At 37.0% G+C, this 71,887-nt stretch overlaps 6 protein-coding genes across 6 annotated transcripts; 4 read left to right on the forward strand and 2 right to left on the reverse strand.

Annotated features, from left to right (window-relative positions):
- Nucleotides 1-4,457: 4,457 nt before the first annotated feature.
- tpbg1b (trophoblast glycoprotein 1b) lies at nt 4,458-6,884 on the forward strand. The gene is made up of 2 exons (XM_084424783.1): nt 4,458-4,980; nt 5,854-6,884. The coding sequence occupies exons 1-2, from the start codon at nt 4,715-4,717 to the stop codon at nt 6,701-6,703; spliced, it is 1,116 nt and encodes a 371-aa protein (XP_084280909.1). The 5' UTR covers nt 4,458-4,714; the 3' UTR covers nt 6,704-6,884.
- Nucleotides 6,885-24,261: 17,377 nt separating this feature from the next.
- LOC311299691 (uncharacterized protein) lies at nt 24,262-30,212 on the forward strand. Its single transcript, XM_084423450.1, has 6 exons — nt 24,262-24,352; nt 24,464-24,516; nt 24,597-26,324; nt 26,416-26,572; nt 27,239-27,694; nt 30,100-30,212. Exons 1-4 carry the CDS (start codon nt 24,330-24,332, stop codon nt 26,505-26,507), a joined length of 1,896 nt encoding a protein of 631 aa, XP_084279576.1. The 5' UTR covers nt 24,262-24,329; the 3' UTR covers nt 26,508-26,572; nt 27,239-27,694; nt 30,100-30,212.
- A 295-nt stretch (nt 30,213-30,507) lies between these two features.
- Nucleotides 30,508-37,313, forward strand: kdf1b (keratinocyte differentiation factor 1b). Its single transcript, XM_084423451.1, has 5 exons — nt 30,508-30,638; nt 31,364-32,300; nt 32,679-32,747; nt 35,810-36,502; nt 36,892-37,313. The coding sequence occupies exons 2-4, from the start codon at nt 31,442-31,444 to the stop codon at nt 35,887-35,889; spliced, it is 1,008 nt and encodes a 335-aa protein (XP_084279577.1). The 5' UTR covers nt 30,508-30,638; nt 31,364-31,441; the 3' UTR covers nt 35,890-36,502; nt 36,892-37,313.
- A 5,426-nt stretch (nt 37,314-42,739) lies between these two features.
- On the reverse strand, nt 42,740-48,797 carry nr0b2b (nuclear receptor subfamily 0, group B, member 2b). Its single transcript, XM_084422745.1, has 2 exons — nt 48,255-48,797; nt 42,740-43,316 (listed from the first exon to the last, which is right to left on the reverse strand). Exons 1-2 carry the CDS (start codon nt 48,745-48,747, stop codon nt 43,075-43,077), a joined length of 735 nt encoding a protein of 244 aa, XP_084278871.1. The 5' UTR covers nt 48,748-48,797; the 3' UTR covers nt 42,740-43,074.
- Nucleotides 48,798-52,088: 3,291 nt separating this feature from the next.
- On the forward strand, nt 52,089-57,239 carry nudc (nudC nuclear distribution protein). Its single transcript, XM_084423329.1, has 9 exons — nt 52,089-52,287; nt 52,761-52,838; nt 54,116-54,328; nt 54,867-54,947; nt 55,054-55,167; nt 55,651-55,845; nt 55,927-56,010; nt 56,189-56,307; nt 56,969-57,239. Exons 1-9 carry the CDS (start codon nt 52,213-52,215, stop codon nt 57,018-57,020), a joined length of 1,011 nt encoding a protein of 336 aa, XP_084279455.1. The 5' UTR covers nt 52,089-52,212; the 3' UTR covers nt 57,021-57,239.
- Nucleotides 57,240-67,436: 10,197 nt separating this feature from the next.
- On the reverse strand, nt 67,437-70,976 carry tbxta (T-box transcription factor Ta). Its single transcript, XM_084423573.1, has 8 exons — nt 70,733-70,976; nt 70,152-70,416; nt 69,835-69,969; nt 69,664-69,725; nt 69,487-69,548; nt 69,221-69,394; nt 68,117-68,240; nt 67,437-68,026 (listed from the first exon to the last, which is right to left on the reverse strand). The coding sequence occupies exons 1-8, from the start codon at nt 70,915-70,917 to the stop codon at nt 67,762-67,764; spliced, it is 1,272 nt and encodes a 423-aa protein (XP_084279699.1). The 5' UTR covers nt 70,918-70,976; the 3' UTR covers nt 67,437-67,761.
- Nucleotides 70,977-71,887: the final 911 nt, after the last annotated feature.

Here is a 71,887-nt window from a genome sequence, read left to right on the forward strand (position 1 = left end):
GAATTAAATCTCTTTTTTGGCTTATTTTATCTGTAAAAGAAAACTTGCCTAATAATTCTGCACACCTGAATATAAGGCGTTTTTTATTTCCAGCCTTCATGAACAATTATATATCACTTATAAATGATTAAATACAAAATGAATAGTAGTTATTACGATTAATGTGGTTTGGAATTGGTAAAATGTGCCTAAAAAAAAAAAAAATGTGATCAGAAAATCAACGTGCCTAATAATTCTGCACGTACTGTATAACCAGGAAGAAAAACAAAACTCTCAAATTGGTCCGTCAATAATTTACATTATTTTTATAGTAATAACAGTAAATACTGTGTTTACAGTAATGACATTTTGGGGGATTTTTTTTTTTTTTAATGTCATGAAAAAATAATATAGCAGGCTTTATTTTCTTTATGCAAAATATTTTTTAGTTTCCTTGTGATTTTGGGTGAAAATGTTTCACTCGTACATCTGAATGGATCTGATTGGTGTATCTAGAAAAACAAACCTGAGGTCAAATTGGGCCCTCAGTGTTCTAGATCGAATCTAACCTCCATTACCGTAATCTAGAACACAGAAATCCTGTTAGAGGTCTGTTTGCTCTTCTCCACTGTCGCATTGAACTGTGCATTTAGTTTCAGCCACATGGAATCCTGCTGTAATCTTAGACTATGGTCTGGACACCAAATCCGTTTCCATGGCTCCTGTGCGTAAATGAAATCCCCTCTTTGTTTCGACTCAAAAGGAAAAATCACTGAACTCCCCTCTTATACCTATTTCTCTCTTCTCACATTTTTTCTTTTCACTCCCCCTTTCACACTCTCTCGGCCTTTGGAAGTATTGCCAAGAGCAGCAGGTAGCCAAGTGTCTTGAGCTCTTTGGAGACTCTTCAGATGGGCTGCTGTATGTGTGTGTGTGTGTGTGTGTGAGGAGTGTGTGGCCCCTGCTGGCACCGGCTAGAGCTGATCAGATTAGAAAGCCTGTGTGAAGTGTGACGTTCTTACCGACGGCTTTCCTGTCTTCAAAGACGTGAACTAGTGGATCAGAAGCACATTTGACTGTTTTAATAGTCACCACAGCCCAGTAGTTCCCATTTCCTGTTTGTAATCCCTAAAGATGATGGCATTCCACGGGTTTATACTTTTATAAAACATTCATTCATTCACTGAAATCCTGTCTATAGTTACAATATGTAAAATGTTAAAATTCACATGCCACTTTCCACAAATAGGGGACAAAGGGGCCTGAAACTATTTATATATGAATTTTTTTCATATATTATTTTTTTATATATATTTGTTTACAAGGCTAATTTGTGTGATTTTTTTTTTTTTTTTTTTTTTTTTTTTTTTTTAATTAAAAATTAAAAATGTATTACAGGCTTGCGAATTTGGCTTGTTTGGGACCAATTGTTGACTTGTAATTATTGATAAACTTTTATTTGTCATAAATTATTGAAAATAACTTGATTACTAACAGGTTTGAATGGTTGAGCTTGACTAATGTAGTCATTGTCAACAATTCTTTGTAAAAGTTCACTTTTCCAAATGATTGCGATGTCACAGTTACAATTAATATTCCCCTTCTTGTAATGGGGGAATCATTTGGTAAAATGTGTGACAGCTACAAAGTATGGTTTCTAATAAAAAAATAAATAAAAAAAAAGGTTTTCATGTTTGTTAGATAATAGTTTTCCCTACAAAACCATTGGATTTGTGCCCTGCCTTTAATAATAATTCATTACATTTATATAGCGCTTTTCTCGGCACTCAAAGCGCTTTACATAGAAGGGGCAGTCTCCTCAACTTGCTAAAACAGTCTCCTCAACTAAAAAGCAGTGAGACATTATAGGCTTCCCTATATGGAAAGTGGCACTTAAATATTTGATAGATTTTTGGCATTAGAACAGTTTTGTTAGCAGATTCTATGTTTCTTTTATTGACTAATTTACAACTTATCTATACTATGTGTAAAAAGGAGCTGCAAATGTTTTCTTTTCAGTGCTGCTACCTACATTACCTTTGCACAATTACTAACAAATAGACTTGATACTCACAAAACTGTCACCTCAAACCTTCCGCAGCTGCATTAGTGTGATTTGAACATGCGTGTGTGTGTGTGTGTGTGCGCGCGCACGTGAATGTTTGCTTATTTAGCATGTTCTGCACTGTAAAAAATGGATTGCTGTGATTATCACAACTTAAAATTCAACATTAGAAAAAGAAATAATGTGTTGTTTCAACTTTTAAAAAAGTATGTATTCGTGCTTGACTTAAAATATTAAGTTTAGGTACCTTTAGGTAAGTTGGATATTTAAGTTATCTCAACAAATTTTAAGTTGTTATAACTAAGTACGCATGTGTCTGCTACTGAGAAAGTATGATATTGGCGATTGGTATGTTCTGAGTTTCTTATTTATAGCTAACAATCAAATGCATTTTAATATCAGGTCATTTGCCTAGAGAAGTGGCCGCATGTATTTTGCCTTCTACCTGCAGTATTGTGTGGTATGTTGAGTGTTATAGATAGATTAGAGAAGCAGAATGTTTTTTTTTTTTTTTTTTTTTTTTTTAACCCTGAATAACATTAGCCATTCAGTAAAAGCACATGGAACAACTAGAAACAGGGTAAAATAAAAACACTTCACAGGGCCTTTCTTATTCCAGATGAGTTACCACCTATTTTTATATTCATACAATAACCTTCTACACTATTCTGCATTCAATATAAGAATGTGAAAAAGATGACTGCGTGCTTTATCTGATTTATTTTTATAAATTGTGCATCAGTTTAAAGTGGTCTATTGGTCTTTCATTGTCATTTACTTTTCCTTTTACTCCAAAGCACCCAGTAATGGTGGTTTTAATCGAGTTATTGAGTTTGCACAATGTATTTCCCCATAGCTGAGTCTGTGACCATAACAAGAAAACCAATAGCAAAAGCCAATATCCTGTCATCAAAAACCAATGGAAACATCATCTTCTAAATCATTTAAAGTTCCCAGTTTTGTATTATCATCACATTTCAAACAGATTCTGCCAACAATATAAGTTATGACATTTAATGTCCATGCATCATTGATTTCAATAAAATGTTTACTACTACAATGTTTTTTTTTTTATCTTTCTAAGTGCAAAGCAGCATTTGTCTCTATAAAACTGTTTCAATAGCAGCATGATGAAAGACATAATTAATAAACAATAAGTTTAAACAGTTCTTCTAAGTATTGTAGTTCATTGTTCATGGTTTCTGAACAACAACTGGTTTAACAGGTGTGCATTATGTTTTACAACAAGCACTGCCTTATTCAATAACAATTTAGAGACTATATGAGTTCTATTTAATAAAAATAAAAATAATTCAAAAAAAGTGGACAACACGGTTTTGACTCAGGATATATATAGCATGACTTAAGATACATGCGTGCATTTTCAGAATGTTTCAAATGTTATTTTTTTGTGTGTTCCTTTGCACTGTTCCCCTGGAAACAGTTAATTGCGCTAGAGAACAAATGACTGACTCAGCAGGCAAAAGAACAATGTGTTGAATTCATAGCTTATTGTCCCCCTGCACTTCAACAGACCCCCGCCGAGTTCAAAGGATGAGGAGTCCTGTAGAGTGGGATATCACATCAATGTTCCCAACTTAACCATGCAAAAACATTGAACTAGATTAATCTTCAGAAAAGCTTAAGCCAGTAACACTGAAGAAGCTCGACATTGCTTTTGATACAGTCAGTATTCAGAGGCCCCTGCATAAGCTATAATAATAAAAGGAACAAAGACTGTCATATATTCAAATAATGAATCATATTAATTTCAAGATTTTTTTTAGGGTTAAAGAAATCAAAACACATATACAACAGTTTTTTCTTGGTCTTGCAAAAGATGCTGAATTTGTTGCTTTGGATATACAAATATACATTTTTTTTTTTTTTGAAGGAATCGTGTTAAAAAAAATTACGTGGGGGGGGGTTAATCGATCTTATAGGATCATTAAAAACAAATCCTCATGCCAATCCCCTCCGGACATCACTTTTGGCTGGTATATTATGGGTAAATGCCCCTTTTGAAAGTTTACCCACCCCACTAATTGAGAACCACTGCTCTGGTGTACCATTTATAACTTTGTCAAGAACATGCAGCCACAATAACCTTTGCAGAAACTACAAGGAACTTTTGAACAGTTTTAAGTGTGTATTGGCACTAGCAAATTGGAGACATTGAGCTATAGCCTAGTACTGAAGTGAAAGATCGACTAAACTGAGAGATCTTGGATTGTCGTAATCTTTTGATGAGCTTTAATCACTATTAATTAGGCCTATCAATCACTGTTATGAGTGTGAGATGTGAGTGATCCTAGTATCGGTCTATATGGTGAAGCGGAGGGGGAGAGGTGTGAGTCCAAAGCTCCTCCCTGCTGATTGTTGAGAGCAGTAGTGATTCAGTCTCATTGTGTGAGAGAAGCGGATCAAACGCCCCACACAGAGAACCTCTTTTTCTCATGGAAATAAAGTGTCTGCCTCTCATTGATACATGAGTTTCTCTAATGCAACGAAGTCGACCACGCAGGGAGGCTACACACACACTACTGACTGAAGTTAAGAGCACGCGGGACTTGGAGAGCGACTTTGGAGAAGAGGATCCCTGGACGCGCACACACGCTAAATGAGGGCATTTCTTTAGTGAGATTGATGAGGTTTTGCTGATATTTCACCATGTTTGCCCTTGGACGGTGCGCGCTTGTTTTCGGGCTGCTGTGCGCTGCGCTCTCCGCGGGCGCATCGGTGTGTCCAGCCGGCTGCGAGTGTTCAGAAGCCGCGCTCACGGTCAAATGCGTTTCTAAAGATCTGCGGGACATACCGACCGGCATACCGAGCTACACCAGAAACCTCTTCATCATCGGAAACCACATCAGTCAGATCGGACCCGAATCTTTCCAGGGACTGGACAACGTGACAAATTTATCACTGTCTAACAACAGGTAAAGTCAATGATCTAATTAATCTTGACCTTAAAAATGCCATTATTTTAACCACTGTTACTAAAGTCATGGTGAATTTGTATGGGATCTCCTTCAAACTGTGTAAGAAGCTTTATGCCATTTTAATTTCTTATTTTAAACACAGTAAAGACTAAATCTAAGTTACATGTTTCTGTATTTTGGTTGAAACTGCTTACAATCGTACTTTTTTCAAAAGAGAAAGCTCAAATAAAAGCTCTAAGATGTTTAATGTGTGTGTTTTATTGACCCTCAGATAATTTTAGCTTGTGATTTATTTTTAAATGAACCAAATTCTATACATTGTGCTGAAGAATGTATGAACTAGTAAAACAGTTTAATGAAGAAATGAAGTAGGATCTTGTTAGTCAAGGATGTGACCACAGGACCAGATGTGAACACTCCATCATCATAACATTGTTTTATTCAGAAAGTTCCCTGAAAGAGGGTTTAATAGTGTTAAAAAAAAAAAAACACATTTTATCTCCTGTTGGTGTTATCTCCTTTTAAATATGCTTATCAATTTATATGCATTTTCATTAAAAAGTAGTGTTGCCGTTCTTGCCGTGCAAATGCCTAAACTGACATGGATTAAAACAAATGATTGGCCATGACAATCATGGACCCATGAGGAACCTTTAACATTAAACCGTTGCATTACACAAAAGGAAAAAGTCTAGATTATTAAGTTTAGATTATTAAAATGTTATTCACACAATGAAAAAAAAAAAAATCACTGAAAGGTTCTTTGGGGACCCCAAAATGCTTCTTCAAAGGCATCACTGCATAAAACCCCCTTTTGGAACTTTTATTTTCAAGAGTGTAGAGTAAAATTGTTCATTTTTCTCTGTCCAGGATCTCTGAGGTGAAGTCTCACACATTTACTAGTCTGCGTAGCCTCAGATCGCTGGACCTCAGCAACAACCAGCTGGCCATCATCCATCCTGAGGCGTTCACTGTCCAGAGCCGTATGCTGAGGGAGCTCAACCTCAGTCGGGCTCTCTACAACCACTCGTCCGTCATCGATTTGGCCACCTCTCTTCGCTGGAGTACTTTGAGTGACCTGCTGGGGCTGGACCTGTCCAGTAATGGCCTTGTCTACTTGCCCCCTGGCATCTTTTGCCATCTTGTCGGCCTGCAGCGCCTTCAGCTTTCCAACAACTCTATAGTGTCCATACATAACGGCACATTCACAGGACTGGATCATCTCCAGGAGCTCGATCTCACCCATAATGCCCTCAGGACTTTGCGTGAAGAGGCTTTAAAGGAGATGGATCAGTTGCGTTTGGTTAGGCTCCACTTGGCGGAGAATCCTTACACCTGCACATGTGACATCGAGCCTTTTGCCGTCTGGCTGAATGGCTCACGAGTGCGCGTAGAGGACGTTGAGCGCCTGACTTGTGCGTTCCCCGTCGCATTGCAGAACACATCGCTATTGACTGTGGGTGAACTGGAATTGGGTTGCCATAAGGTTGGAGAAGGCGACAACCTAGCACTGCAGACCTCCTACGTGTTCCTGGGTCTCGTGCTGGGATTTGTTGGTCTCATGTTTCTCTTTGTGCTCTACCTGAACCGTAAAGGTATTAAGAAGCGCATCAACGACATGCGTGACGCATGCCGGGAAGTCTGGGAAGGGTATCACTACCGATATGAGATCGATTCAGATCCCAGATTGTCACAATTTTCTACAACAGCTGATGTGTGATTGGACATGAACTCTTCCAAAACCAAGCTCCTTTAATGAACTTGATTTCTATTGCATTTATACTTGGAAAATGCTCGTATGTGTCACGAACATGTAGACATATTTAAGTAGGCACATTTTCTTGTGAAAAGCATGTAATGCCTGTCTTGTCGAAGCCTTTATAACAAGCACACCTCCCACTCAAGTCTGCACAGAATTGGCCTTTGCTTCTCAATCGCATTTGCAGAGTTGGCTTTTGCTTCTCAATCATCATGGGATGTTTGAGGATTAGCGCAATAAAGCGGCAGAAGCCATAAAGTAACTCTGACCACCAACAACCAACTAACACCCACCCCCACCCCACACCAATCTCCATTGTCCTGTACTGGAATATTGCCCACCTCCATTGTGCTCAAGTGCCTTGTTTATTGGATTTAAGGGGCTGACCAGCTTCAAAAAGGGACAACTCTTTATTTATATATATATATATATATATATATATATATATATATATATATATACACAGAGAGAGAGAGAGAGAGAGAGATAAATGCAGTTCTGTTTTGGAGTTTTGAGGACTGTTTTATTGCATGCTTGCGTAGCCCTGTTTTTATGGAAGTGTACGCCATTCTAGTGTCGGACCCTGAGCAACAGTATTAGCAACCTTCTATGGTCCTTTCTGTCCCTCTATCCACAGGGAGTCTGCGAAGAATGTGCCAGATTTTCTCTCCAAAAGCATTCCAGTAGGAGGATAACCTCTTCTAAGCTCTAGAAAGAGGATCTTTTGAAGAAAGAGAGCCAGTTTGCAAAAATCTCCGACTGTTTTTTTTTTTTTTTTTTTTCAAAAGAAACGTTTTGCTTTGTTTTTTATTCCACTCATTTTTATTGTCAGAATGATGAGAACCAGCCCTTATGAGGGCCGCTGAGCGAGACCCCTCCTCCATGAAGCCTGTTCACTCTTTGAAGACTCAGTCTGGCTCAGTTCCTCATATGTTCCCCAGCTTTTTCTGTTTAAGGGACTGTTACGGTGATAAGATACAGATGAAGCTGGGGCCGTTGTGCTGAAGGGTCTCCTGCTCTATTTTTTGAGTATTGTTTCCAAATGTATAAGACTGAAAAGAAATATCCTTGATGTGTTGTGCCAGTGTCCTGCCCTTGTGTCTGGATAACATGGTTTTATGCAGCATGTGTTTGTCAAAAGACTATTTAGTCTCTGAGTGAATCTCACAAAGACAAGAAATTTCTTATGCAAAAAATTTTTTTTTTGCATTGTGACATTTCTATGACAATTAAATACAACATAAATAAATGTGTGTGTGTGTGTGTAGTAAGTCATGGTAGTATTTGTTCTGGATGGAATTACTGTAAATTCGTAATCTCACAGTGCAAAATGAAATGAAAATCAGTGCAAATGTGTGTGTGTGTGTATGTATATATATATATATATATATATATATATATATATATATATATATATATATGTGTGTGTGTGTGTGTGTGTGTACATATGTATGTATGTATGTATGTCTATATATGTATGTAATATATATTCCTTTGTGAGATTCACCCAGTTGGCCACAGTGTTTTCGATTGAGAACCGTTATCTATGGTAAAAATATAATATTTTTGCTTGACAAATTAGGATATGAAACGTCACAGAAATCGGGCCTTCTTTCATTGTGCTTTCATAGCTTTGTACTCATGTATTATTCATTATATTCAAATGAACCTTTCTATAAAGAGGTAAGGAAAACCATTTAAATGGGATGCCAAAAGCAAAATGTTTACTCATGAATTTATCAGGTATCAAGTGCAAAAACAACTCTTCTGTGGATGTGGAAAAAGAAATGGTCTTTCTTCAGGGTAGAGTTTATTTTGCATGCTAAAAAAATAAAGGTTTTTACATTTTAAATTTAAATTATTCTCCATCTTGAGTCTTGTTGATCAGAAAGCGGTAACTTTTTTAATTAAAATTCCTTTATTTCCTTGATAACAGGATTTACAATAGGAATTATTCACAAACTCTCCTTCTTTCAATGGACATATTTGCACAGTATCTAACAAATTAGTCCACAAGTTGTTCCCCTCATTTTGAGTTTCTGTTTTGAATTGTATTATCCTTCAAATCAATCCAAATGAAATTGCATATTGCAGAATGAAGTGAAAATGCGTTATATGCGTTATAATGTTGATGCTGTAATATTATTCTCCCTTATAACAAATGGCCTTTACCAAGAGCTTGCAGGGCATCAGAGGTGTTTCATAACTGATAATAACTATGAGCAGACTTAGTCACATTTTTACGGCTGCAAATCTCCACATGCAACACGTTATTGGAAACACATGAGTTCAGCATATGTATGATAATTGGCTACAGTATAAAGTTGCATGTAATGCCTCATTGAAAATCATCTGTGGTTCAGAGAAAGGCTCTGTGTCTAATTTAAAAGATTTAAAAATATTTGAATGAACGTTTTGATTACGTCAGCCTTCTACCAAATGTAAATCAGAATAGTTGGTCAAAACTATTAAAGGTCATTCTCATTGGCAGCGATCTGGAGCAAAACAAAGCGACCAAAAGTCATGTTTAATGTGAGTTGACTTGGTGAGTTAAATGTTATGCAAACTAAACATTGACCAATGAGAGTGTAGAAAATGCTCATGTGATCTACTGCCAGTCAAGGAAAAACTGTACAGCGTTTTAACCTTTCTGTGTGATGTCCCCTACATTGAAGTGTTTTTATTGCCACTGCTTAATGTTATTGTGCCTGGTCATGACATGATGTTAGTATTGCTGATAGTAAATGCAGCATGAGAGCAGAACAGAAGAGTTTACAAAGTACCTCTAACCTCCAACAGCTCCCTGTTCAGAAGACCATGGTGGGCTTGTTAAAAACAAAGAAGAAATTTAGCCAATTAGTTATGAATTTATGGTTGTCCTAAGGCTCCGACCCACGAACATTGCTATTTACCTGGCATCATCTAGCTGGACACCGCTGTGCCAAAGAACAGTAGTGAAGATTAATGTAATCTTCTCTCGGCCTCATGGTAAGCCTGCAGGCAAGACAAAATATCCCACGGCTCTAAATTTCATCTTGTTTGCGTCTGACTTTCAAGCAAACTAGCCTTTTAAGAACAAGAACAAAGACATCCAAGTTCATGTGACCGCTGTGCTGTTCATGAGACACACTTTTTATTTTCATCGTTTTATTCTTTCTCTATGGCCCTACACTGTGGTTTTTGCTATTAAACAGGAAAGTGCCCTCCGGATGTTACAGAGAAATGCAGCTCTTTTGCAATTAGTCATGTATTTGCAGACTCTAATGCTCTTTGGTTTAGAAACATCCTGGCACCATTAAGAGACATTTAGTGGATTGATATATGGGTTCATGAAATAAATCTCACGTCTATGAGGGACTGAATAAAGGCAAACCCACAACAGTCATCAACATGACAACAGCGATTTAGTGACAGCTGACTGTCTACAGAGGCATTTTTCTCCTCAGCTTTCTTTCTTAACCTCAATTCCCGCCTCCAGCTTGTCCTTTCATTTTCAGTTCTTTGGTGAACATCTCTTTGTTACTCTTCTTGTCTCTTTCCATATCTTTTATTTTCATTAAGATACTGTATATGACCCGTTTTATCACCCTTAGATACATGTTTAGTGGTCTTTGCTATGACAAACTTACAGTGAGGGATTGAATATATAACCCTAACTCTAACACCAGTTCATATCTCTTCCTGCAGGATTTATTTTTTTATTTTTTTGCCTGATGGATGGTAAAACGTAAGAAGAAATCCCATAGACTTCTACTGAAGGAAGGTTTCAAGTTACATCTAGAGAGAAGAATATTGATGGGGGAAAATTGGAGTGGGCTAGTAAGCACCCTTGAGAAATGAAGTACACTTTAGCATACTTTTAAAAAGAGTATTTACTACAGACATACAATACTTTATATAAATACTTTATAGAGATATACTTCAAAGTGCAAACTGAATGCAATGTTTTCAGGCACTTAATTGCATGTTAATTGCAATAAAAAGAAAAGTATTACAGTTTAAATTGATATTAAATGCAATCAACTTTAAGAAGTATACCTTATTCCCCCGGTTTCACAGACAAGGCTTAAGCCTAGTCTCAGACTAAAATGCATGATTGAGCTGTTTTAACAGAAAGAAACTTGCACTGACGTATCTTAAAATAAGTTTTGTCTCAAGATAAACACCAGTAATGTTTTTTCTAAGGCACATTTATAAAAGTTAAATGTCTACTAAGGACTAATTCTGGCTTTATCTAAGCCCTGTCTGTGAAACCAGGCCTATATATAATTTCATAATCACATTAATTGTCTTTGAAATATGGTTATACCTTACTGCAGAATGTACTGACAAGCATTTTTGGTAAACTAAAATATGCTTTAATGTCTGTACGTGTGTTAAGAAACAGTCATGAAAGTGAATTCTCTTAAAGTATAAGTGGCCTTTTGTTTCATAAATATTATATTTAAAAAGTAAGAGCACATTCAATACAATTAAGTGCACTTCTTTTCACAAAGGCATGTCACCTAAAAACACTTTAACAACCACATAGCAATGCATTAAGTTAAAGCGAGTTTTGCGCAGGGAAACGCTTAAATGTCAAAGTCTAGTTCATTTTATGTCTTTAGTGAGACTTTGCATGCTAAGATGTTGTAAATCAAGTGATTTCCTTGTGGTTTCAGCAAGATTGCATGATGTACTCTTCTCTTTTGGATGGATGGTTATGTACATGCTAAGTTAGTTGAACAGATCATAGATTTGGCCTTTTGCCTCTCACACATGCATACAAAGACACACATACAGCATCTAATTCTCTCCCACAGCACTAATTGTCAGCTTGTGCTGTTTATTCAGGTTCATCTGTTTGGTTAGTCCTGTTGTCCAACCAACCCAATGACAAGGTCCTACTCCCTTCTCCCAGTGGCGGTGCCCCATTGTCCAACTGTTGGCTGAGTTTGGCAAACGATTGTATTTTGAGAGCTTTAATAACGGGTGGTTGTTATAGCTGGAGGTACAGCCAATGCAGTGTCTGTTCCATTTATCACTTTCAATTAGGGGTAAGAATCAACTCACACTCATACACACACCAGTATGCACCTGCTTATACAAACACACACTCCCAGCCAAGCACATACACAATGATGGATGTGTCGCTATATTCTACATACCAGTTGTGCTTTTCCTCATGTGGCCTTTTCATGTATAATCATATAATCTGAGCAAATAAAGTTGAAGGTATTATTGCAGCGTTCTATATTGAGTATTGTGCTGTGCTGAAAGACAGAGGGTTTAATAAAGGCCAATAAATCATGATTATTGCTCACTAGCATGAAGTAGCCATAGCAGGCTTTTAGAACTCTCTATGACGCAGAGACAATTTCATGGCCCATTGGGTGAATCTCATGAAGAACATGATCAGGTCATGATTCACCCCAACATCAAAAGAAAAAATATTAATATCTGGCATAAATTAAGCCTATATGTGTTCTTTTTTGTTACAATGAAGATTGTCCGTACTGTAATACAGTAATCTTTGATTGTACTGCAGTGAAAGTGTACTTAGGCTACAAAGATTTGTTTTCTTAAAAATAAGCAAAATCAACACAAATTTAAAGCATATCTAAAGCAGATCCATGAAATAACTTGATGAGTGCAATCTTTTTTTTTTTTTTGCATTTAATTCCTATTGAAACAAAAGTTAAAGTTGGACATACTAATGATTTTTTTTTTTTTTTTAAGCCAATAGGCCATAATTATGGCACACGAACAGCTAGTGGGTTGTGTCTCACACTTTTGTGAGTAGGTACTAATTTTGAATAGGTAATTACTTCACCCTAAAAAAGTATGTTCTATATAGTTTAAATGTATGTACTATAAATGTAATCTGGATGTAGGCTACTACATTAACCATGTTGCCCTTATCATGTGTACTTTTTGCCTACTCTTTTGCCACTACTGAGTACTGTGAATTCGGACATATTTCGTTTTTCGTTTTTCTGTTCCCTATATAGTAAGGAAATATGCGATGCAGCCCAGGTTTGCTATTTGCTAACCAGTTCCAGTTGGTGTTTGGGGAGGGTCATTCTCATTCTAGAGAGCACAAATTTAGTGCAGGTCAGGATGAGTCATCAATATTTTTGCCAAGTTTTTCTGGAAGAAGAAATCTGTACATCTTAAAGTGAATTTGGTAAACGTGTATGAGTACAGTAGAATAGATGATCCCAAAGCAAACAGACATTTGCATTTATATTTAAAGGAATTTAAAGGATTTAAAGCAGACCTTGGTAACTTTTTTAACTTAATAAAACTGTCTAGAAATCATTTGGATGGTTAAACAAACTGTTCTGGTGATATTGGTGACTTTCCCCGCTCCCCCCAGTGTTCCCAGGCGGAAAACCAACCTTGCAACTTGGGGACTACCGTCCCGGCAAGATTGAAATTGGAAGTCTCGTGAGAAGCGAGAACGAGAACGAGCGCGAAACACGAATTGCTTTACGGCAATTCGCCATAAACACACACGCATGTATGATGTATTACCCACCGACATTGCTCCACACGATACAGTTGGCTTGCTCCGATCATAACAAATGCACATGAGCAGCAGTAGAGAGGGGGAGGAGGCCGCCGCAAGTGAGTTTCTTACGACAGCGTTGTGAAATATACGCCCCACAGCTGTAGGGGGAGCTCGTGGGGAAAACATGCGACAACAAAAGGGAAAATCAGCGAAGAAGTGACTAGAGTTCGCTAGTTGCCGAGTTCTGCTTTAAAGGATTACATGAAGGACCTGCGCCTGGACACGATGACAACGCAGTCCTGATGTGTCAACCAGTACCTCCCCTGTGAAGGCCTCCTTCCCTTCCCTTCCCTTCCCTTCCCTTCCCTTCCCTTCCCTTCCCTTCCCTTCCCTTCCCTTCCCTTCCCTTCCCTTCCCTTCCCTTCACCTCAGTACAGATAAAATCTTATCGGGATGATTCCGGTTTGCGTGGCTACGCAGACGCGACAAAAAATGTCAAGGCCAGACAAGTAGTTTATTGAGGGTTGATTTGTAAAGAAGGACTACACGCCTGCGCACATATACATTCAAACGCGCATACCTTTGGACTGAATACGCATGTGCGCGACATCTGCGTTTTGCGGGTTTGCGCAGAGATAACGGATAATCATTTGCACCTTCAAACCTATTTCAGGGAGTGCGTTCTCGAGACACCATGCAGGCACTGTTTTGCGGATGGGCGGCCGGAGCGCGTTAAGGGTTTTCCTGTTAGAACGGTATTGTGTTAGCGGCCCCTAAGTAACTAATGATTTTCGCAACGGAAGTGAATAAATTAATCAAAACTAACTTTGGCTGGACAATAACTTTATCCTAGAGCTGTTGTAAAGCCTAAACAATCTGTTACAGTAATTTCCTATTATCACTGTAAAGTTGCTTTGAAACAATCCGTATTGTTAAAAGCGCTATATAAATGAAGGTGACTTGACTTGACTTGACTAACAGTCCCGCTATCAAGTAGTTAGGCCTTTACAGGCCTCCTTGAAGGTGGCTCCCCAACGAGTTGGATGCTTAGCATTGCAAAGGCATTTAGTATCACGTTGCAGTCCCCCATGGAGCCTCCCTGATTCTAGCCCAGAGCCTGGTCAATACTTATTAGGTTGAGCATAGTGTTTCAGAATCTATCTGAGGATCGCTCTGTATGAATACTTAACTCCCTAAGTCTGGTCGGAAGGTCGAAGGACTCTCACGAGGCCTCCATGTTAGATCAGCCCTAGAGCTGGAGGCCGTCCCCTTACTAGGGTCCCTTTTAGTCCCCCACTGTGTAGATTCAGGATCGAGTAGAGTTACTCCCCTCGTTTGCAAGGGTTGGAAAGCACTATGCTGAGTTCTACTCTTGGGCAGTGGCCGTAGGGAATACTGTCACTAACAGCCTGTATGTGACCCGAAGGGGGAGTGTTTGGCATCTCAGTGAAACTGCTATTTCTGACGTTTTTTGTCACAGCCATATTTTGGCATGCACTCCTCTCAGCATGGTGGCGTTGGTATATCGTTCCATAAAGCGCCATCGACGCAGTGTGAGTTCCCTTTCGAAAGGCTGTAACCTTTGTTCCCTGAGAACAGGGAACGAGACACTGCGTCTTTCGCCATGCCTCGGGGATGCCTGCTTGAACAGTCCCTTCAGACGATAAGTGGATGACATGTTCTCTAGGCGCCCCTTATATATTTCCGGGTCGCACTAGTAGTGACGTCATAGGCTGTCACCAGCCAATAGGATTGCCATGATTAGATAAGCATTTCAGGCATCGGTTCACGCGGAGGTGTTCCCCAATGCATCATTGCAATGCATCAGTGTCTCGGTCACTGTTCTCAGGAAACAAAGGTTACAGTTGTAACCTGAAACGTTTTTAACTTTAAAATAATGGTCCAGACCACTAGTAGTTCCTGCATAGTGACTAGGTAACACTTAAGTAATTAGTGATGCATTTTTTGACTATATTCAGAGTAAAAATTATGACTGATTACATCTCAGACACACGATAATGTTCTTTATAATTTGTCAGTTAATTAATAGTGCTTAATGATGCCAATCTCATTTAGTAATTATTGATAACCTATTAAGGAACTATCTCCTAAATTTGATATTACTTACTGATTAGTTAATCTTGTTTCTAAATAATTAAAGTAGTACCACTCATTAGTCCTGCATTACTTCCTGCATAGTTACTTATTAATGACGGACCATAATTCTAAAGTGTTACCTAAAACTCTACAACTGATTTCATGGGGCCTTTATTTTATTTTTAATTTTTATACTAAATATAATTTAGTTTCTATTGTGATTATTGTGTTGATTTAACTGGTAGACAATAAGCCACTAAATCATGAGTATTGCTTGCAAGCATAAATAACCATGACAGGTTTGCAAAACCCTCTACGACACAAGCCTGGCTTCTTCATGGCCCCTCACACAAACAAAGAGGCATAATGAAGGACTGGGTTTTAAATTAAAAGCAAATGCATGTTGAACCCATTGACCTTGCGTTCAACAATAGGATAATATCTCTGACATCCCAAACAGCAAAAGAGCCATCAAACATCAAAAGCTCTTTGATCTCTGAATGCATCCACACTGCATTCCCTTAATGCAGTAAAGTCAGAAATTATATCATCCCTCTGGGTTTTCCCTACCCTCTGCCCAGCTGTGGGTGCTGTTATGTGGGTTTGTTTCTTGTGTTGCCTCCCTGTCTGTTGGTGTGTCCTACCAGAAGGACTTGGAAAACTTCTCGTTGTTTAGTTCTCTGGGAGAAAAATGCCATTGGTGGGGTTATGACATTGCGTGGATATGAATACAGCTTATATGTGAGTAACAGTTGATGATAAATACTAAAAACACCATGTCAGGATATAAAGCAGTGTCCACAGTGTCACAGCACTGAATCTTTCGACTATTGTATATTTTGTATGTGAGTCAAAATCACATTTATTTACAATCATGTTACAACTGATCTTTACAGAACTATCCTAATGTGCATCCATGGGGAAATAATTAAGTATAAATTTCAAGGAGTTCTGATGTACAGGGCTACGTTTGCATGGTCAGTGTTTAGGATTAAAGTTTAGGATTTAACTTACAAGTGTGAGTGTTGAAATGTCCTCGAACACAGTTGCTCGAAAACTGTATCCCAACCAGAGGCAATCCAACAAGATTTCAGCGACAAGAAATTTGTCCCGGCAGGACTATAAGAGGTCACAAAATAAATCAAAATTCACAGCCAATCAAAAGAGAGTGTGGGCGGAGCTCCCTCTGCAAGCGCACTGCACTCGCAACGCATTGATAAATCAAATTCAGAAATATTACACCATTTTCCCCCTTAATTCAACTTAAAGGAATAGTTCACTTAAAAATGACATTTCTGTTATCATTTACTCACCCTCAAGTTGTTTCAAACCTGTATGAATTTCTTTCTTCTGCTGAACACAAAAGAAGATAGCTATTTTGAAGAATGTCGGTAACCAAACAGTTGATGGACCCCATTGACTTCCATAGTATTTTTTATTTTATTTTTCCTACTATAGAAGTCAATGGGATTCAACTCTCTGGTTACCAACATTCTTTAAAATATCTTCCTTTGTGTTCAACAGAAGAAAGAAATTCATAGAGGTTTGAAACTATTTGAGGGTGAGTAAATTATGACAGAATTTAAATTTTTAAGTGAACTATTTCTTCAAAACTTAAGGTCAATTGCTTTATAATCAAATTGGCTGTACAAGCCCATTTCAACTTTTCAAAATCTTGCATAGTTGAATTTTGTATAACCTAAAAAATGGTTGAAATTGGTTATATTATTTTGATGAGTTAAAACAATGGAAAAACATGTCTTATTGTTCATATACCCAGTGACTAAAACAAACTTTGTCATAGAACACTCTTTGAGTTTACAATGGGTGCTTCTCAACACTCAAATTAATGCTTCCTTGTTTCCTCCTCGCTCCTACGTCCTCAAGCCCATGACCCAGAAACCGATCGAACTCAGACATCTTGAAGGACATCTCAATTCTCTAATTGCACCATGAGGAGGCGAGGAATGAGGATTGAGGAAGATTCCTGAGGAGTCATGAGCGAGGATACACATGTAGGGTGTTTGGGCTCAGGATTGTTACAATATATACATTTAGCCGCCATGAACTGATTTGAGCCAGTCTCTTGAGCTATAAAAGTCATGTGACTGATGACTCTATATGATAATGAGCCCTCCCAAAAAAACCTCACTGGTGAAACATCTATAATATAAGTTAAATTTTAGCAATTTATATGATGTTTACATACAATGTTGTTTATCAGAATACATGCACTGTTAGAAAAATCTGTAGAAATTACAGTATTACTGGCAGCTACTTGCCAGTAACTTACTGTAGATTTAAATTGATGTTAGGCTATTTACTGGCAACAATTTGTTCAAAATTATATGAACATTAAACATTAACAAGTCTTTATCTTTACAGAATAAAACTAAAATAACAGCCTCATGCAAAGCATTCTGGGAACCAAAATCTGAAGGAAAAAAAAAAAAAACAGAAAAAGGTTGATGAAGATTTCTGGTTCCCAGAATGCTTTGCATTAGATTGTTATTTTATAATTTTATTCTGTAAAGACAAAGACTTGTTAATGTTTAATGTTCATTTAACTTTGAACAAACTGTTGCCAGTAAATAACATAAATTTAAATCTACAGTAAGTTACTGGCAAACAGCTGCATAACTATAGCACATTTTTTACAGTGTGGCTTTTTTTGAATGTCCATTGATAATAATAAAACCATATTTTCATATTTAAAGGTGTAGATCAGGGGTGCCCAATCCTGCTCCTGCCGATCGACTGTCCTGCACAGTTCGGCCCTGTCCCAAATGGCGCACTTCATGCGGACTTTCGATCTCGTGGACTTGAATTGCGCGTGCTCGCTGAGTCTACGAGTCCGTAGACCGTCCCATTCAGCATTTTACCGCTCTGAGGTGTGCTCAGCAGCGCCCCCTTTGTACCCTTGAAGTGGTCTTCTGCGAAGCCCGCATAGAAGCAGGCTCCACGCACTTTAACTACCCAGGAATCCTTGCGAAAGGCCAATCAGACAACGGATGGGAGGAGATTTCACTCACGGATAATTGTTGACATGGCTGAGAAGAAAATATTACGGTTTTTATGACCTAAATGTACATTTTACCAGTTGTTACCTACAGTTTATACAAACATTATGGTCATCGACCAGTGGTTGATGGCTCAAACATAATAATAGCGCGTTTAATAATACGATCGCATTATGATTCATTAAATAAATAGAACCGAATGGCAGGGCTTTACTGAGTCATATGTAAATATAGTATGAATATTGAAACCTGTAAATTCATCTGAAACGCATGCACATTTTCATTATGTTTTAAAATTGTAATCTTAGTTCAAATGGAACATTATGTATTATTATGTACAACTGTATACATCATTTAAATAAGCATGATATATCTATTGTCTAATGCCCAGGTGATATGCACAATATCAAAATATAGAACTGTAAAATTAGGCTGTGTAGTTGACATGGAGATAAGACATGTGATTTCTCCTTTCCAACAACAACCAGGGGTGCGTTTCCCGTACAACTATATAGCTCGCTGCTTAACTACCATAGTAGGCTACGATGCATCAATGGAGACATCAACTAGCTAGTCACAACTGTTTCCCGAAACCATATGTCGCAAAGTATCGTTCAACCATGTTGGTTTATGACGTCTCGCACGTGGTGGACTAATAACTTATTGTAATTAATCTGTTTGAGATCGAATTAACGCTAGATTTTGTCATATAAGCTACAGACATGGCATCTGAAGACCATTTCTAATTTTTCTCAGTTATTTTGCTTTATTACCAGACTCAATATTTGGCTCGTTCTTACATAGTAGAGCACGTTCGCACATGCGCAGTCTTCAAAAACGGTGCTCGTTATGCTGATAACGACGGAACTTGCGACCATAGTTGGCTAACGATGCTTTCGGGAAACGCACCCCAGGCCGTTATTTCCGGCGTGCCGATCGAGTCTGTCCCAAAAATACCTCTAAATGCGCCCTTGTGGACTTGCGCCAAGGGGCCTATAGGTCTGCACTACATGACGTCACCAAAGTGTGGACTCTGAAGAAGTCCACAAGTCTAACCCTAATCAAACACACCTGCCTTTAATTTTCAAGTGATCCTGAAGAGCTTAATTGGTTGCTTCAGGTGTGTTTGATTAGGGTTGGAGATGACCTGTGCAGGACAGTCGATCGGCAGGAGCAGGATTGGGCACCCCTGGTGTAGATGATGTAGATCTGCTAGCAAAACTGCAAAACTAATTTGCAAAACCGATGAATGCCTCAAGCACAGAGAATCCAATTTACTAACCTTGTTTAATTAGGTCTCACTTGACCATTTAAGAGAACACAGGAGACCATTTCCTAACAATCCGTGTTATTAAAGATTTTCTGGAACAACATTACTTCCGTTGTACAGGGAGTGCTAGTCAAATGGAAAGCAATTGGTAATGATTTTTGACGGAAGAGCATGATGAGAGGTGGGCGTATCTTTCTTTAGTTAATCTGACCTTTTGTTCCCGCTGAGCATTAAGCCCATTATGACTCAAGTTATTGTTATTACGTACATTATTCAAGATGACCAGATGCCTGAGCAGGAGGGGGGTTTTAAGTGCCAAGCCAGGGATGGCTGTGTGTGATTGGCTGGTATGTGGAGAACGTTCTAGAGGTCAGAGGGCAGATACTTCCAAAGGGAAGACACCATCTGGCCCACTGCTTACTCATGGCGGACTCGGATTTTGATCTTAGTGTTTCCTCCTGTTAATGAGAAACATGACAGATTGACTAATATCAATAAATTGTAACAGCATACCAGTGCATCATCACAGACTTAATATAATATAAAAGTATGAGTATCAAGATGCAGAAATAACAGCAAAGTTGCTATTGTGTTCTGTCCAGTAATGAGCATTTTCATAAGCTTTAGATACTTATCTACAAGACATCATTTTTTATATGACGGAAAGCATCACTATTAAAATTGCTAATTTTTACCTATGATTTGAACAAAGTGTAACCATTAAGTGTTAAACTTTAGAATGCTCATCGTCCTGCAGTTTGTAATACTTGACAAGTATTGACTTGAGAAGAGGGGTGACATTACTTTTCTAACCGATCATCAGACTAAAAAAATGTTTTTTAAATCCTTTAGACACACATTGAAGGACGGAACCAAGCCATATCGAGTGCAAATATCAATTGTGGACAAAGTATACAAATCAATAACTTGAGTAAAAGATACCCTAATAAAATATCCATCCATTCGCCAAACCGCTTTTCTTTACAGGGTCGCATGTAATAAAAGTACAAGTAGCCTACTCCTTTTCAATTTTACGTGAGTAAGAGTACAAAGGTTCTTGGTTTTTAACTGTCTCCCTGCCATGTTTTTTTTTTTTTAAGTTGCCAGCCACCACCAGTGTTTTTTATTATTTTGCACAAAAATGTCATGGCCCCCAGAATATTTTGTTGTATGAATATCTTAACATGCAATATGTCAAAAGAAAGAACAGACCCTCTAATAAAAAAAATAATAAAAAATTTTTTTTACTTCATGCATTCTTTTTTTTCTCAACACTTGAATATGGGTAAGTTTTGAGAGAAAAAACTGAAAAATCTAGTTTTTGTCAAAGACTACTTCTGGATGGGATTCAGAAATATGATCTAAATATAGAGTAAATCGAGTCCATCAACATCCCTAATGCTTGCACAGTCCTGTAACTCATGGGGCGACATTTTATTCAGTTAGGCAGTTTTGAGTTACATGCTGTTTAATGATGATGATCACGTTATTTTACATATGCATACGATTACATATGAGATCACTAGTTTCTGCGTCTTCTCCACATGTGTTTTGATCAGGAGATTAAAGGATCAGTTCACTTTAAAATGAAAATTACCCCATGATTTACTCACCCTCAAGCCATCCTGTATATAACATTCTTCTTCCAGACGAATCCAATCGGAGTTATATTAATAAATGCCCTGACGCTTCCGAGCTTTATAATGGCAATAGATTGCAACCATCAGTTTGGGGGGGGTTAATAAAGGCCTTCTGAAGAGAAGTGAACTGCATCCAGCAACTTGCTGCTCATGCTCGTCGCACTTGTGTACACGTAACAAGAGACTGAACATGATTCAAGGCCCCGATATAGCCTCACAGCAAATTTCTTTTTCGCTCTTCGCTTAGAAATAAACAGAAGTTGGAAATACCTTTGCAGCGATTAACGAACATCCTGACGTCGTCCACAGTGCTGAGAGTGATGTTTAGATGAATATGTAAATATGTGCTGCGTGCTTTCCTCTCAGTAACAAATAAACACACAACCAAAATGACAGCGGTGAGAAAACAGAAGTTAAGAAAACATCTGATTGTACTGATGTGGATATGTTTGCACCAGCTCTGCAATTCACTGGCATCATGTCGACAGATGAGGTCATTCAAATTACACTATTGTGATAGTTTGATTAAAGTTTATTTGAAACTATAGACTATATAGATCTGACTATGTGAGGTAGTTTGAATGAATCCCTTTTTTCTTTTCTTTTTTTTGCATGACACATTGACACTACAGTACAGAATGTTATCTATGTTATTATATGTTATCTTTGAACTTCAGTATGTCTAGGTCAGGGGTGTCCAAACTCGGTTCTGGAGGGCCACTGTCCTGCAGAGTTTAGCTCCAACTTGCCTCAACACATCGGCCTTTGTTAAATAAACAGCTTTCAAAATCCTTTTTTTCTTCATAATCCTTATTTCATAATGTTACATATCCCCCCATGGTGTTACAACTAACCCAGACTTTAGGGTGAATTGTAACATTTCACTCCCCATGTTTGAAACTAAACCACTCATTTTCTGTTTGTGACATTTAATAGCTGACACTTGTAACTAATTTGAATGACATTTTGAATGCACAGGCTTAAAGGTATAGCGGAGGATCTTTCCGAATTTTAGATAAGACCCGTCCTCTCCACTTTTTGAATAAGTTTGATTGATTCAACAGAATGATTGACAATTAGGAGGACCAATAGTATAGGTGATCCACCCGGAAGTAAAAAATCCTCCGCTATACCTTTAAAAGAACTCCAAGATGCAGACAGAAATGTCAAACATGTTACAACCATCCCCAGTCCCCTACTATAGGTTACAGTCTATTACAGTATCTCTTACTGTGATAATTTAGTGAAAATCTCAAAAGTGAATGATGAGAAAAATAAATAAAACTGATATATTTGGTAATGAAATGGAGAAAAAAAATGTTTAGTACGATTTATTAGGGTGACATATGACCTAAACATGTTTTAGTAAGATTAGATTAAAGATTAAATTGTTTAAAATTTAGATCTGTATAGTGGTGGTGGTGCAGAATGTAAGATGGGAAATACAATATCTAGTCCAAGTTTTATAATGAGAATCCTTGAGTGTCCGATGATGAATAGATTCACACTACACCACACAATGGGACATTCTCTCCTGTATGTCACTGCTTGCTAAGGAGAATCTGCTGACGATGGAATTTGCCAAGTGTGGCTGGCCATTACTGGAACTTATTCTCAAAAATGTCCTCATAAGTGCCAGATAAAACAAAGGATTCAAAGCAGGATGGATAGAGTGTGTTTTCCTGGATACATGTTTTCTGATTAATGAGGCTCATTGCAGTTGAATAAAAACCTTTTTCATTTCTATTCATTGTTTCCATATGAGTCACTTTATTTGTGCCACTGTAATGATTTCTGATGATGCTAGCAATGATGCACCCTGCGTGTCCTTTTTCATTTGTTTCTAAACAGAGCTTAACAGGAATCAGGCATTTATTTCATCAATTCCTTTCTACAGAAAGCAGAAAGTGCTATATATTAATAGTCACCAAGTTATCTTCATACATTTTATCGTAAACTTGACTCTTAATCACAGCTCCATGTAAAGGTCACACAGTCGCATCGCTATCAATAATGGCAGGTGAAGAGCTCGTGGGATTCTGTTAATATATAGGAAATTACTCAGTTCCAACATTCCCTCTTCACCCCTGGCTGGAGGAATAAATGAGAGACAATGTAAAGGATGAAATGACATGCCAAGGAAAAGTAGGACGGTGTGACAGATCTCCTCACCTCTTAAAGTACCTGGTATCAGGAGACGAATGCTTCTCCTTCCTGCTGACTGCAGGAATGACAGTAATGATCCCTATCTATCAAATGTGCACTGGTGGGAATGGGAAATTGTCAGAGTGGTTCGTGTATGCGTGTGGGCATGAGGGAAGGCTATGTATTAGACTGCATTAATGGCTTTCATACCTCCTTAAGGTATGAAACCTCATACTGCGAACACATGTCAGAACTTCAGCTTGATGCATTAGAAGGTTCTTCTTCGAAAGCACTCGCTTCAAAATATAGTGGATGTGGAGCCTGGCCATTACTGTACATTATACACAATGAATATTGTGCAGTCTGAACTTTAACACAAAATGCTAGTAGTCCATATAAATATGATAAATGATATCAACTTTGCTTTCTTTACCAAGTTCAGCACATGGAAAAGGCAAGGCATTGTATTTTATTGATGTGAGCTCATAGTGATGAAAAACTAATTATGGTCAGATGAGTATGTGCAGCACTTTAGAAAATATATATTCATCACACCGTCTAGAAAATATTTTTTTCAAACATATAAAATCTATAAATAGCAGATAAATTTATGTTTTTTGTTACCTGTCAAAACATTTTGAAAATAGTTGTAATTCATTTTAATTTATTATTATTATTATTATTATTATCATATTCTTTTAGTTGGCAGGCATAGTCAAAACAGAGATATGATCATTCATATCATTCAAGTGATGTGATTATTGTTAACAGCTGCAACTTGCAGGTATCTTGATTGCTGATTGGCTGAAGGTAAGGAGTGGGGTGTATAAGAGATTCCTTTTGAGCTTTTGTCAAAAGCTATAGGTGAGGGGATTGTAACAGAAGTTGCTGGTTACTTAGTCTGGTGGTGCCTTATTTAACAATGGGTTCTAGACTCTGCTTAAGGTGAGCTCTAAATTGACTGAAATTAAGTTTTTTTTGGGGGGGGTCTGAAGCTGACTGAACCTGTACATTGCTCTACCAAATGGTTGACTTGCTTTTTTCTTTTTTTTTCAGAATTCTTTTTGCCTTGTTTCCTGCTTGTGTAACCTGTTTGGGGAATTATGAAGGTAGGCCTAACACTTTTCTGATATTTATCTGAAACATTGCAGTCTTATGCTGTTTGTGTACTTTTTATTTGTTTCAACAGGGGGCATGCCAACTGCTAATGTGCAAAGAGTTTCAACTTGTACTTTCCCAGTGATTGTCCCTGAGGTGAAACAAATGGGAAGTCAACATGACCCTGCCTACAGTTCTGTTCACCTGCCCCATCATCAAGGTGCCCGTGGAAGTTATACCTATCATAAAGGGAGATCAGTTGCAGGCTCAAATATAAAATCTGATTCAAAAGATTGTCAGACTCCAGCTAAAAGTGACAATCAAGAAAATACTAACGTTAAGGCTTCTGCTTCTGTTTCAAAATATGACATGTCAGGTTTTGGACAACCCTCTGTTCAACGTGGCTCTCGTACAGCTACTGATGCCTTCAAAAATATACAGCCTAGTGGCCGGCTTGCTTCTTTATATCAGGGTGGGTCCACCTTGATGAGAACCCCAAAAGTACCTGAACCTAAGCCCTTAAAACCCTCTAGAGGTGAATCTAGTTATACTAGAACATCTGGATCTAGCAGGCTCTTTGTAGTGAATGCTCCTAAAAATGCATTTGGCCATGAGTTCAACTCTGAAGTTATTACAGACCCAAATCATGGATTAACTTCTAGGTCAAGTCAGGTGTCCCATCAGCATACTTCATCTAGGGGGAGCCAAAGTACTAACAAAGTCCAAACAGCCAGTAGCAGTTATGGCCCATTGCTGAAGGGAACACCTGTGTATTCAAGTACAAATCCAAGAAAACCCTCTAGTAGTGGAATTGAGTACAGTAAGGTCAAGTCTTCAGTTGTTAGCTCAGGGCCAGTCTCTGTAGTTCAGGGTGGAGGAAGAGCTCAAGGTCATGGGGCCTATAGTGGGCGTCTAGATTCTGTTCCCAGTCATGTTGACCCCAATCAGGCCATTCAGACCTCTAAAGATTTAACTGCCAGTAGTCAGGGCAAGTCATGTAATGAACCTCTTCACTACTCAATGAGTGGTACTCAATACAGTCCCAGCCCTGAGCTAAGAAAACCTTCCAAAAATGACTGTAGAGACAATGTTGATTCATCTTCAATTGCCAGCTCTGGTGATGTTTCTATGAGCACTTTCTTGGGCACTGAGAACAAGTTACCACCTCACTATGAAGCTACTCTCCCCAAATTCCAGCAGACCTACAATTTCAATGGTCGGCCTAGTCAAAACCATAAGCTCATGTACCCCTCTCAAAGTCGGGCTCAACATGTAGCCAAGCCCTCAGTTGCCAGTTCTGGAGCCATCAGGATAATGCAGGATCCTACGATTGTTCAAAGTAGACCAGAATCCAATAAACCCAAAGTTCATCCTAGCTTTTCCTTCTCTTCTGTGAAGGGGACCTCATACAACCCAAATTCTAGGCCCTCAAAACCTTCTAGAAGTGAATTCAGATTCAGTGCCACTAACCCCAATATTGCTGGAGCTAGTGAGATCAAGACAGTCCGTGTTAGGCTTAATAAACCATCCACAAGCAGCTTTGGTAATTTTCAGAACCAATGGGCTTCTGGTAGCGTTAGCAGTGGTGCTTTACAAAGTTCCTTGCCTCCATTTTCCCTGGACCAGAGGCCAGGTCAAAATGTACATAAGCCTATTGGTTCTTCAGCTCCTCAATATGGTTCCAAAGGAGTCCAGAGCCAATTCGCTGTATCTCAAGGAAATACAGATTACACTAGGCATATTATTGCCATTCCAAGTGAGTTTGGCCAAGGTTCCATCCAAAGGATTTTCCCAACACTGTCCGGCAACTACAGACAAGGTTTGCTCCAAAGTGCACCGTAATCATAATCTCATTGCATGTTTGAAGTGTGTTTTTCAGTCAGAAAATAACATTGTTCCTTCTGCAACAGCTGAACAAAACCAGCCTCAAGTTAACAGGCTGGATTCCACAGCTCCTAAATGTGAGGTGACCCAAAATAGCCCTGCAGGTCTTGGTCAATAGGGCCTAGTCATCTTCCAGGATGTCAACCTGTCCATCTAGAAGCAGTTTTTTATGTCTGTCATAAAGTGAGTACAATTGCTTCTGTCTGTCTGTTTTGGTGTTTACTAGGAAATGATCTGCACTCTGCAAGCAATACTGTAGTCCAAAAGTGGGATGGTTATTTCAGCGTTTACAGCATCCCAGCAATCGGTCTTTGCTCTATGTAGTGGGCAGTCTCATTTCCTAATTGTAATTCAGGATGTTTGTGGCTATGTTCAGAATATGATTGTAGTTTACTTCATAAATGCAGTATACCATATGACCACTATTTAAAAAAAAAAGTTGTGTAACTGTATAATGCGATGAAGAGTTCAAACGGCTGAATGCTACATTTTCACAACTTTACAGATGGATGTCACAATTTAGTTAAACTGTCACAATTTCAATTTAGTCCAGTTGTATTTGAAATTTCACACCTCAATACCACAGCAATATTGATACAATATACAGTATTCCACATGGCATGCTAAAATACAATACTTTTGGGCAGCTGTAGTAGGTCTTGGGGTATTCGTGTAGCCTACAGAAAATCTGTGTAGAAAATGCATACAGCAGCAATTTAGTAGCCTATACCTTTTTGAACATGGCCTACAGCATTGAAGCCTGTGAAAACCTTCTTTTTTTTTTTTTTTTAATACCATCCTTGCATGATTCGCGACTGTCAACATTAATGGTTTTTCAAATTCTTGCAGCCTTGATTAGGTGTGTGTTTGAGGCTGTCAGTCATCAGGGTCTGGTCTCTGCAAGGACTAGGATGCTCGGACTGATCCAGTGTGTTGCTGTTCAGTGATCATAGAAAATGTGGACACCGGAAACTGTCTTGGCAATTTATGACTCTTGATTCACCACCTTTTCGAAGACCGTACATTTATTAAAATAAAAACTTTAAACCCACAAAATCTGTTTAATGCTTTCCAAATCCTCTCAAATGTTATATGTAAATGTGACATTTGACTTCATAAATGAATAGGCATGTTTGGAGTTGAATACTTGTCTGTCAGACTAAGACAGGCTACTTGTATAACAATGAATGGAAGAAATTGGTCGCTATGTTCTTGCTGTTTAATGTCTTGCTGTCATGAAGCTCTAGCTACCGCAGAAATGCAAGTAAAGAGTTTGGTGTGGTGATATTGACTGCAGATAGGCCTGTAGCTATATGGGCCATTCTACAGAATTGGTGCAAAGTCAGAGTTGGAAACATCTTGAAATTTTTTTGTTTTTTCCCACAAATTTTGCATGTATGCAAATTGTATAATATCCAAGGTACGCTTTTCTAGTAATTGTGCAGTTAATTCTCATATTGTATTTTCAGAAAATGCTGGAATATTTTCCTTCTCCCCAAATTTGTCACTACCGAAACACAATATTAAATAATTTATTAAGAAGGCTTATAATGACCTATTAAGATTTTGTTTACATCTACCTTATAAATATATATTTTTTCTATTTTTAAAAAATATTTTTACTGGTGAAATCAATAAAGATTATAATTTTAATAATATTTTAAGTGTGATTTATGAGATTTGTTGTATTTTGAACCCAATCTTTCTTTGTAGAAGGCATAAAGTTTATCGTACTGATTTCAAAGTTAAGGATTCATTAGTTTGAATATGCATTGAACCAAACACTATCATAACATCTTAGTTGATAATTCAATATACTTTATTTTTGACAAAACATCCCATGTTACGGTAGTGACTGCACATTTTTGGTAGTGACAGTAATGTTTTGGTAGTGACCACAATAATTAGTTTGCCATGGCTGAATCAGACTGTCCACATTTTATGTTAATATAAATAAATAACTATGATGCACATATGCAGTCAGTACATATAGCAGACACACATCTGACAGTAAATATCTTATAAGAACACCTAGAGCTATTCTATACTTTGGGTCTTGAGGTGCAAGTGAGAAGAGGTATGCTCCTAGATTTTTCTTCCCAAAAAAACAACAACTTACAATGTAGACTCAGAACCACTTTGTTTTATTTGCACATTTTCAACATTTTGTTTATGAGTCATTCAGATAAATCTCCAGAACCACTTAACTGTGTGTGTGTGTGTGTGTGTGTGTGTGTGTGTACATAAAACATTAATTTCAGAATAATTTTCCTCATTCAGATAAATCTCCAGAACCACTGAACTGTGTGTGTGTGTGTGTGTGTGTGTGTGTGTGTGTGTGTGTGTGTGTGTGTGTGTGTGTGTACTGGTGTCTGATCACCCTCACTGGAAGTGCTAGGTGGTGTGGAAGCCCTGCAAAATGTCTCCACCTCTTTTTGTCTTTTCACCATCATCCTGTGTCTTTTCCTCCATGCTTTTCTGACATCTCTTTGCTCCCTGTCAGATAATTCACTGATACTCTTCAACTTTCCTTCTTCCCTTCGTTTCTTATTTCTTTCTCTTTCTTTCCTTAAGTATTCATCGTACTTCACTGGGTCTTCCCTCAACCTTTGTTTGTATTCTCTCTGTCTCTCTGTTGTAGTTTTTATATTTTTTTTAGGCATGTTGGTGTTTTATGTCATTCTCCCTGTCAAGTTAATCATATAAATTAACATTACTGACAACAACCTTACACCTAAGCTAGTATCATGGACTGCAACCTTAAGTAATTGTAACCTCATTACATTACAGAATTTTAACAGAATCTTGCATACTAAAACACTACTAAAACATACTACAGTAGTAATTATTTGCATAACTGTACTAAAATGTAGTTTATTCCTCCAAATAAAGGATTATGTGTTCCCTTTTGTCACTACCAAAACAATGTCACAACCGAAACTTCAAGAAAATGTTTCGGTTGTGACTGTTTTGGTAGTGACAATTTTAGATACTTTTGAGCCTAGCTCGAAGATGCTAATCAGCACATGGTTAGCAATCACTGGTCAGAACAGTTGAACACATATAACAACTAAATTTTATGGAATAACATCCAAAAAAAAATTCTCAATAGCAGAAAAAATGAGTTTGGTAGTGACATTCCTTAAAGTTACACACCGATTTTTAGACTTTAGAACACATTTACCTCAAAATGATGGGATCAATCTACTCACCATATAGCACATGAGAGAGAGGGACACAGGAATATTTCCTGATCAAAAATGTAGGAGTGTGGTTAAAATCAGTCTCAGCCAATGGACTACAACATTCACTGTTTTGGTAGTGACATGAAAATGCGGGACATGTTTTTTTTGATAAAGTTTCATGATTTAAAAATAAAAAATAAAATAAATATTTTTTTTAACTTCATTTTTTTTTAAAAAACAAAAATATTTTTTTTAAAACAAGAATGGAAAAATTTGCAAAAATTTTTTCAATATCATTTTCACAAGTTGAAATTTAGGGGTTAGGGTTTGGGACAGCCACCTCCTAATTGAAAGTAGCCCATCAATTATGATTTTATATATATAAAGCTTACTGATATCTTAAATATTATTGCTGGTTTCAATAGATAATTGAAGGATCTTAGTAAACATCTAAGATTTTAATAATTAAATGCTTTTCAAATGTGTTTTTTGGATGAGGGACAGCAGTTTGCACCAATTCTGTAGAATGGCCCATATACTCCTAAATTACCTACTAGTCCTACTTCGGAAGGAGAAAGTTAACCCACTCCGCTGTAGAGGAGCATTGACGCCATCTGTTGGTTAAAAAAATCTCAGCGCTGCGTTCTTACCTCATCATAAAATGTAGATTAACCATCCAATTCAAAATATATCGAAGGTTAAAACTTTGTTTTATACAAATATACGTGTACACTTGGTTGCAAACGACTTCTGATCTAATTTATAGTCCGTGAAACAATGGGTTAGACTTTTCAAATTACGTCACTAGTGTCCATGTCCTGATGTACCTGTAGAATCAGGTAGCCTGCGAGATCTGCCTGTGTTTATAGAAGCAGGTACGACGAGCATTCCGGTCAAATCATTCTCCTTCACTTTTTGCTCTTTTTAATACAGTTTGAGGACGACTGAATGAACACCGGCAGTATATTTGTGGAGAAATAGTGAAATCTAAGTCGAGTAACCTTTTTGAGCTCTCCGGACTTCCGGAAGAATCTCGTCAGACTTCGACATTTCCCCCATATGGTGTGAGTAAACTAACAAAGTTTGTATTGTTAATATTACTCCTTAAGATGTTCTGACGTTGTTGAAGTAATTTACACCGTATACTAGTTAGTTCCTAAAACCTCGTATCGTTCATTTGATTGAATTTTTAAAGAAAAATGCGGCATGTTTGTTTGGGGACAGTGTGAACTTTGTATCTTTTCGGAATTTGTAAATAATCAATGGCGGCCTGGATATTAATATTAAAGTGCATCGATGTAATTTACTCTGCATCACAAAGATTCAATTGTCTAATCTGCTGTGATCTAAATCTGTATTATATTTAAGTTGGAAATAATTATGATTTCAATATTTACTTAGACTAAGACTGCTTTTAAAAGTTTAATTGTTCCAGAAGTGGAACAAAAATCTGTAGTCTACAATAAACTTGCATGTTTTTAAAATATATATTTTTTTACTTTATATGGTAATTTTTTCACTTTCATAAGGCTTTAGGTGACACTAAGAAAACTTAGATTCTATGTTGATGGTGTTGAGGTGAATGTTTTACTTTCACTATCTTATTAACAATGACAACAACAGTCAAGAAAGCAAACACAAAACAGCTTTTAAACTGGTTGGTTTACATTTCTAAAGGAAATTTGGGACAGTATGATGCAGTTTTGTTAATGAGACTGACTGAAAGTGTAAGGTAAAACCTTCTTCCCCCTCCCAGTTTTCTCCCATTATGTGTCTTTTTCTTTAACAGACCCTGAGGCCACAGTCCAGCATCAGGTAACTGCAAAAAGTAGCCACCAGAGGACGGTCTGGGCCGAGTGTTGTCCCTATGGAGAGCACCCCGTCCTGGACCAGTGGTCCCATTGATGAAGGGCCATACCGAGAACGATCTGTCGACCCCGTGGAGGTTGAGATCCAGCATATTGGAGTGAGGCACAAAGTCAACAAGGATGCTAATGGCAATACGACTGGGCCGGAGACAGTAAGCTTTCTCCCTGCCAAAGAAGAGCCCGTTTCAGGGACGTGTATGTGCGGACCTTGTGCGTCCGTGGGTAGCTGCAGGAAGCTTTTTTGTAGCGTGTTGACTTGTGGATTGTACCGCGTATGTCGGCGCTTGCCTTGTCTCATTTCGAGCGAAAGCTCAGCTGCTAACGCGCCAGTGGAGAACCTGTCAAGTCCTCCACAGGTTGAGAATGGCTTCTATCCTGACATCTTTATTGGTGGTGTCAAGGTGGACACATCCGTCATTGAAGAAGATGAGGAGTGTGTGTCGTTTTCCACTTCTAAATTAGAGATGGACAGTCCAGTCTACTTCAGTAGCTCACGGGCAGATGACTTTATCAATGGCAACGAGACAGAAGATGTGGACACACTCATCACCCGGAAGCTTATGGAAGTCTTCTCTGAGTTTGAGATCAACGAGCTGGCCAAGTGCACCACAGACTCCATGTTCCTGCGGCGTTCCAGGGAGATCAGTCAGCTGATCTCGGATATCGTGCAGGAACACAACATGGAGGAGAAGGAGGCCGAGTGCAGGCTGGTGCGAGAAATTGTTCGCATCAGTACACGCAAGAGTAAAAAGAAGCCGCAAATTCGTCCACAGGAGCTGCAGCGGGACAGCGGCAATGACACCTGGAACAGCAAAAAGAACAGCCAAAAGAGCAGCATCAGTTCCATGAGTGATGGAAGTGAGTGGCAACAACATTTCTCTTTCGTTTGCTCAATGTCTAGTCCTGAACTTTGAGAAATATACGCCGTCTCATTCTCAGTCACCATGAATTATAAATGATTTATCCATGCACATCATTATTTATTTTTTATTATTATTGTGCCCTCGTAATCTTTAATCAAAATAATAATGATCTCTTCTCTCATGTTTACTGGTGCGGGACAACATGTCACTCACATGAGATCACAGCTATAGCAAACCATAGCGATCCAATCAATTCCTGATGGATAAAATAAGCTGTTTCACTCAGATATACATCATAATAGGGAAGAAAAGACTATTGCAACTTCCGTTTCGTGCCGACTTAAGTAAATAAACCATTTCATTCTCTCTTTAGAGTTGCAGATTTCCATGGAGAGGTCCGATGACATAGAAGCCAGGAAGTTACGCAACAACAGTAACCAGTGTGAGTAGTGAATTTGATTTTATGAACTGTTTACACAGACTTTTCCCAACACAAAAACCTGATTACGGCAATGCGAAAATATCTCTAGAATGCATTTCACCCCAAAATCAGTTTTAAAGTCAGCCTAAATCCATATGATGTATAAATGCAATTTAAGTATTGATATTGCAATAATACAGTACTGTTCAAAAGTTGTTGTTGCTATGGTTTTTTTAAAGATATTAATACGTTTATTTAGCAAGGATGCATTCAATTAATAAAGAGTGACTTAAAATATTAAGCAGCACAACTGTTTTCAACATTGATAATAATAGGAAATGTTTCCTGAGCAGCAAATCAGCCTATTATAATAATTTCTGAAGGATTATATGAAACTAAAGATTGGAGTAATGATGCTGAAAATTCAGTTTTGCCATCACAGGAATACATGTCATTGTAAAATATATTCACATAGAAAACTTTTATGTTAAATTGCATGATATTTCATAATATTACTTTTTATTATCAAATAAATGCATCCTTGTTGAGAATGAACAACTTCAATTAAAAACTTACAAAAAAAAATAAAAATCTTACCAACCCCAAACTTTTGAAAGGTAGTGTACATTACAGTGTTAATAATGAATTATGTTATTATGTTTTTTTTTTTCACATTACAGTAGTACATTACATTACAGCACATTACAGTTTCTTTTGATTTTGGGGAGCAATGTGACCTGGACTTTCATGAGATTCACCCACAATTTGTTTTGCATAAAACTAAGCAAAGACCTTGGCTTAACCTCATGCTAATTTAGTTAGCTAGCAGCTCAAGCTGGTTCTGTGTGTTAGCATAGCCCTGCCTGAATTAAAGGCTGTTGAGAGCCTGCATCAGCTCTGGGAGAAGGAGAGAGTTGTGTGTGGAGAGAGTTTGAGGGGTTTGTGATGTAACCAACCACATTGTCACAAACAATGCTCTCTTGTCTGGAAGCCATCTGATCGGTTACACTCCTCTGAATTTGAATGTCTCTCTTTTCCTCATCAGTGGTGGTTTACCCCTCCCTCTCACTTTGCTTGATGTTGTTTTCATGCTCTGAATTATTGGCAAGCAATAGCTGGATTTTTTGCCTTTATGCCATTATATAAACATTTGTGGGAACATGAAATTGAGAATATAATAACTTTAGCATGTCGTTCTAAGAGCACACATTTATTACTTAAGAATTTATGTTTTCTGCCAGCAGGGCCATGTCGTAGTTTATCATTTAAATTGTATCATTTTTTTCCCTCTGTTTCACTTAGCTGTTTTTCTTTTCTTTTCTTTTCTTTTTTGCCAGACACTTATAATCCACATAATCACAGTCCCCTTCAAAAAATAAACTGGCTGTTTTTTTGTTTTGCTTTTGTTGTTTTAGTTTTTTAAGGCTATGTAAATATCCTCCTCACATGTGAAATGAGATGCAAATGCAATGAGATGTAAGCTAGCTTGTTCAAAGGCTTTGGGTTTTCTGTCAGGTCAGCCATTCAGTACACTTTACCAATTTTTTTTAAAAGAGTACTTATTATTAAGTAAATAATACACAAAGAAATAATATACTTAAGTGTGACCAATGTTTTTGGACACTCAATTGCATGTTATTTACAATTATTACACTGCTCTGTGGAATACTTGATTCTGATTGGTCAATAGTGCCATCCAGTGGTATGTTATTCCCAGATAACAACTGCTGAAAACAGATAACACAGGCTCATCCGGGTTACTGAAGTCAGCAGCGCTATACGCTTGCTAGGAACGTTTTTTGCGTTTGGTGAGCTAATAAAATATTAAAACTCAGTCGAATCAATATTTTGTGTACAGTTATGTAATTATGCCATCCAGTATCATGTACTTGCTCTCTCTTGTTTCATACAAACGAAGCTGCTGCCATTTTGTGACTGTTATTTTGTACACTATTGGATTATGAAATACAAACAGGTACGATTTTAAAACAAGTTTAATCTGAAATCAATATATCTTATCCCCAATAATTATTTATGTGGCGAAATGCTGTGTAATAAGTGATATGAATGACTGTATGTCGTATCTCTTAAATGTCCGTCTAGTTTGAACTTGCCGCCATAGCAACTGCTCTCTCCGTGGAAGCTTTGCGTTTAAAGACCTCATAAAATATTTCAACTCAGATCAATATTTCGTGTCTAATTATTTACCTAGTAGCCGGTGGGTTAGAACCCCCTTCAGGCTGATCAAGACCCCTCTGCTTCGTGTCGGGGTCCTCATCATCCTGTCAGGTGTTATTTTGAGAGAACCACCGGCTGGATATGTACATTATCCCTTACTTAAATGAAAATGTACTTTCTTTAAGTACACTTCAGTGAACATTTATCTAAATTATAAGTGCATATTCAATACAAGTTCATAACTGCTCCATCCTTCGATCCTGAAAGAATCATAAAATAAACAGATTAATAAAACAATATGCAGAGCAGTGGCTGAGAGACACTGCTAGGAACAGCACAAGGTTTGGTAAACTGTAGTTAGTTCACCCAAAAATGAAAATTCTGCCATTAATTACTCACCCTGATGTCGTTTCCAAACTCGTAAGACCTTCATTCATCTTCTGAACACAAATTAAGAAATTTTTGATGAAATCCGAAAGCTCTCTGACCCCTCTACAGACAGTAACGTCATAACCTCTTTAAGGCCCAGAAAGGTAGTAAAGACTTTGATAAAATAGTCCATGTGATTACAGTGGGTCAACCGTAATTTTATGAAGCAATGAGAATACATTTTGTGCACAAATCCTGTCTTCTATCCTGTTTTCTCTACATTACCTTGCCACAACAATTTAGAATTTAGTTCTGAACAAGCCATTTATGCAGTGTGTGTGTGTGTGTGTGTGTGTTTCCCCAATGGAGTGGATATTTCGGGTTTGGAAAGTTATAGTATTCTTTTATGGTAGATCAATGAAAATTCTATTTCTCATGGAGAGAGTAGATCAAATTGCATGTTTATTTGCTTTAATTTGAATATCTCTCTCTCTCTCTCTCTCTCTCTCTCTCTCTCTCTCTCTCTTTCCAAACAGCATTCTCTCCGAGTTTCCAGGAAACTGGTGTGCCGATGACATCGGACACTCCTTTACTACCCAGCAGCATACGGGCGTGAGAGTTTTCCTTCAGATCATACATCTTTTTTATTTCCAAACGTCCTTAAACATTGAATACTTCATCTCTGTGAAGAATATGTCCTCTGGCTTGGAGTCAGTTGATGATTTTAGAAGTATACCCCTGAAAATTGTGATTTCATGGGCAGTTTTATATTAACATATATGAAGAGGTAGTTGTATTTATGCTTCTACTTCACATTTTAGTTCTTTGTTCTCTTGTGATGGATGTGTGAAGTATCTCAATGTTGCTGTCCAGAAAACATAAGCCAACAAATGAATTTGCTTGACTTCCTGAGAATGAAGAACAGAAAACAATCTGACCTCTTTATAGCCAGCAGTTGGGCATATACTGTAGCATGATTTAACTCTCCACTCAGTTCTGCCTTTTAAAGAGTTAGTTAAAGAGTAATTTGGTCATAATTTATTCACCCTCATGCCAGTTTTCCTTTTTACATGAAACACATCAAAAAACAATGCCGTTAATGATACACATACAAGAAAAAATGGCTTTTGAAGACTTGTAATATAGGGAACGAGTCCTGAGTCCCCAAAGATTGGCCAGAATATTCTTCAAAAATTCACCTTTCGTGGTGCACTGAAGAAAGGAAGGGTGTGCAGCAACATGAGGTTTAATAAATAAAGATGTTTTTTTTTTTTTTTTTTTTTTTATAAATAGTGAACTATTGCTTATTTGTTAAGTTGAGGAATGTATTAGTCAAATGTTGGCTCTTCAGTGAAGGTTTGACTTTGTGAAGTTTGTTGTACCAAACAAAATGCTTTGAGCCGGAATGAATGAATGTTGAAGTACGCGAAGTCTAGGATAGCATTTAATGGGCTTTATGCACAGCTGCACCACTTCCTGAACTTCAGGCAGGTCCTTTGTTTCCTGTCTGCCATTATTGGACCAACTGATTAATCCAGGTGGTCAGGCACACCTGGATTAATCAGTTTGTCCAATAAAAGCAGACAGGAAACAAAGGACCTGCCTGAAGTTCAGGAAGTGGTGCAGCTGTGCATAAAGCCCATTGGTTACTTGTTTAAATTCAATGTATATCTTAATGTGAATGTCACTGTTGCAAGAGTTATTTGTTAGGAAAAATCATTCTCTTATGTAAGACCCTTAAGGGTTGCTTTAGTGATGATCATTTAAAAAAATCTTTGTTGCTTGGTGAACATGGATTTTATAAGAAATTGATTTCATGGTTCATAGGATGCTTATTTTGCTCAAAAACGTGGTAAAAATTGTACGCTAACTAAATTAAAATATTTTGCACTTGCATGTGCCTTCAGTGAAGACAGCTGACATCAGAATTGAGTAAATGCACTGTGTTCAACACAGAAATCAGCTGTACTCGCATACTACTGTAATGCATGTAAAGTATGCAAATAAAAATAAATCCCTTATGCATGCCGGAAACATGTCAACATGTGCTGTTACAGTGCCAGGACTCATTTCAACTATGGTTTATAGGACACAATATCACATTCAGTTTGGAAATGCTTGAGTTAAGGTCCTTGCACACTGAGTCCGAAATGTTCGCATGCGTTTTTTCGTATTCGTGAATATTCGTGATTCGGTGGCTCTAAATTGTCAAAACACCATTCAAAATGCTTGCTACGGACGTGAAAAACGCAGAAAATCGAACCTGATTCGAATCCTTTTTTTGACGGACGAAAGTTTCGGAGGCAGTGTGCAAGCGTGATTGACATAACGTGAGGTCGTATTTATTTTTTAACGTGCGAAAATTTCGGATGCGAATTTCGGACTCAATGTGCAATGGCCTTTAAGCTGCTATACAGCACGCTTCATATACTGAAACCATAAAACCCCCAGAGAGTAGCCTACCAGGAAATTGTGAAGCAGAAAGTGATATTTGCTTAAGGATAAAGGGCAGAGGAATAGTGCTTCAGCAAAAACTTGAAACTGGTTCTTTGTATCACATTTGGCATACATTGCATATTTACTGAATCACTTTTTGATTTATTAGACTTTCAGTTTCTGCCTTAAGGTTAAATGGCAGTAAAAGTGTCATGTTTTGATATTTAGGAAACACGCTTGCCTGTGATCAATTGGATTAGTATTCATGAACCCTTCAGGCATTTAGTTATAAATGGAAAAATGTTTTAAAGGGGTTTACTGCATTAAGACAAATAGACAATGCATATTTGAACTATCAGTCAGTGTGACGGAAGAGTTATTTTAATACGTCATCCACCTTGTTTGATATACCAAAGTGTTTGTCTAAGAATTTATCGTAAGATGCAAAGCCAGCTGCGAGATATGCTGTTGTATTATTTGCAAAAGCATTATAAGGATATATTTTTCATCATGACTGATTTCATACTAACTATTGTACTTATGTTATTGACATTTGTAGTCACAATTTTCCTTTGTTTTGCGCACTAATCATTGGTAGCCTAAACATCTAACCCATGGAGACCACAGCAGAGTCTATAGCGCTTTCAAGAAAATCCATTCGCTTTCTTGACTCTTAACCTCCATCAAGCGGCCCATAAACCACAGCCACGTGACCTTAAATAACCCTGTAGTCGGTGTGGGTTACGGATCTGCGTGTATAGAGCACAGTCTTGGTTATGTGGTTGTAATTTAATTATGTCTTATGTGAAACAAGCACAAAGTCAATCATTTATAAATGATTGTGTTTGATTCTGTTCTGTCATTGGCTCAATATCAAATAAGTCCAGACGTGATTAGTTATAATCTTATTGGCTTGGACTTATTTCCTTATAACACCAAGTGTATTTGCCTTGAATACTGTCGCTGCTGTATCAGTTTCACAACAACCCACCCTTGTTTAATGAAGCCTCCTCCAGGGGTTTTTGGAGTCTGGCAGGGGAAAACAGGGTCATTTGAGTGTTTGTCGAACATACTTATATCCAGGATGTTCTTGTTGATGTTTTATGACTCATCTATGGTTTAGCTACCATCGAAACTACTGAAGCTTATACCTGATAGTGCAGGTTCAATACTGAGACATCATGCTTTTTGTGTGTATTTATACACATATCTGAGAAAAATGATGTACATGAATAATATAAGAAGTAATGAACATTTGAATTAGTTGAATTAAGGTGTGTTTGTGCAGTACTATAAGCCTGAAGATATGATTTATGTCTCCTCATATAAAACAGAGCTCTGCTAACAGCAAACAAACACAACAGGTTTGACAAGCTCTTGTCATGGATGGGAAATAAAAACACTTCCTTCATATTAGTGCTAAATAGAGAGGAGGTGCTGCACTGAGTCATTTTGCACATTTTCCAAAGCCAAAAGCCTGTTCACACTAAGGACGATAAAGATATAGCTCTAAAAATCATTCTAAATATACCACACCACATAATGTAATGGAGAAATGAGTTCTTCTGTGTTCACACCATGTCGTAATAACCGTAATTGCGAGATGACAACACGTGACAATCTACAGCTGTTCACTTCCTCAGACTTGGAATTATGCTTTGAGACTGCATCTGAAAGCTTATAGGCGGCTGACTTTTTGCCTCGCTGCCCTTATCAGGCAATGACTTTGCAGGCAGTGTTTGTGCATAAAGGTACCTGCTGAAACTGATCTACACCACCTAATGATCTACACCAAAAGAGAGAGAGCTTTGGTGAAGCAAACCAAGCAAATATTTACTTACTACAATATTCATTTCTCAATAGAAATGATTTCAAAAGTGGAAAACGTTGGTTAAAAAAGTACATTTACTCTAAAACTGACCATGAACCACAACATTCAGATGCCATGTATATTTTTAAGCTCAACATTCACGGAATGGAACGCACAGGACTGCGGAATATTAAAGGCAGCGAAGGATACACATGCAGCCTTTAAAAATTGATCAGATGAAGGTATCTCAGGAGACAGGAAGTGGAGCTAACATAGGTTTTGGACATGCCTTGATGCTTTCCTACCTTGGAATGGTCCTCCGAAGGAACAATTTTTCAGCTTTCTGACGTAGCCTGAAGGTGCGTTCACTCCATGTCATCCGTAACGATTCTGAACTGAAAAAAAAAGCCTTTACCTGCTTGTAGAACTTGTAATTACAATGTGTAATTTTCAACTCTACCTCTCATTCCAGCCAGACAATACGTCGGTAGGTGCTCGCATCTCGGCCTGCCTGACAGACATTTCTTGCTGGATGAAGCATAGATATCATATATAAACGCTAGATGTCTTATGGCGCAGTCACTTCCGGTATCACCGTTCGGCCATCTTGTCTCAGTGCTCTGTGCATTAAGGTGAATGATCAACATGCACACAAATCCTCATATCTCGCTGAAATATTGACGGATTTACAAACGGTTTGGTTTCTTACAAACGTTATTAACGTGGCTATAATTCCGAATGCTTGAACATGTATGTTATAATTTTTCATATGTATGCAGTGTATGAATGTAGTCTCATAACTACATCTCTGACGTTTATAACAAACCAAACCGTTTGAAAATCGGTAGAAAATTGAGAAAGTTATGGTTATTTTAAAGTATTTGCACCATTAAACAGTGAGCGAGCGCACTGTGGCAAGATGGCCGCCACGTGCGGACGTCGACCTCCATTGGCCAGCAGCGCGCACGAGACATCTAGCCTTTATATATGATATCTATGGGATGAAGGACCACCACCTTCAACTAAACCTTGCGAAGACAGAGCTGTTTGTGGTCTCAGCCAACCCAACACTACACCACAACTTCTCCATTCAGCTAGATTCACCAACCATAACTCCATCAAGGACAGCAAGGACCCTTGGAGTTGTGATTGTCAATCAGTTAAAGCTGCATTCAGTAACTTCGGGATTTCTTCACTGTATTCTCGCTTTTTGCTCGCAGGTTTCTCTCTAGAGCTCCCCCCACAGCTTCGGAATAGATATTTGACAACACTGTTGTAAAAACTCGTTGGTGATTCTCAGACACCAGAGGCTAGCAGATCAACGACATCAAAGCAGATGGGATATTCTTTAAAACGTCTTCTTCATTCGGGTTCGAACAGCGTGAGGGAGCGCAATAATGACGGCATTTTAGCAGATTTATTTTGGCCGTAAAGCAATTGTTTACATCGCAAGACCTGATATCACGCGATACTTCCTGACGCGGCGGCCGGCCGCTCATTTTTCCGCTCACGGGCACCAGGGGGGTGTGAAACGACCACCATTCAACCCGAAATAAGTAATATAACCATTCCAATGACTCCAAAGCTGTTCAGTTAAGGTAAAAAAAAGTTACTTAGTTCACCTTTAAGCTTCACAGACCACATTGCTACAACTGCCCGGTCCTGTAGATTTACCTTATACAACATTAGGAGGATCAGGCCCTTCACATCAGAGAATGCTACACAACTCCTTGTCCAATCTCTTGTTCTATCCAGACTGGACCAGCAGAATGCTGCACATACAATACTCCTCATAAAATTGCACTGGTTGCCAATTGCCATTCGTATCAAATTCAAGGCACTGATGTTTGCCTACAGAACAATCACTGGATCTGCACCCCTATACCTAAACTCATTACTTCAGACCTATGTGCCCTGCAGGAGCTTGTAAGTGAACGGCACCCTGTGGTACCATCCCGAAGAGGCACAAAATCACCTGTTCCAAGCTGGTGGAATGACCTGCCTAATTCAACCCAAGCTGCTGAGTCTTTAGCCATTTTCAAGAAAGTGCTGAAGACGCATATTTTCGTCAACACTTGATCCATTAATACTAACTGTGATAAGAGCCATGGGAACGGTCCGAGGCCGGTGGAGCAAGAGTTAATTAGTATCACCTGCGTGTCGCACCGGCTTCGAGCTCCGGGAACGTAAAAGGAGGAGAGATGACTAGGCCTGGACTATTTACGTTATCTTTTGTTTACCGGTATGTGTGTTTGTTTGAATGTTCGCCGGTTCCTGCCTCCTTCTTCCCTGAACACAATCCTCTCTACATTGGTGCCGAAGCCCGGGAGGAAGGAGGGACACGCTGTCGGAGAGCCCTCGCTTCTGAGGGGGATTGCGGTGCTGAGGAGGTCGGGCAGCATGAAGGAGAGGTGACCGCCTGTGGCTGCTCGAGGCGGTGGTGCTGGAGCGTTTGAAGAACATGTGGGACAAAGAGCTCGCCGCCATGCTCCTGGGTCGAGGTGGGGTGGCTGCCATCCATGAGGGGATGGAGAAGTTGCCGCCGTGTGCCAGGCCTGCTGCCATCCGCCATGATGGGGAGAGGGGCAGGCAGACCAAGGGAACGGGGAGCTCGCTGCCGGGCCGTAGCGGAGGAGCCATCGTCGGCCGTCAGGAGGCGAAGGAGTATCGAGCGTTGCTGCTTTAACTTTCGTTTTGTGTTTGTTTATTTATTAAAGTGTGTTTGAACGTTCGCAGGTTCCCGCCTCCTTATTCCCTGAACACTAACCTCTCTACACTAACACTTCCTATTCTATATCTATTAACATTTTTTTAAAAGCTTGCTACATGTACTGTGCTAAAATAACTGGGACTAGTCACAGCACTTGCATATTGTTGGCCTATTGTTGGCTTGATTGCTTCTGTTGCTCTCCTCATTTGTAAGTCGCTTTGAATAAAAGTGTCTGCTAAATGATTCAAATTTTAAATGTTATCACAGTCCATCAGACTTTTGTGTGAAGATTTGTGCTCTAATCAGAACAAGATATGAACAGAATAGCATACCACCATATTACATGACTATTTTTATTTATGTACATATTGTATTCTATTTACAATTTATTTATTTTTACAACAACTATATATTCATAAACTGTACATAATTATGCAAATGTTCTGTATGCACAGAATTCCTTGATGACAGACTAGATAAAGTAATTGTATCCTCTTAATTAGATCGGCATTCAAACATGTTTTTCTGCTGCTTTTTTTCCCTCTCAAATAGTAGGTTCCATCTCAAACACAGCCACATACTGTGCACGTCAACTTGTGCTATGCAGGGGGAAACCAATAGGGGGAGACAAATAATAAAAGTATTTTTTAAACACATTTTAGTTTTACATGATTTTAAGAGGCAAAAACAACAACAATAACTCTCTTTATATGACATACTTTGTGGTTTTAATATAAAAAAATAACATAAAGGTTAATAAAACATCTTGCAAAAAAGACACACAAGTGTTATACTCTCCCAGATTGTATACCATAGATTATGTAATTATATAATTCTACATTATTCTATTGGTTGACAATCTCATTGAAGAGTTCCTGGAGATCCGTCTGGCCAGTGATGGGTCTGAAAAACAGTTCTGTCACCAGGCTTCGGGCCTCCATCTGTAAAGTGCTTGCCATAAACAGCGTGTCCATGAATGTATGGGGATCTCTGGGGTGATGATGGCAGAGAATAAGCATGTGCAGAGCTCTCTGGGCCTCCTCCTGCAGTCCTGCGATTACTACCCAACTCTTCAGGCCAGGAACATCTGAAACAGAGGGAAGTCAGTGGTCATCACTTTCACATTTCAAACATTAAGAACCAGAAACAATTTAGATAATCCACGCTACACAATTTTGGGACGCCTGCCTTTACGTGCACATGAACTTTAATGACATCCCATTCTTAATCCGTAGGGTTTAATATGGAGTTGGCCCACCCTTTGCAGCTATAACAGCTTCAACCTATCTGGGAAGGCTTTCCACAAAGTTTAGGAGTTAGGAGTATAGGAATTTTTACAGTATTTATATTAGAGATTATATACACCAGAGAAAAACACAGGTGTAGTCCATCACATTATGAACATGACACTTTGAACACTATGAATGTTATCCATTATGAAACAAAATATATAGGAATATACTGGAAAATATAATATTAATATCATATATATCATATACAATAAAATATCTATATATTGCATAATATATTTCCATATATTTATAATGGAAAACCAGAGCAATATACAACAATAAATGCAAGGACCATGTATGACTATATTTTGATACATATAAATTATAAAGCTGAACACATATTCATAAACTTTACTGTTTTGAATAGTTACACATTTCATAAATGAAAATATGTGTGATAGTATATAAAAATATAAAAAGTAATATATATCACAATGTATATTTTCATCATAATTATAATTTAAAAAATAATGAAAAATATATATTGCACATGCATGTTCCCATATAAATGTGCATATAAGTACATATATGTTAGGCTATTTATACACAAACAATACCATAATTCATAACATACATCTGTAATCATTTAGTGTGTTATTTAATATAGAATTCCACACATTATGATATACAAGTAAATATATTATCACATATTTTTCTATAAATGAAAAGCAGTAATTCCTTATGTATTCAATATATTGCATATAACCTATTATTCTGTATATTTTCAATAAGCCTATACAATAAATATATATTTAGCCTATATATATTGGTAATTCATAAGAAAATATATTTTCTTCTCATCTTCACTTTGAAACTATTTTTAATTTGAATAGTTTTAAATGTAATAAATTTATTTTTGTGAAATGTTTTGCTTGACAATTGTGCTATCATCCTTATGCTATCATATATATAAAGATATTCAGACATTTTAAGCGTCTTTCTTGGGGCACTGTATGTAAATACAAAATGTTTAATTTAACATAAAAGGTTTAATTTAACTTGTGATCAGATCAATGCATGTTGAAGCTACACCATATAGGCTATGTAACTTTTTTGATAAAAAAGAAAACAGAAAAATATGAGTAATGCGGGAGTGCAAAAATCCATCTTCCCAGCCATGTCTTTAGTAAGTAAGTAAAATTTATTTATATAGCACCTTTCACAGACAAAAAGTCACAAAGTGCTTTACAAACTGTTAATTAAAAAGATCAGACATGCAAACAATAAATCTACAAAAACAACACACAAAACCAAAAACTACACAAACATAAAATAACAAGTAACCAATGCTATCAAATAAAAGCAAGCCCAAAAAGATGCGTCTTCAGATGTTTTTTAAAAGAATTGACAGAATCCATAGTTCTCAGTGCTAAGGGAAGTGAGTTCCAAAGCCTCGGTGCCACAGTACAAAAGGCACAGTCCCCTTTAGTCTTTAGACGAGTTCTAGGGACAATTAGAAGGTCCATACCAGAAGACCGTAAGAGCCGACCCGGTGAATGTTTGTGTAAAAGATCTTGAATATAGAGAGGTGCCTGGCCGTGCAGGGCTCTATAAGTGAAAACTAAAATTTTAAACTGCACTCTGAATTCAACTGGAAGCCAATGAAGGTCCTTGAGAACTGGTCTTATATGAGACCACTTACTGGTACCAGTCAAAAGCCTTGCTGCAGCATTTTGTACAACTTGTAGTCGCTGCATAGAAGACTTATTCAAACAAGTGTACAGAACATTACAGTAGTCCAATCTTGACGAGATGAAGGCATGAACAAGCATCTCCATCTCTTTTCTTGAGACCACCGATCTAATCTGAGCAATGTTCCTAAGATGGTAAAAACATGAGCGAACTACAGACTTTATATGACTGTTAAAACATATGGCTCTATCCAGGCAGACACCCAGATTTCAATCAGAGGTGGCTGAAACCCCCAAAACCTGCTTAATCTTAGGTATAATATTGTCAGGAGCAAAGATCATCAATTCAGTTTTATCCTTATTAAGTTGCAAAAAATTGTTTGCCATCCATTTGTTAATGGAGACTAAACAGTCCTGTAGAACTGACAGTTTATCTAGACTATCAGGTTTGAACGAAAAAAGTAACTGGATGTCATCTGCATATAAATGATAAGATATTGTTTTAAAACTATTAATGATCTGTCCAAGAGGAAGCATATACAAATTAAACAACAAAGGGCCCAACACAGAACCTTGTGGCACCCCACAAGAATCTGAGAATATAGATTTTAGTTTACTTTCGCCCGTGCGTCTCACGTCATACCCGTAGTTGTGAGCACTGTGCAGCGTTGAAAAGTTTGTTGAAAGCTGAAACTTTGTTGAGAAAATTTGTGTGGTTGTAATTACAAACAAAAACTTTATTTATTTTTCCATTCGCCCGTGATAAATTGTAGACCTCGAATACGATCATCTGCGCAGAGGACCAGAGCCGAAACCATAGGGCCGAAACACAATCAAAACAATGTTCTGCAAGACTCATTCAGTTTACTTTATTAACCGCTAGACTAGAGGGCCAAATGTTACAGTGCCGCTTTAAATGACAAAGTGCATATCATCTGAACCTTACGGTGGCCGTAGAACCTTCACTAATGTCTGCAGACAACGAGGGTTAACATGACTTTCCAAACGAGACTGAACAAAATGAGCCGAGATTTGACACAATTATGAAAGTGGCTCACATGCAAACATAATTGTCTCATCCAGTTCTTTAGAAGCTGTTTGCAGGTGGTCCCACATTCATGTGATTTTTATCCTCACTGTCAAAATGCTCAGTCTTCCTTGACAGCTCTTTTACATTCTTCATTGTAGTGGTCTCACTGTGCTTTGTGACCTTTCACATCCTGCACATGAGTAATATCAAAAACTTGGTCAACCAGATGTCAAGCGCCCCCGTCGTCACAATGAAGACGCCAAAGGCGCCCCTCGGCGTCACTCTGTGACGAATTTTGAACTCCGTTGCTTTCAATGGGAAACCTGTGGCGTCAAAAACAGACGCGAATTTTATCAGTAGGAAATCGCGCTGAAGTCTCATTCCGAGCACATCGCGATATTTGGCATCAATTGACATGTGCCAGATGTTAGTAGTCGTAAATACGCTGTCATAATAATGTTTGATATAATGTATTTTCTGTTTGTCGATATTAGATTAGCTCATGTTCAGTCACTGCATCTGTCATCTCCACGGAGGCTTTGCGTTTCATTGCTTTCTAATTCAAAACAGGGTGATTAAACACTGTCTGTCACATGACGTGCTATAGGCCTAGACCTTCAATCAGTTAATCATATTCATATCAGGTTTAAAGTAGTACAATTAGTTCCAAAGTGGTATTGTAGTAGAAGCACAGTAAAAACAACACTTACCATGCTTTTATCACAGTAACATTAGTTTTACTGTGATAAGTGTAGTAAAAAGACAGTAATCACAAAACTTACCATGCTTTTACCACACTATTTGGTAGTTTTTAATGTGATACTTATTGTAAATGCACAGTAACCACAACTCTTACAATACTTTTACCATCGTAAAAGAACAGTAACCACAAAACATGCTTTAAACCTCAGTAACCTTAGTTTTACTGTGATGGGTGTTGTAAAGGACAGTAATCACAAAACTTACCATGCTTTTATCACATTATTGGTAGTTTTAATGTGATATTTGTTGTAAACACACAGTAACCACAACACTTACCATGCTTTTACCACAGTTGCCTTAGTTTTACTGTGAAAGGTGTGGTGAAAGGACAGTAACCACTAACCACAAAACTTACCATGCTTTTACGTCAGTATTGTTAGTTTTAAAGTGATATTTGTTGTAAATGCATATTAACCACAACACTTACCATGCTTTTAATGCCTAATAATGTAAAATCCAATATTTGTAAGGTAAATCAGTACTTTTTCCTTTAAATAATCCTATATTATACATAATGGTATTTTCTTTTCTCTTTTTTCAGCTGAAAAGACTAAAAGGGCCTTTCAAATCAATATCAAATCTGTTTTCTGTATCATAGGTGACTGAATGTGATTCTCTGGCACTCATTTTGTGGCTTCAGCAGCTGTGAATGGATTAATATGATGTTAATGTATAATAAAACCAAAACATACTTTGTAACATGAAGTGCCATTTTATATGGGTTTAATGATAGTCCAATCACAGCGAGTTCTGCGATAAAGTCACGGCCAATAACAACCCAGCTGAACAGATGGGTCACACTTACTTGCCCATTTATGGTAAATGGTGACAGATCTCTTCTGGTTGGGATAGATACCTTAAATATTTAATATTTGGGCTGTTAAATATGTATTCCTTCTAATTAAATTATAAAACTCACATTTAAAAACAAAAGACTCCTTTTGTGGTTACAATCCAAAAACGAGTTGAATTTGAATTTGTGTCATTGATCATGTCAATGACACAAATTTGCTTATTTGATTAGACTGATGCATAAACATTTGAAAGAGAAACTTAGTTTTAAGGGTAGGTTTGCAGTATTTTAATGAAAGTTTTTTAGTTTTAGTTTTTAAAAGTGTGTTAAAAACACTCAGGAAAGTATACATAAGCGGCCTTTTATTTTAAATGATCTACAAGGTTTTTTTTTTTTTTAATGCTATTGTTAACATACAAAGTACACACCTGCACATTCAATACAATTAAGCACACTTCATTTTCAAAAGCGATGGCAAACCATACTCTTACCTTTTTTTTTTTTTTTTTTATCTCACCTTGACTGAACAGTATTGCACCCTTGAGATACGCATACTCATTTAGACTCAGGTCCAGACTCCATACTTTGTTTAGGAACATCTTAAGTTTGTCCACTTCTGCCAGGGTGGGCGGACAGTCATCTGATTTCTGCTGACCGTTCATCAGTATGTTTCTAAGGATGCTGGAAGCAGGGAAGTCCCACACCTCGAAAGTCATGTGCTCTTGTGCAAGTCCCAGGAGGAAAAGAGGCACCCAGCGGTTCTGAAGAAGGACGAGACGGTCGTTGAGCTGCAGATTTTGGAAGGAAGGTAAACTCTTCAGGAAGTGAATCGTTTTTACCAAGACCCCAAAGGCAGCACGACAGGTCGTATGTGGGTTTTTCAAGCACACTAATCGCTCACAGTGGCAGCGGTGTGTCTCTGGATAACTAAAGTGTGCAAAGTCACGCTTACGGCTTAGGATGCTGAAGAGAATTCCATGAGGATCCTGTTTGTTAACGTATTTTTTCATTTCCTCTAATGTAATGCCAAACTTATGTGAAGCTGTTGCGACAGGTCCTGTTTTGCACTTCTGAATGGCTCCAGTTTGAATCCTCAAAGGCTTATTTATAGCATCACCTTTAGTATGTGACTAATCTTCAGCCTTGACCTTTCTGACCCTTACACATCAGACAGACCCAGCTAGTCTATTTACTTTAAAGGAAAAGGTCTGCTCCACGTGGAGACGGTAAGGTTCACGCTGTGAGAGCTGAATCATGGTCTGCATGAGGAAAGGGGTTAATGACATTTATCATGTTTAACTGTCATTAACTCAGCCTGTTCCAAGTCACCAAGGACTAACATATTATCTTATATTATCTTGGCTTTGGTCTTGAGTTTGGGCCCAACGTTCAGTATGTCTGCATAAGAATGTCACTGCATTTTCATAATGTCACTGCATTTTCTTGGAGGTTTATATTAGTATTCATTATTCTTTAAAATCTGCCTTTATTTTAAATGAAGGGACTTCTGACTATGTTCCTTCAAGAGTATGTATATGTATGTATGTATGTATATTTGAAAAACATTGAAATAGTAATAATAATCTTAATAATAATAATAATAATAATCTGTTGAAAACTATACATAATTATTATTTCAATGTTTATTAGTAGGCCTATATATTAGAGTATGAGATAACATTGATTTGTTATCTTAGTCACAGGTTGCACTCTTGGTCATTCACCTCACATTATTATCATATTAATCAGCATTGCGTTCAAAAGCAGACAAGCCAAGTGAATAGATGATAACTAACAACCTCAGATAAAAAAGAAAATCATATCATGTTTGAAAATAATGTTTTATTGTTTTTATATAATATTTGTATAGATAAAATAATTGATAAATTAACCCTTTCACGCATAGTGGTCACTACAGTGGACAGCTATTAAAAAAGCATTTTCTTGAATTTGCACGGGTTTTTATGGCAAAGTTGCACATCAACCTCGTCATTGGACCCTGGTGCATCATCCTATAAATTGCAACCAAGTGGCAAGCCGTTGTGTTTCGATTTTATTCCCCCTCCAAACCAAAATGGCCAAGGGTCAGTCAGACATGCAATGTTGCTCCGGAATATCCACCCATTCCTTCTAGACTCTTGTAGGTAAAAAAAAATATTGCAGCATCAAGCAATATCTAATGAGTCATATCACAGTTAAATTCTCCAAGTTTTGATTTTAGATTGAGAGAAAACTCTGATTAATCACATGTCCACTGTAGTGGACGTCATGCATCAATGGCTATATTTCAGCTACAATTCATAATTATAATGTGAATATTGTTTTTGAAATTTAAAACTTAAAAACTTAATCTGCAGTGACTTGTTTTACTGTAAATAAATGTATTTGTATTATTAGAATGTAATTTTCATTGACATCGAAAAAAGTCATGTGATTACATAATGTATGACACTTGTAATGCATTACTTGTTAGATCAAAAAGTAATCTGATTACGTAATGCACGTTATTGTAATCCGTTTTTTTACTCATAATATCAAAAAGTAATCTGATTACGTAATGCATGTTACTTGTAATGTGTTTCCTTACTCATAACATCAAAAAGTAATCTGATTACGTAATGCACGTTATTGTAATGCGTTTCTTTACTCATAACATCAAAAAGTAATCTGAATACGTAATGCATGTTACTTGTAATGCGTTTTTTTATTCAACATCAAAAAGTAATCTGATTACGTAATGCATGTTACTTGTAATCCGTTTCCTTACTCATAACATCAAAAAGTAATCTGATTACATAATGCACGTTATTGTAATGCGTTTCCTTACTCATAACATCAAAAAGTAATCTGATTACGTAATGCATGTTACTTGTAATGCGTTTCTTTATTCAACATCAAAAAGTAATCTGATTATGTAATGCATGTTACTTGTAATGCGTTTCTTTATTGATAACATCAAAAAGTAATCTGATTATGTAATGCATGTTACTTGTAATGTGTTTCTTTACTCGTTACATCAAAAAGTAAACTGATTAGGTAATGCATGTTACAATACATTACTCGTAACATTAAAACAAATCTGATTACGTAATGCATGTTACTTGTAACACATTACTTTACTTGTAACATCAAAAAAGTCATCTGAATGGGTTATGCATGTTACTTGTAATACATTACCCCCAACACTGATCATTTCAGATGAGATTGAAAAAATGTATCGCTAGGTTTTCTCAGAGGAGGGCTATGATAGAAATGTGCATGTCCATCTTAAACATAATCAGAATTATCAGCTAATAAGGGTAAATATCCATACTCTGGTACACTGGAGGGAGCATCTGAGTGGTTTCCACAGTTGTACCTTGACAGGCTGTAGAAAATTCTGATGGAATCACGTCCTCATGTTCTGATATCAAAGATACGCGAAGTGCAACTTGTATGAAGTTGTATGAAGCCTTTGCAATATTTTGCATTTATATTTTTTGTATATATTTTATAGTTTTCACATGATTTGATATAATTGTATTGATTAGTTTGTTAAATACACATACTTTATCTGTTTGATTATTGTATTATATTTAATACAGTATATCTTAAGTTTAAACCATAACCGCATGCTGTCCACTCAAGTGGACATCTGAAGATCTCTTTGAAAATTTTGTAAAAAAATCAAATAAAAATCAAATCTTGTTTTTCATGCCCTAAGAGCAATAAAAACACATAGGAAAAAATCTATATTTGTATATTATTCATACATTATTATACTATAGGCCTACTGTATTACACTGTATCATACATTATTCATACATTATTACAGCTGACACAACATCATCATAATCATTATTTAATTCTTATTTTATATTATTTAAACAGAATAAATGTAACTGACAATTTAAAGAGTAGCCTACAGACAATTATTTATTAGTGAATATGGAAGTGTCATGTTCTCAGGTACTATACGAATGATATTTCTATAAATTTTATTTATTTAATTTAATTTTTATTATTTTATTGTGCACACAGCTAAGTATGAAATTGCCCATGTAGCCTATTGGTAGGCTAGTAACGTTAGTTCATGTCTTATCGTGTGCTTGTGTTTTTCATTTCCTAGACCATTTACTGAGCTTAATATAAAGACAATCTCCAAACTGTAGGCTATGTATTCATTCTTCTTCTGCCTGTCCGAATATAAGTCTGTCAGTGCCAGTGGTCTCTAGAAAGTTCTCCCATGTAAAAGTCTTTGGGCCTCTTCTTTGCGCGCTAAGAACCGCCTCACCCGCTACAGCTTTCTAAACTATCATCTGATTGGTTTGCGCGTTTGTCCTTCAAGTGTTTGTGATCTGATTGGTCCTAAAGATTACGTGGGCGGTCCTTGTATCTAGGAAGTCTAGGCAACACACCGGTGTTAGCGTGATTCTTAGCATCACACATCAAATTGTAGTTCTTTAATCTGCCATCTCTAGTAAATAGTAGTGAAAATGGGTGATGAGGAGGAGAAATTCGATGGGATGTTGCTCGCCATGGCGCAGCAGCATGAAGGAGGAGTGCAGGAGGTAACATGTCAACACATGCAGCTGCATGCTAGCAGCCGAGCTAACTGATGCACGATGACTGGCTGTAATGTAAAAGACATCTGTATGTACATTAGTTACGGAGAACTTGGCTGCTTGTTAGTGTTGGGTTGGCAAAACAGCACATTAATATGCTGTTATCATTTATTGTTTATACATGCACAAAGTATATGAGGTATTACAATGTTGTATTATGTGGAGAACATGTTTTTGTTTTAAAACCTAGTCATATATCTTTTTAGACTATGTAAATGTGCCTAGGATGTCCATAATGCTGTCTACTTAGGTTTTGAAACAGACATTGCATATCAATCAATGACCATTAAAGCCATACATCTGATTTCTATGTTAAGCCATTCCAGTGAACATTAGTGTCTTGTTGTTGTGTTATACCTTTCTAGTTGTGTATCACTTCTGTTCTCTTCTCATTTCTTCTTCATTATTATTGTTGACAGTTGGTGAACACATTCTTCAGTTTTCTAAGGAGGAAAACGGATTTCTTCTCGGGAGGAGAGCCCGGAGCCCCAGAGAAGGTCTCTTGACTGTCAGTTGTACTAACTAAGATTTAACTGAACTCATGTCTGCTTTATTTATATTTGAGAATCATTGACTGTTTGTCTTTTTGCACCTTAAAGTCAGCATGAAACAGAAGTTACGATAGTATTTTATTCCCTATTGTGACGTATATTCGAGTAAAACGACTTCTCATAGAGCGGGACTTGATTTTGTTCATTAGGAATTGATTGGATGGTTGTGGTTGCTATTGCTGTGATCTAATGTGAGTGACAAGTTGTCCTGCCTCTGTGCTGAAAAACACGTCATCGGGGAAGAGATGTCATTGCAAGAGGGAGAGGAAGTTGTTTTGATTAAAGATTATGAGGACACATGACATTTTTTAAAAATAATGATTTACACGACAAAGGGCCAGATTTACTAAATGGCAAATTAGCATGAGAGCGCAATCCCATAAAAGCACTGATGGCATGGGAGTGGAAAGTTCTGCGCGTGATCTACTGATGCGCAAATTAAAGAACACAGACGCAGCCGGATCATTTCCATAATGACCAACACAATCTATGAAGAGCAGCGCAAATTAAGAGTGGTTTAAGACAAGCTTTTTCTGGGCAGTAAATGGCTCAAATAACAGTAAATTGACTAGTGCAAACCTTAGTAATTCACCTTGCATGATTCATTTAAATACTCTCCTCCCATAAATTTTGCATCTGAAAGGGAAACTCCTACAAATGCATATATGCAATAAGGTCAGCCACAAAATGAACTGTTCACGCCTTCGTGTCTTTAGTAGATTCTGACAGTAGTTTTTTAACACCAAAAGAGGGTTTGCGCTGGCATAAGATGTTAGTAAATCTGGCCCTTAAATCATTTATAATAAAATGCAATATTCCATAAAAATAAAAAAGTCAATTTTGATTTAATGGTGACTTTAAATGAATAGTTCACCCAAAAGATAAATATTTCTGCCATTATTTACTCCAAATAGTGTAATATATATATATATATATATATATATATATATATATATATATAATATTTTTTTTATATTTAGGTATTTTGGATATTAAGTTTTTTTTTTAGCATAAGATTACATTTGAGGAAAGGTTTGAAATTGTTATTCACATTTTTAATTAGAATTAGAAATCAATGCCATTTAAAAAAAAAAAAAAAAAAAAAAAACCTTAATGATGAACATTATTGCTGAATGTACTTTTATTCTACATATTGGCTCAATTTGTGAGCATTTGATATTCCAACCAATTACTGATCTACTTTCTTTTCATTTGTCTTATAGCTGGTTAAAGAGGTGTTTGCTCATCACAATCAGCTTGCCCTCAAAGTTCAGAAAGACAAACAGTCCAGACAAGAAAAAGAGAAGAAAGAGAAGGCTGAGCGAGCTGCCAAACTGAAGGAAGAGGAGAAAAAGAAGAAACCGGATGCAGAGGAGCCTAGAATCAAAGAACTCACTGATGAGGAGGCCGAGAGACTGCAGTCACAATTAAATCAAGTGAGCATTTTTAAACCATTACAATTCCTAAAACTCTTTTATGCCCTGTTTATGTACTAAATGTTCTTATACTGTTTGGCCTGGTTTTACAGACAGGGCTTAGATTAAGCCAGGATTAGGTCTTTTATAATAATTTTATAAACATGCCTTTGAAAAAAACAAACAATTGCACACTGGCATAATTTAATATATGTCAGTGCAAGTTGATTTCAGTTAAAACAGCTCAAACATGCATTTTAGTCTGGGACTAGCTTAAGACTTGTCTGTGTATTACCTTATCTAATACCAAATATGCATAAACTAAATACTTTTACACCTTAAAGGGATAGTTAACCTAAAAATGAAAATTCTGTCATTTACTCCCAATCCATAAGACTTTGGTTAATTTTCGAAAACCAAAATCAAGATGTTTAGAAGATTTATGGGTTTGGAATAACATGAGGGTGATTAAATGAGAGAATTACACATTTTGGGTGAACTATCCCTTTAACACCATGTAAGCATCAAATGTGATTCATGAGTAACTTTAACCATTCAGACAAAAGAAGAAAAGAAAGATTCTGGAGTAGCTGAGAAAACAGATGTCGATACATCAGGAAAAGCAAAAGACACAAAAGGGGTAAGTGGGATTTATATCTTTAATAAATATAGCAGTGAAAACTGAAATGATGTAGTTTTGAGCACTCTACATTAATGTCTAATGCTCACTTGTGTGTGTATGTCAGTCGGACTCAGAAGGAGAGGAAGATGAAAAGGACAAAGACAAGATAAAGCCCAATGCTGGAAATGGAGCAGACCTTTCAAACTACCGGTGGACTCAGACCCTGTCTGAAGTGGATGTGAGTCGTATTTTTCTTCATTTACCAGTTGAACAGAGTCAGTCAATCAGAGAGTTATTTTGCATAAGTATGCTAACTGTACAATATTCCTTAGCCTTGCCGCTCCCTTCTTTTTTATAATTCCGGGTGAGAACCACTGCACTAAATAATGTCACTGTTTCAGTCAATGATTTCGACCCTCCAAATAATTAAATTTTTGTTATTTTGGCCACATATGCATTTCAGTGCATCACTATTTATTATACACGCAAGGTGAAGATCAGAATGTTTATGGGTAAATAACACACAGTCGTACTTAACCCAAAATCAAAATGTAAAAAAAACAACAGATTTTGCATTGTAACATTTTCATGATAATTAAGGTAATGGGAATTGTGGTGGAATTTTTGTAAAAATAATTGAACAATAATAAAAAAAAAATCAATCTTAAATCTAAAAAAAAAGACCCTCTCCCCAATATCTCAACTGTCAATCCTCTCGCAGCTGGTTGTGCCCTTCGATGTGAACTTCCGTCTGAAGGGCAAGGATGTGGTCGTGGACATACAGCGGCGTTCCCTGAAGGTCGGCTTGAAGGGTCATCCGCCTGTGATTGACGGACAGCTGTGCAATGATGTGAAAGTGGAGGAGAGCTCTTGGCTCATAGAGGATGGGAAAGTGGTCACCATCCATTTTGAGAAGGTATTGATGAGAGCAGGCATGGATGGCATTTGTTTGAGTTTGTGATTTGCCCGGATGACTAATGATGCACGTTTATTCCAGATAAACAAAATGGAGTGGTGGAGCAGGTTTGTGGCCACAGACCCTGAAATCAACACCAAGAAAATTTGCCCAGAGAATTCCAAAGTAAGCGCAAACTATCTTCTAGTCAGGACTGTGAGGTTTTTGATCAAGGGTTGATTTCAAACAGCATGTTCAAGCTTGAAGGGATCATTGTGTCTAATAAATATTGAATTATTACAAGACAAAATGATGAATCACACCCTTTAATCCCATGCCGTGTTTTTAAATGGAATCTTCTCAGCTGTCAGATTTGGACGGTGAGACGCGCAGTATGGTGGAGAAGATGATGTATGATCAGAGGCAGAAGTCCATGGGGCTGCCCACCTCTGAAGAGCAGAAGAAGCAGGATATCCTGAAGAAGTAAGAATACAAAGTCATGTGGTGCTACCAGAAAAAAAAAACATAAACCTGGAAAATATGTCAGAGAGAAACCCTCATGATTGTCTCTTTAATATTCAGATAATTTGATATTTTTTGGAAAATGTCATGAGCTGCGACTCCCAAAATATATTAATTAATAAATAATTCATGTAATTTTCTTTTTGTTAAATATATTTTACTTTGAAATAAAATGTCATAATATATAGTTAAAAAGTTTTGTCAGTAATTTATTTTTTTTTTTTTGAAAGAAATGAGTACTTTTATTCAACAAAGACTTGTTATTATGAACAAAGTGACTCTAAAAACAAATAAATTCTGTTCTTTTGAACTTTGTTTATCAGAAAAAAATCCTGAAAAATGTATCAAGGTTCCCACACAAAAATATTAAGCAGCATAACTCTAAAAATTGGTTCTGAAGTATAATGTGACCCGGAAGACAGGTAATTGCTGATGAAAATTCAGCTTTACCTTCACAGGAATAAATTACATTTTAAAATATATTCAAATAGAACACAGTTAGTATGAGTTAATGTGTTTTTTTTCCTCAAACCTTTTGAACGGTCATGTAAATAAATCCATTCTGTGTGTTCAAAGTTGAAGCGTACTCTTCTGAATTATTAATATTCTTCTGCGTCTGCAGGTTCATGTCTCAGCATCCTGAGATGGACTTCTCTAAAGCCAAGTTCAGCTGAGAGCCGCTTGTGCTGCATGAACCTCTGAATGATCATCACTGGACATGTGACCCAAGGTTACCCTTCCTGTTCTGCTCACCTGATCAGTTACACAAGTTTGTTTTTGGGTTTACGAGTGTTCAACTGACAATGCCCATGTTGTTGTGATGATGAAAGTATCATACACCATGTCTTGCTTCTTTGTCTTTGTTTTTTTTAAATAAATCAGTTGAAACCTTACCTGTTTGTGTAACTTTAACTCTTAAACTCTCTTAAAACTATTATGTTGATTGTCACGATTTTATAAATGTCCTGTAAAGTCTCCTATACAGACTGCTGGTTAGAGCGCCACACTTTTTCCAGTGGTAACCTGGAATAAGATTATTGTTTTATAGAGTGGTTTAGAGTTCATGTATCAAGTGTTATTAGGATGAGCCTGAGGAAAACTTTTATGAAGACATTTATTTTTTTCAAGTTGACCAGATTTATGGCAAATTTAACTCTAAATTTCTTAAATTTCAAACTAGAGTGAAGTGCTCAAGTGCTCTGCCCCTAAGAAATGCGAAGGTTGCTAAAATACAAAAAAAAAATCTGAATGTTCAGTATATTTATTCGAATTAAAGATCTGATTACTTTAAAATTAAACTTTAAAACATTTTATTTTATTTATAAATCTTTTATCTATATCCTGATCTACTTTACTTTTAGATAAAACAGTATGTCATGGGCTGCATTCACAGTACTCATAAAACAGTAAAAAGTACCCGGATGACCACTCTCTCAATTATTCGATTTACCCATGTCTCACTTCTTTAGATTTCTCCAAATTAAACACTTTGTCCAGAAAAGTATAACCTCCTTTCCAGATTTTCCAGCGAGCAATATAGTTGACTATATCCTTTCACTATCCCCATCACACAAAGGTTTAATCTCAAATCTCTATAATAGTATAGGCAATGTCTCCCCGCATTCTTTGCAGGAGGTCAGGAGACTTTGGGAGGATGATCTTGGGGAGGAATTTACAGATGATCATTGGAAGGCTGTACTTGATTCAGTTTATAAATCTTCTCCGTGCGCCAGACATAATGTGATACAACTTAAAATAGTTCTAAGAGCACACTTGACCAAGACGAGGCTGGTGAAAATCTTCCCTGATATAGACCCCACTTGCCCTCGCTGTAAAGGCCAACCAGCGGATTATATACACATGTTCTGGTCCTGCCCCAAACTTTATACATTCTGGGCCAACATCTTTAGCGCTTACTCTAGGATACTTCAAAAAAACATTACCCCCAACCCAGTATGTGCCCTATTTGGATTTATCTCTGAAAATCGCCCCCAAACATGCCCCATTACAGCATTCACTTCTCTGATTGCCAGACGTCTCATTCTGCTCTCCTGGAAGGAGCAAACACCCCCCAGCTTCACTAGATGGGTTAAGGATGTAATGCATTTCCTGAAGCTGGAGAAGATCAGGTATACCCTTAAAGGCTCCGTGCAAACATTCAGGAAGGTTTGGAGCCCCTTCTTAGAATACTATGAGAGCTTACAAACACCCTTAAATACGGATGAATAAGAAGTTATCTTCAGAGTGAAGCGGCAACATGTCCCCCCCCCCCCCCCCCTTTTTTTTTTTTTTTTTTTCTCTTTTCTCTTTTTTTTTTTTTTTTTTTTTTTTCTTTCTGTTATTACTATTTATTTATTACGTATTTGACTGGACTTATTTAGATATTTTATTTGTATTATTATTATTCTATTCCCCTCCTATTTTTTCCACTCATTCCTTACTGTACTGGAAAGGTTATTATGTATTGTATATGCTCCTGCAATCCTTAGTTGGATCAGCACTTCAAAGGACAATCATTCTTGGGGAGATCTGGATTTATAGGGACAAACTGGGATGGTTGGGATGGTTGGGTGGGTTGGGGTGGGGGGTATCTTTATAGGAATTAATATTTGTATAACACAGCAACATTTGGTTGTATACATTTGGTCCAATATGTGTTGTATAAAATGTTACATGGTCTAATAGAAAATCAATAAAAATTGTTAAATGAAAAGTACCCGGATGACCTACTACTTCTGGCGAGATTCTGAAGTGTGCATAGTACGATGGACACTTTACTATCCCATGAGGCCACGGGAGAGGATTTTGTGAATGACAGTGAAGCGAGGTCACTTGATAATGAAAACATGAATGTAGTATGTCCAGATTACATTCATACTATAGACCATACTTTTTTTGTAAAAAAGGTGAAGTAATAATTAAAAACAAGTACCTACTCAAGAGAATGAGTCTGAGTAGTTTCTTATTTTGAGAAGAATTTAAGAATTTTGTGAAGAATCATTTCATGACCACTAAAAAAAAAGAGTATATAGTATGAATGTGTAGTATGCATGTAATCTGGAAGTACTACATTCGTCATGTTGTCATTATCACGAGACGTCACTTCACTGCCATTCACAAATCCTCTGGTGTGGCCTCATGTGATAGTTAAGTGTTCATCACATGCACACTTCAGAATCTCACTGGAAGTAGTAGGTCATCCGGGTACTTTTTGCCTACTGTTTTATGAGTGTTGTACTATTCGTACATACTTCTTTTGTCACATACGGGTTTTCACCTACTATATACTAGGGAAGTATGCGATTTCGGATGCAGGCACAAGGGGTCAGTGTTGGAAAATGATCATTGAGATCATGATCACTGTTTTTGTGGGAGGTGCAACTTGTTTTTCCTCTCCTGGCCATCAGGTGGCGCCAATTTGTAAGGTCGGTTGAAAACGTGAAGGTTCCTTAATTATTGTTACCACTGAAATACATACTTACTACAGTTGTTACTGCTGTAAAATAAAAAATTATTTATTTTAATCATGCTGGCTAATAAATGACTGTACTGTAATGAGGACTGTGGTAGAGACTGAGACCCCAGAGACCCTTTGCCTAAAAATAATAGTAATTCCAGATTAATCTATTGTTTACCCATCATTTCCTTTAAACAGTTCCTCTGACCTATATTTAAACCCAATACAGTAGGAAAATATTAATGAAGATTTAATCATCCTTTTTTACACCACAAAGAAGACAAGCATTATTCTCCACAGTCTTTCTGTTTGGGATCACTTTGGCCCTACCAATATGAGAATCTTAACAAGAAAAATAATTCATGTTTGGGACCTTTTTCTGCTTCTTTAGAACCAGTTTGTTCTTTAGAAAAGTCTGATGGGTGTTATCCCATTTTTTATGTCATATATTTTTTATTTATTTCATTTCAAATGTAGGTGCTGATCATGTATTTCAAATATCCATTCCTTTAGAGCAACAGATCAGACCCTCCTCTGACATCCTGGCTATCACAAGTTATTCCTCACCCAGGCTTGATCGTATATTTTGTATCACTGCTAATGGTTTGGAGCCGAGGGTGCAGTTTGTTAACAACTCTCTTGGACATCGTGCGACTGTCTATAGCTTTAGTGGCGGCCTTCATCATGATGGTGAGAGTGTCAGTTACCATCTTACTCGTGCCTGTCAGTTGCATTAGCTCGTGCAAACTAGCAAGTGTTTGTTGTATGTGAAATGGCACATATGTTTCCTAAATCTTAATAGTAACTTTGCCTCTTGTAGGCAATTTCACAGCTCGGTCGTCAAAATGGTAGACAAACATTTGATGATGTTTAGCACAAACACAACATTTTATTTTAATTTTTTTGAAGCAGACCAATCATTTAGTGAACTAGGACTACTAATCTAGACAGTTTTGAAAAACTTAAAACCGTTAACCGTTCTTTTGTCCATAAACTGATTTATTATAGGCCTGTGTTTCGCTTTATTTTTATTGTATGGGGAAAAAACTGCTTTCACTTTTTAATAACGTTAATAGTTATTTGCATAATGTATCTTTACAGCTTTTACAGCATTTATTAATGTAAATATTTATAAATAAAGTATTGTTCATTGTTAATTCATTATTGATAATACATTCACATAATGTATTTTTTTTACAGTGTGAAAGTTTAAAATGTATTAGTATCAATTTAAATATTTTTTTATAATCAATTGTAATGCATGTAAAGTAGTTAATTATAATTTTAACTGTAGTGTATATTCAATTTAAAGTTAATATATTTTAACTGTACTAAATTGCAACTTCATTATTACAAAATACATTTAAATGTAGAAATTACATTATATTATATTTTAGTTTTCCATAAATGTTTGTGAGTACAAGTGCAGTGCACTTTAACCATATTTGAAAGCCAATAGAAGTAATTATGAAATTTCATATAAAAATGTCTTAATGTTCAGCTAACTGCATTTAATATAAATGTACTTTTCAGGTATATGCTGAAAAGTGGTCAACAGGTAATAAATGGATCATAACTATTCCATAAATATAATTTAGTTCAATAAAATCCCCTAAAGTTACAAAATATTAAATAAAAAACATCATCAAACTAAAATATAGTACATTCATTTCATTGACAGCCATGTGAGCAGAACTGGAGTGTTACATTTTATTATTTCTGTAATAAGTACTCGTTTTAAAAGTGTGTTAAAGTGTACTTCTGTTTCACAAGGGTGGTCTTGACAATTTGATGAGAAGTATTTGAGTTTGTATTGAGATCTTTTGATTTTCTCACGCAAAATGAGCAGCCTAAAGCAAACTGCTCTCCATTTAATCTCTTTGCAGTCCAGGAGGATTGACAGAGATATTAAAGAGATCTGATTTGTGATTTTGAGAAAAGAGGTAAAGCTAGGCCACCTTCTGCATGATGCAGCTGTAATGTTTTCTCCCAGAACGCTCCGTCTCTGTCGGTGGGTGTAGCGTTGAACTGGCCGGGGTGAAGATTCGGGACAGGGAGCTGGAGGTTGCTCAGCTGACAGCTATGTCTCACCCAGGTACGAGAATTTCTTCATTAGCGAAGGCACACAGACATCAGAGGGCGAAGTGGGTTTGTGTGGGGGTGAAAGGCAAGAGAGATGATGGGCAAACACAGCACCACGACGGGCCGCTCCAGACTAGATGACTTGTTTTTGGCAGCAGGGACCCATAACTCATCCACAAGTCCTCGCATTCAGACTCACCATTATAACCCAAGTGTTTACCCAGTCATGCACTCACTCTGTACTGACTGCACCGATACCGGGAAATAGAAGATGCATTGGCATTGTTGATGGAAAGCAGGGTCCCTATAGATAGACTGGAAAATATGCTGCCATTCTCTATATGTTCTGTGTCTTGGGAAAATCAATATGACATTAAAAACATGGATTGAAACTAATCACAAGCAGGTTATTTTTTACTTATATTTACTTAGAATACTGCTACTATTTCAATTTATAATATAAATCTTCTTTTGTCTTAAACCAATCATTTTTCTATATATATACACACACACTAACAGCAGCTATAAAATGTTGATGTCATACTTTAAGGTTAAAGAAAAACCTAACAAGTCGAAGGCTGCGTCCAAAATCTCATACTCTCTTGAGTAGGTTCTTATTTTGAATAAGTAATTACTTCACAACCACTAAAAAAGTATGTTCTATATAGTATGAATGTGTGTTGTATCTGGACGTACTACATTCACCATGTTGTCATTATCATGTGACCTACCAGCGTCAACATCGCTTCACTGCCATTCACAAATCCTCTCCCGTGGCCTCATGGGATAGTAAAGTGTCCATCGAATGCACACTTCAGAATCTCACTGGAAGAGCTTGGTCATCTGTGTACTTCTGCCTACACTTTTATGAGTACTGTGAATTCTGACATACTTCTTTTGTCACATACTGTTTTTCGCCTACTATATAGTATAGGGAAGTATGCGATTTCAGATGCAGCCTCAGATTTGATTTGTTTGACATTTCTGTCCCCAGTTCTGTTCATGTTTGCTTCCCCCAGTATTGCTTTCCACCATATTAGTATATACTAATGGCAGCTTTAACAAATATTTTCCTTTTTTGAAGATCGTTTTACGTTTTCTCATCATATTCTTGTCCCACTCATTCAGATTTCATCCTGTTATGCCAAATTTAATGGGATGTGAATTCAATTAAAACCTTTTAATTGGGAAAATGCACTTATTACAATGCATTTTTTTCAACCTTCATAATGCATTCTTAGATCAGCATACGATTTTTGAATTCCCGGTGGAACATAAGCTTATAAAACTTGTGACGCAACGTAATATTTTTAAACTAAAAACGTATTGTATCTGATAATAACTTCCCTTTAATGAGTGAATGCGCAACAAAGAAAGTTTTGAATGTCACCATGTTATTACCCCTTTTTATTATAAACAATTTGAGAAAATTTGTAAAATGATACATTTTACATGAACTACAGACAAACCACATTGATTCAAGGAAATAATCTTGCATCAGAAATGTATAGGAACATACAATCTGAGGATAATCAGTATTAACTGCATTGACATCAGTGGTTTTTCATGCTGCAATGGTTAATCAACAGCATATCATTCAGTCCCATATGTGTGTCTGAGATATGCTAAAAGATATTATATAAAAGTCATTTCTAAAATGAAAAACTAACTCTGCATAACATGTTTTAGGCTAATATATTTGAAATAATCTAAAATAAATAAATAAATGTGTAATTTGATAATCTTGGCTCATTTGCACAGCTTGCTTCCTGTACTAGAAACTGCTTTTTTTTTTTTTTTATGTATCTCTTCTGAGTCAAAACAGTCTTGTCATTCATGTGTACAACTAAATACATGTGATGTATTTACTTTTACAAACAAGCCCTTTTACTCCAACCCTGTTATGCCACATTCCACTATCATTTAATAGCTGATTAAATCAAGAACTGTTAAATTCAACCAGTGTTGTGTTATAATTGACTATAAACACATCTTTCTCCTGTTACAACACTATAAAAAATAATATGATCAATGTTATGCCAACATATTTTTCACATTGCTTTTTAACTCATCAAAATAAGTTAAGCAGTTCTCAACTTTAGTCCGTTTAATGTCCTTTAAGTTGAAATTACTTAAACATTCAAGTTGATTGTACTTAAAAAATTAAGGCAGCAACTTTTTTACAGTGAAATTTGTTCTAAACGACACAACATACAAAAAATAAGTACATAAGCCATCTCAGAGAATGACTTGTGCTAATGTATCATAAACACATAATTCTCAATATCCTCCTTCTCAGTAACATGCAATGTTAGCAGTGTTAACAAGCAAACTCAAGACTGGTGAGGTCCACATGGGTAAAGCGGGCACCAATGGAAAACAACAAATAGCACACTTCAGAACACAATGATCTCATTTGTCCTCACAGTGAGGGGTCCTATAGGCCTTCCTTTCCTCACCTGTGTGCCGAGCACACTTTGAAGAGCGTATTTAAAAGACACACTTGCCAGGAAGACAGAGACCCAATGAAGCTATTATTAACAAGGATCAACACAGGCAGGCTGCCATATGTGTGTGTTTAGGATGTTATGAGTGTGCAGACAAACCACACAGACAAAGAGCTCAGTCAGAGAGCTAGAAATACTCGGAGACGACTCGTCGCTGATCAGATGCATTAAAAGAAACATCTGTGGCTGCTCTACAGGACACCTGTGTGAACTTGAGGAGAAATGACTTCATACCTTCACTAAAAATCACATGGACTATGTTAGTTGTGAGACGCTATAGCAGCATTTGAGGGCAGATGATGTTGGTTTGATAATGCAATGTCATCCGTATTTCATATTTGCATTCATAATGCACATAAATGTGACTTCCTACAATGACCATGGGATTAGTACCGTCCTCACAATGGTGACCTGCATTTATCGCATCCTCTAGCAAACTAGTCTGCCAATTTTTATGTTATCAAGCCAGATCTTTAAGCCCACCACATCCATCATTGTACATTTTTGACAATTTAAAGTCTAAATGAATATATGTGTGATTCTCAGGATTTTTTTTAAACCCTCCTGATGCATGCAGGTCCGTTTTGACCCGGAAGAGGCACATAAAAAAATGTTTAAGGCCATATTTTTTAGTACAAAAATGAAACTTTGGATATGTGTTAAGACTCTCAAAATTCTATATCTTTATAGTATTTTATAGTACTAATATTTTTTCCAGATTTTTTAACATTGTAAAATGTTAGAGATTACCATTTAAACTAAATTGTCAGGATGCCTTCAAAACCTGTGCATTATGTGCAAGTGCTTTCACAACAGTCTGTTGCTTATACAATTTACAAAGTGCTTTTCAGGGCTGCGTTCTGTGAGAGTTTCGACCTCCACACAGCACAGACAGAGATCTGTTTAGAAAGACGAACTTTCATGGGTTGTTCTCTTTACTCTGGGAACACACACCATGGCTGCTCTATACCAGCTGCCTGTCACATTGCTCCTTCATTACTGTTTGCCTGTGTCCCCGTGACCCTCCAGGCTTCATTTACGCCCTAGTGTTGAGTCCTCAATCACGGCCCAGACCGCAGATCTCCAGTGCTGTCAACGAGCAGTGACATCAGCAGCTTTCAGTCACACCACAGCTCATGCAGAGAGCGTTTAGGACGTGTTTCATTTCATTTCATTAATGAGAGATTTTAATCCTGATTACCTGAGAAAACAAAGCTTTTAAAATAAGAATAAAATACTAATAGGCCTACCAATATACCACCACTACAACTAATACAAATATATTATTATTATTATCAAGATTATTATTATTGCTATTTTTATAATTTAAACAAAGTTTTAAATAATAATAATAATACCATTACCGCTACTACTATTACTACTACTACTAATTATAATAATAACTATTATTATTATTTAAACAATAATAATACCAATACACTACCATTATTACTACTGCTACTACTACTACTGATTATAATAATAATAGTAATAATTATTATTTTTATTATTGTTATTATTATTACTATTATTATATTTTAAACAATGCTTTAAATTATAATAAATAATAATAATAATGCCAATACACTACCATTACCACTTCTACTACAACTACTACTAATAATAATAACAATAATTGTATTATTGTTTTATTATTTAATTTCTATTATTATTATTATTATTTAAATAATAATAAAATACTAATGTCAATTCACTACCATTATTACTACTACTACTTCTAATAATAATAATAATATAATTATTATTGTCGTTGTTGTTATTTATATTATTATTAAAAGCTTTAATCATAAAAACTATAAAAGACCTCCAACAATATACATAAAAGAAGTACGGCACAAATATGAGAAGACAAATGTGTTTTAAAGTAAACGGATCTTTAACAAAGTGTGCAACATTAATGTTAATGCAAAAAGAGAGAACGTGTGTCTCTCATTTAGAAGATTCAATTATTGTTGTTTTTTAGGTTTTGCCATTTTAATTTTCTCATTGGTGTCAGAATCACTTGCAATTTGTTATTGATTTTTTTCTTCTCTTATTTGAAATGTGTTGACCATGTGTCACACAGATCTGCAGATTCTAACAAAGCGCTGTGAGAGATTGTGAAGCGCATCACATGAGCCCATTGATTTAGCACAAACCTGCCGCTGCACTCATCTAAACTACCTTTCACTGAATTTAAGGATCATCTTCCATCTGCTGTCCAGTTCCTTAAAACTGCCTCACTGATTTAGCTTAAGATCAAGATGTTCAACAATACACATGAAATAATACAACAGTAAGATTTTAAGTGATTAGACATAATGTGCACAAAGACCTGAAAAACCTTGTATGTTATCAGATTATTCATGTATAATGTCTCATTTATGATCAATTTGAACAAGCAAATATTTAAAACCTCCCATTAATACCAAACTGTTGCATAGGAAACAACCATTAACACCAATTATCAGTTAGGACATTATTGTTATTAAGAAATATGTTTTGTTAGCTGTTAAATTTTAATAATTTACATTTGCGTTGTTTATTGAAGAACTTCAATGAACTGTTCATTTTTGTTCACATTCACCCTCTTAAGATGATCAATTGATATTCTGATAATACTAGCAGTGTGTTATTATATCTGTACATAAAGTCCCTTGAACAAGCCAAATGTTAATAATACGACAAGTATTTAAAAAAAATACAAGATAAATAAAGACCACTGGCAAGTGTCTGACAGAAAAAAAAGAAAGAAATTTAATTTATTATTAAAATGACATAAATAAAACTCACAAAGAGTCCAACAAATACAAATAGATAGATATGTACAAATGATTTCTCTATAGGACGGATTGCAGACATAACTACAGGGTCACTTGTTTTTTCAACCGTTTTCACCATTTCAAACTAAACAGCAACCTCTGTCTTTCTCTTGCACAAAGCACATGTAAGACTGTTACAGTTATATACTGTAATACAATGAAAATGGTCGTTAATTTCTATTTATTTACACACATATACATTTTAGTGAGTCAACAGCACGATTTGGTCTTATTAATATTTTAGATAATATTATTAAGAATAAACATAATAATTGGCCCCATTTTATGGCGGATGTCTAAAATTCCCATGATGGTTTTTGTAAATATAGATACTCTATGATTAAGTGATTGTCTCTTATCAGCTCTTGATTGTGATACTCGCAAGATGTGAATTTAAAAATGGACCCGTTTTCTGATTGTCGAAACGGCGAGAAGCTCTTCTAGATTCCCTCTGGAAGTAGGCCAGCCTTTGTAGGATCTCCACCTCAGATCATGTCCCATTACTGCACCATCAGTCCCAGAGTCTCAGTTGGGATTCATCTGGAACTCAGTAGCTCTGTGCCACAGGAGCCCAGGACGCTGTAAGCCTGGCGATGGAGCTCTCAAACTGGGCATCTCCCACGCCAACCTCGCTCAAGCCCGGATCATACATCGAGGAGGGAGAGGACACAGGCAGAGAAGAGGTCAGCCCAGAGTAGGACACCGAAGAGCCGCGCAGGAACTGAGACGTCAGGCCGCCGGTGATGGACCCCGATGCTGAGCCCGACGGGGTGAGGGTCGTCCCCGCAACGGACCACAGGCTTGGGTACTGGCTGTAACGCAGAAAGAACATGGTTGGTTAGTGAATCCATGGGTCAGTCATTGTTATTGATACAAAAAAAGAATGTGCAGAAAGTCCCGACCTGGTGTTAGAGGTAGTGTTGGTGGTGTGGGCCAGGGTGCCCATGCCGCTAGAGTTGGGTATCTGCAGGGCTGACCAGCTATCGTGAGAAGCAAGACTTCCTGAAGAGTTGTCCATGTAGTTATCTAAAAGCAAAATACAAGTAAAGGAAATAAATGGATGGGAATCAAATGAAACACACTTTCAACTGCTATATGAATGACAATGTTACTGTGCTAAAATGGACTGAGATTTAACTATAAAGGTTTACAGTCTACAATTTAATGTTTTTTTTCAACTGCACACCCTCAGAAACCATTGCCTTGATCAATACAGTCAAAGTGTACTGTGTACTAATATTCACAATGCACTTATTGTGTACATACACATTTTACATCGTACTTATATTTAAAAATATATATATGGTTACACTTTATTTACACGTTACATGGAGTTACTGTAGTAACAACTATAAATTATGCATTATTACATGCAATTAACCCTAACCCAAACCCTCATCCTAACCCTATAGTAAGTACAAGTAGTTAATTATTATTACTCAGTACTTAAATGTATAACTACACTGTAATACTGACAGTCCTTGTTACGTTACATGTACTTACCATAGTAATAACAGTAAACTATGCATAATTACATGCTACTAACTCTCAACCGAATCCTAATCCTACCCTAACACTATAGTAAGTACATGTAGTTGCTTAATATTACTCAGTACTTACATATATAATTACACTGTAACAATGACACCTTAAAATAAAGTGCAACCAACTAAAGTAACCAAGAATATATCAGCATGTAATATAAAATAATACAAAAATTACACTGTTGATCCTTCCCTTAAACCTAAACCTAACCAAACCACCAAACCTGTCCCGAACTTTACCCGTATCCCACCTCAATAGCAGAAAAACATGAACACAATAAGTACATTGTACCTAAAATGTTGCTAGTAAGACATATTAGGTAGATAAAGGGACCTAATATAAAGTGTGACCAGACCATCCCTGTACATGTTTTTCCCCCTTCATATATAATAATGTATGTAAACACAAACATGCCAATAAAGTACTTTAAGCTGAATTGAACTGAATGTATTTGCTCTTACTGCTGGTAGTGCTGCGGTGGGGGTAATGGCTGGGATACGGGGCAGCTCTGTGGTTCCTCAGGCTTGAGTATCTCTCACAGTATGAGCCAGAGGAGTGAACAGGGGCCCCACTGAACTGAGGAGGACTGCTGCTGGGGCCCATAGGGCCGTTACTGGGCAGGAACCAGCCACCAACTGTTGGAGGGAGACACAAATGTTAAATATACTATATGACACTGTTTGAGGGGAAGATTTAGTATAGTTCATTTGAGTGTTGGTTCACTTACGTTGTGAATATCCAGATTGCTGATTATCAGTGCTGTGGTCTGGGATGTCCTTGTGGTCACTTCTGTTGACATGACAACAAAATTTCAGTTGTAATCACATACATCAATTATCGAAACGGGGTTACAGAATGACTTTTAAAGAGAAATTACGACTAGTAATTGTATTTTTTCTTGTACCTTTCTTTGGCATCCAGGAATGCTTTGGCAAACGGGTTGTGCTTGATCTTTAGAGCTGTGATCTGAAAATAATTAAGGATTAGAGCTAATGAATATGGAGGGAAATGTTCGATTAATGCAACATTATGAAGGTCGAGGACACATCTCAGGCGTCATTTAACAAACACTCACCTCTTCGTTCTGATAAGCTGTGACCGCAATAAACTGGGTCTCAGGAAAAGACTGACTGCTGATCATTTTCTGAATCCCGCCGACTTTCACTATGTGAATCCTGGGTTCGTATTTGTGCAAAGAGTTCAACATAATCTAAAAGAGAAGAAAAATATTGATTATGAAATGTCATAAATATTGAATATTCAAAATAATAATTTTTTTTTTAATATTTTTATTTTTAACTCCTAACAAAAACGGTATAGCCTACTTTTACTGTAAACTTTTTTACTGTACATTTCTTTATTTCACCACTGAGATATAAAGATTTGCTTTACCTGTCCTCCTCCATTGAGTTTATTGGAGAGTTTGACTTTGCTGAAAGAGACGGGCGCTTTCATCCAGTGCGCGCCGAAGTTGGGTGAGTCTGGATGGATGTAGACGCAGCTCGGACTCTGAGGTTCGGGTTTTCCACCTGGCACCCATTCGCCGTTCACATATTTCCACCGGTTATTATCGGCCGCCACGAAGTCCAGCAGCACCGAGTACATTGCGTTGGGGTCGAGACCGGAGACACTGGCTCTGAGCACGGGAAACATTCGCCTATAGAAGACGAGACAAAGATTTGTCAAAAACATTTTAATAGCATTCAAACTGAATTAACTCGACAAGAATAATCGCTAATCGCGACAAAATTAGAACGCTAATAAACGACCGAGTTTTTTTTTTTTTGTGATAACTGACTTCTGACTTAGCGTAACTTAAAAAAATAAATAAAAAAAAAGTAAAAACTTAGCGTAACTTCACGGACAATTTAAATCAAGAGTAGGCTACTGATTAAAAAAAAAGAAAGAAAAAAAAAGTGTTTTATAGGCTAATGGGAGCGTTTAGTTTCAACTGTTGTCAAATCTCAACATACCTTCCAGTCTTAGTGACAATCATTTCATTTGTGAGTTCTTTAAATTTGGTCCACAACTCCGCGTCATCAAGGGAAAGTTTAATATCCCGCTCGGACGCGTCGCCTTTCTCGCTGCCCTTCTGAAACTCGCTCTCCACTGCGCTCAGGAGGTGATCCAGGCGCTGATCGGGACTTGAGGAGGACATATTTCCGATAAAATAAACCTTGCGTTAAGTCCGAAATCACCAAATCCCGTTGGGTTACGATGCTTTGACAGCACGTCTTAAACTGCCCTTTTAACGCGCCCGGAGGCTTTTTAAAGGCCCGATACTGAGCCCCTGCTGTTACGGGGCGTGACCCGGAGCGCGAGACCAGGCCCATCGCGCCCTAATAGCGCCCGATAATGTGTCGCCACAAAACGGAAAGTATTCTTGACATAGCCTACATAGTGGCACATTACAAAGTGTTAAAGTGCTTGAAAGTCTACAGTCACTGAAAAACGTTTAAGATACAGGCCATTGTGTAAATACTAATAATAATAAATAAAAATAAAAACATGACAACATTAGAAAACGAAGCACAACTTAAGCTATTATATTGGACTATAATAATTCATTCATTTAATGTTTTTGAATAATGCAACTGCAACGTTTTTAGCTTTTTATTTAGACTGCACACTTTTACTTGTTCTGTATTTTAATTTTTGACTATTATGAAATAGCCTATTTTAAATGCATTTCTTATTTTTATGTATATATGTTGGCTATTATTATTATTATTATAATTATTTTAATTGAAGCATCGACCAAAATGCTCATTATAGATAGGCTATATCGTGGAATGATAGGCTATAGCCTAAATCCTTTCCTTTTCGCGAACTCGCCTTTGAAACAAAAGAAGGAAGAGAGACAGTGTCTGCTCCCTCGGTGCCTTTGAACTCAGCTGTATATTTGCGAATAATGCTAATCTTTTGTTGTCCCAGATACACATGTGAGAAAGCTCGTGTTTACTGGGACGGGCCATTAGGATGCGGCCATTGACGCGTCCTGCGCCAGTGCTCGACTGAAGTGTGGATGGCCCAAAGGTGATATGTGTGAATTCCCTTAATCCAGCATGACTCCAGCCAGATGAGTGTCCTACAGCAATATCTGGGATATTTATGCGCTGCTTTTCGAC

This window comes from Rutilus rutilus, assembly GCF_951802725.1.
Source record: "Rutilus rutilus genome assembly, chromosome: 11".
Lineage (NCBI taxonomy): Eukaryota > Metazoa > Chordata > Actinopteri > Cypriniformes > Leuciscidae > Rutilus > Rutilus rutilus.

Coding starts and splice junctions, on each gene's coding strand:
- LOC311299691 (XM_084423450.1), top strand. CDS start 24,330: ATGGGTTCTAGACTCTGCTTAAG. Junction 24,517..24,596: donor CTGTTTGGGGAATTATGAAG/GTAGGCCTAACA, acceptor TTGTTTCAACAG/GGGGCATGCCAACTGCTAAT. Junction 26,325..26,415: donor GTCCGGCAACTACAGACAAG/GTTTGCTCCAAA, acceptor CTTCTGCAACAG/CTGAACAAAACCAGCCTCAA.
- nr0b2b (XM_084422745.1), bottom strand. CDS start 48,747: ATGAAAAAATACGTTAACAAACAGGATCCTCATGGAATTCTCTTCAGC. Junction 43,317..48,254: donor TGCAATACTGTTCAGTCAAG/GTGAGATAAAAA, acceptor CCTCTGTTTCAG/ATGTTCCTGGCCTGAAGAGT.
- nudc (XM_084423329.1), top strand. CDS start 52,213: ATGGGTGATGAGGAGGAGAAATTCGATGGGATGTTGCTCGCCATGGCG. Junction 52,839..54,115: donor AGCCCGGAGCCCCAGAGAAG/GTCTCTTGACTG, acceptor TTTGTCTTATAG/CTGGTTAAAGAGGTGTTTGC. Junction 55,846..55,926: donor TCACCATCCATTTTGAGAAG/GTATTGATGAGA, acceptor CGTTTATTCCAG/ATAAACAAAATGGAGTGGTG.
- tpbg1b (XM_084424783.1), top strand. CDS start 4,715: ATGTTTGCCCTTGGACGGTGCGCGCTTGTTTTCGGGCTGCTGTGCGCT. Junction 4,981..5,853: donor TTATCACTGTCTAACAACAG/GTAAAGTCAATG, acceptor TTCTCTGTCCAG/GATCTCTGAGGTGAAGTCTC.
- tbxta (XM_084423573.1), bottom strand. CDS start 70,917: ATGTCCTCCTCAAGTCCCGATCAGCGCCTGGATCACCTCCTGAGCGCA. Junction 68,241..69,220: donor CCACCGCAGCACTACCAGCA/GTAAGAGCAAAT, acceptor TTTTGCTTTTAG/ATAACTACATGGACAACTCT. Junction 68,027..68,116: donor AACACTACCTCTAACACCAG/GTCGGGACTTTC, acceptor TCTGCGTTACAG/CCAGTACCCAAGCCTGTGGT.
- kdf1b (XM_084423451.1), top strand. CDS start 31,442: ATGGAGAGCACCCCGTCCTGGACCAGTGGTCCCATTGATGAAGGGCCA. Junction 32,301..32,678: donor CAGTTCCATGAGTGATGGAA/GTGAGTGGCAAC, acceptor TTCTCTCTTTAG/AGTTGCAGATTTCCATGGAG. Junction 32,748..35,809: donor ACGCAACAACAGTAACCAGT/GTGAGTAGTGAA, acceptor CTTTCCAAACAG/CATTCTCTCCGAGTTTCCAG.